A 72,089-nucleotide genomic window follows, 5' to 3' on the forward strand; every position below is an offset into this window, starting at 1 on the left:
TGGAAAAATGTGTTTTATTATTCCGAGGATTTTGGCAAGAAGAAAAAAATTATCCGGACACGCGAAAGTTGAGTTTGGGACTTTTCAGGCATTTATAGTCCCGACCCTATGTTTCAAAACATGGAACGATGTAGGGTTTGAAATGAAATTTTTGCGAATCAGATTTTGAAATAGAATGCTAAGATGTTTCAAAATAAGATGTTTTGTCAAGCTGTTGTCAGAAGGTCGTGATTGGACATTTCGGAATAGTTGTGCCTATAATAGGACTTGTGAGAAGAGTCTAATGAGAATGATCTGCCAGATGCAGTGAGAGCTCGTGATAGCTCAAGGGATCGGATTGCGTGTTAGTGCAACATGAGCAAATGATTACGTATGGATTACACCAAGACACGAAAAGAACTACTCGATGTATAATTTGGAGCTGGCAGCTGGGGTATATGCTTTTGAGGTTATGGAGACACTACCAAAACAATGGAACATTTGATATGCTCACGAACCACGAGGAGCCTGAGGTAAGGGTTCTCATAGAAAGAGCTAAACGAGAGGTAGTGACGGTGGATGGAGTTCCTTGAGTACTACGACTGCACTACTTCGTATCACCTGAGGCATGGCAAAGAGGTGCCTGACGCATGACCTGGGTGGATAGCTGTGAATGTCAAATGTTGGAGGCTTGTTAGTCTGCCGATTATGAGTGTAGTACCGAATGGATCGTTTGTTTTTAGCGCTAGCCTGGTTGTTTAGCTGGATCTGGTGAACAAGGTACAAAAGGCTTGTGTGATTGACGAATGAATTTGTCTATAGATCGACGATCATAGTCAGACCAAGGGTTCTGATTGTTAAGATGCGAGTTGGCATTCTCAAGTGTCAGGTAGGATGTACGTGCCTAAAAGTTTGGGAGACCTGTGATTGTCTATAGATCTACAACAGAAAACGCTATGAAAGACACGGTATGCTCATAGTCATGGGATACAAACTCAAGGTGTTTGTTAAGGATCGAATCAATATGTGATCGATGTGTACAGGTAATAAGCTGAGTTTTGTCTTATCTACTTGATCAGTCAGATGAAAATTTCGAGGACGAAATTTCTTTAAGGAGGGGTGAATGTAATACCCAAAAAATTAGGATTATTTGAAAATAAACGTTTTATTAGAAAAACAAAATTTCGGGGAAGATTAGTATCTAAATAGCTTGAAAAATTGACCGAATCAACTGCAGGGAGTGCCCTGGAGTCGAGATGCCAAAGAAAATTGATATAGCCTTGATGAGTATTTCAAAGCATGATTTATAGCATTAGAAGAAATGAGATTGGGAACGATTTTCGGTACAGCTAAAATGTAGCTGCCAATTAGGTTGCAATACCGAATTTTTATAGATGACTTTCAGAAAGTCAACGGAAGCTTGAGGGGGTTTTGGTTTTTCATAAGGAACAATCCTTCAGCAATTTCAGGAAGAAACGAAAAGGTTTAGGGTTAAAACAAATATTCGGGCCTAAGTGCTATTTTTTGAAATTACCAAAGGGAGGTCAAAATGATATTTTTTTGGAATCTTCGGGGGTCAAATTGATGTTTTAAGACTTGAGGATCTTAAATGCAATATTGGAAAGTTCAGCGGCTAAGTAAAAAAGGCCAAAAAGGTAAAAGCCAAAAGTTAAGGGGCCAAAGTGCAAAAAAACTCAAAGATGGCAACAATGGAAAACTGACCAGGCCATGAGGGTCGCCGAAAGCCACTGGGCTAGCATAAGGGATGGTTGGGGATCACGTAGGTGTGATCATCAGCCGACAAGGGCCACCGTGGTGGCCGGAATTTGAAGAAAAAGCCGACCAAAAAGCTGGTCGGATTGCCACGCCCTGCAACTCGATTTCTTAGTAGGCAAAGGCTGCTTCTAGGCCAATCTAAGGGAGGTGAAAACTCCTAATGCCTTGGGTTGGCCGAGCAAGGGCGTTTGAGGGTTCGAATTTGCCTATAAATAAGGTATGTGTTGGCCGAAAATTTGAGAGACTTTGAGCTCCAAATTGACCCATTTTTCGAACGAATTGGGCAATGGGAATAAGGGGCTTTTGTTTCCCATGAGTGGTGGATCATTTCTGTGCATTTTTTATGCATTTTGGAAGTCGTTTGAAGGCGATTCGAGGCTCGTCGGAGTTTGGAGGCGGGCGATTTGGTCAAGCCTTTGGTCAGCAAATCGAAGCCCTTCCAATGCTCCTTTTGAGGCACAAGAGGTGCCATGGTGATCGATTGGATGAAGGCTTTCGAGGGGTGGAAGAAACTAACATCGCCGGCAAGGCCGTCGGAGGAGGAGACGACCGGCGCGTGCTGGTCACATCCTGGTCTTCACAAGCGCCCAGTGTCCCTAGGCGCATGCGGGTGCATGGGGCCTTCAAAAAATTCTGAAAAAAATCCTATATGATATGATTGTTTATTGTGCATGATATTTATGAAAAATGTGATTGCTTATATATGCATGACATTCATGAAAGATATGATTCATTTTGTCACATTTCATGGAAAGTTGTGATATTTGCATGGCACGATATTATTGTCATATTGATATTTGTGCATTGGAATGAGATGTCACCCTAAAAGTGTAGCTATAATTCCCCAAGGGCAATTAATGGAATAACATTAGGATTATCTTGCCGGAGGTGCCAAGATTTTACCTAGGATTTAGTGCCAGGCTGGGCTTGGGAAGTTATACTAGGGCAATATTTGTTCATGTATTTGCATCATTCATTCAAGTATCATGTTTTTAAACCCTCACTAGAAGATTCATCTTTTAATCGGGTTATGCCCCTGCAACATTCAAATGTTCAGTTAGGACTTACAGATATGGCAAGGAGATGGCTGAGACGTAATAGCACGTGATGATGTGGCTAATGGGTTTGGCGAGTTGTCCCGGTATTTGTTTCCTCATGAGGATTCAAGATATATTATCATATTGATGATCATGTATAATTGTTATGGTTTAATATATTTTTGAGGTATCATTAGGTTGTATCTTTTGAGGTACGTAATTGTTATCTCTTGATGATGAGTCTCCATGTAATTAAGTATTTGAAGATGTAATGGTACAGATTCTTATTTTATAATTAAAGTGGATTTCGATTCTGTACCATATCAGGTTTCGATTCAAGCTTCCGCACTTATGATGATTACATGTCTTAGCTTATTGATTCTTGTTTAGTATACTAGGAAGGTAAAACGGGATTGTCAGAAAATGATTTATATTAAAAAATATCTATATATATATATATATTCCCGAAAGTCCTAAATTGTTTAACGTTCGAAAAAGTGAGACGTTACATTAGATCATAGATCTCAACCCGATGTGTGGCGAGCCATCGATTTTAAAGAGTATGAAATGATCCTGGTCGAAGACTATACATTGATTAGGGATCTCTCGTGTTTCTTACGATAAAAAAAATAAAATAAACAATAAATAAAATATGATAGTAAATGATACTTAAAACTAAAAAAAATAAAAAATAAAACTTTAATGACTCCGTTGTTAAATTTAAAAATTAAGCCTAAATCCAAAACATTGTGAAAATTAGATATTTTTTAATAATTTACCTTATAAAAATAGCTTTATATTTTCAAAAAATATATAAAATTATGTCAATAAAGTGAATTTGTAAAATACCCTTTATATTTTTTGTTTTAAAAAATAAGGATATAACTTAATTATCAATATTTGATCTCACAACCTTACAAGTATAAAGTATTTAATTTTATCATTTCGCTAAAATTATCATGATTAGACCACAACTACTAATTGTCACATAATAAATTTTTATTTAAAATATTTTATTTTTTATTTGTACATACATAACACGAGAACAAGATAGAGTAGAAGTTATTGGTTGAATAGACAAAAATACCCTAAAAAAATATCACAAAAATACCACTCTAATTGTATGAAATGATGAAAATGATTTTTTGTTAGTGAAAACATTTTCCATGCAAATTAAAATATATATATTTGAAATAAATGCTACATTTTAGAATTTTTATAATTTTAGGTTGCAAAATAACAAACTCAAAACTGGGCCAAATTGAAATTGAATCCAATTAAATGCTCCAAAATTGAATCCAATTAAGTGGGCCACTTGGGCGGCCCAATCACACACTTCTTATTCGAATACTGACAGATAACACGTTTTCTGTGACTCATTATCCTACTCTTTTAAATTATAATATCGATAATTACATTTTCTCCCATGAAACTTTAATTTTATTAGTTCACATTCGAATCTTTGAAATTTTATTATAGTTTGGATCGTTTCGATCCATTTGGCTGTGCCCAGGCAACAAGCCCACGATTGGCACCTAGCCCGACCGTTAGGCTAAATTTTAACTCAAGAGCTCGGATAATGTTTTCATTTAAGTCGAGATTCTTACATCAATAATAGATTTTATCAACCCCGGACAACTCACACATTGATCCTCATTAACTGATAATCCTCATCAAGCCCGAGATCCTGGAGGATTATCCCTATCATTACCATGCATCTTGGTTCTCTATCATTCCATAACGATCGACGGCATGCAAGGCATATTCATTTTTATATAAACTAGTCTGATTACAGGTCAATATATGTTCTTTTCAAACCTTACCCACACTCTGACATTCTGAATCCTTATTGATTTAAATATCAAAGTGCTTGCAGGTGCTAGTCGTTCCTTGTCGTGCGTATCGTCGAATCACAACGCTCTGCTGCCATTGCAACCAATTCTATCAATCTTGTTGGGCTGGAAAAAACATAGTTAATGTTGTATTACTATCAAACTCTAGTTAATATTATATTTTAAAAAATATAAAAGGTTGTTCTCTTCGTGTTTCACTTTTTAATTTTGAGTTTTGAATTTATTTTTAATTTTGTATTTTGAGTGTCTGTTTTGAAATTGCTAAAAATACGTTCTTTTTGTCTGTAACATTTTTCACATTTTGAAAACTTTAAGCATATTTGTGGTGAAAACATTCAAATGACTTTTTATTATTTTGAGTTTTCTTTACAAAATTTTTTCTTGTCTTTGAAAATGCGTTTTGAAAAATATAAAAATAAACACTTATAATTGTTTTAGAAAATTAAAAACAATCTGAAAATAATAAAGAGAACATGGCTTATATATAATTAATTTACTTTTTGTATAGGTCATATTTTTTTTACTTATGTATATATGTGGATCCTATAAATATTATTATTATATTACATTTGACATACCAAATCAACATAAACACTCTCTCTATATTGATTCTACATATTAGATAAAATTGCACTCAATTGAGTCAATTTAGATTTAATTGTCAAAATTAAAATAATTGAACAAAATTGTAAATTCAAGAAAAAAATTAAATTATTTTCATGATTTTACCCACATGTAAAAGAACTTAAATTCGACACCTAGCCATACAATACTTTTAAATAAAACATGTTGTTAATATTATTATAAACTTTGTTATGATAAACTCCTAATTAGTTTGTATGAGTGGGCCACCATTAATTTTTTTAACAATTTTATTTGATAAAAATTAAATCAACGGTCAAGTGGGCTGGTCTTGTTTTGTCTCCGTGGTCAACACTCACTCCAGGATAATTGTCTTTTGGATAAGGTTTTGTTTGGGGGAGACATAATAATATAATGCAATATTGCATTAATTAGATACACACCTATTTTTTTGAATTAGTTATATACACACACATTATAGGGGCGACAAACTTTCAACTATAACCATATTTAGAACATCACCAAAAAAAAAATGAAAAAATAGATACAAATGCAGGGTTGACATTAATAAATCCAACTCCTATTTTGGTCCAATCACAAAGTATAACCATATTTAGAATGCCAAAACACTTAGCAATTCATATACAAGTTCAAAATCTACAATAGAAAACAAATAGTCTTTCAGGTTAGAGATGTCAAAAGGGTTGGACGGCCTGTCATTGTTCAAACGGCCAACCCGGCCTGTTGGGATCTTATAGGCCCAACCGGTTAGGCCCCATGCCATAGATACTGATTATTATGGATGGTTGCAACAACGGATTTAAAAATTTCCTACCTCTAAAAAAAGGTTAGGATTATTAAGAATGGTTGCTAACTCATGTAAAAAAGTTAAAAAAAAATTATTTTATTAGACTTCTTCAAGTGATGGCTTGAAGAGAGAGGAATAGGCCATTTGTTTACCGAACGGCTCGAACCTCAATAAATTGCAATGTCCTTTGCTCATTTATTTTTTTAACTGTGTTATTCTTTATTAATTATTGATATTGGATGCTAAAAAATTTACATTTCGCAATATATATAAATAATAACCATCAATATATTTAAAATTTTCAAGCTAAATTTTTTATATATTTAAATTATAAATAAACATTCTCTTTTTTATATGTACATTATTTTTCATATCAATTCACAAGAAAATTTACAAGGCATATAAAATTTTGAAATATAAAATGATGAAATAATATTTAAAACTTAAGATAAAAAATTGTTTAAAAAGGAAAAAAATTAATTTTTATATATGCATTATTTTGATATTTATATATGCATTATTTTTTTTAAAATATATTTAAAAAAAAAAAGGGGGTCGAGCTTACCACGGCTTGTGGGCCAGGCCCCACTGAGCTCGGCTCGCTAGGCCTTGTGGGGTAAGGACCTGGCCCGACCCTACCCATGGAAAAAAATGATGAATTGAGCCCGACCCTTTTAGTAAATGGGCCGACCCGACTGGTTTTAAAAGTCTATGGGCCAACTCGGGCCCGCCCAGCCCTTTTGACATCTCTATTTTAGATATCCATAGTGACAAACCTAAAGAAGGCATAAAATTAAGTTCAACTTTAAGTTTAAATGTTGTTTAATTACTAATAGTCGACAAAGTTAATTAATCTCTTGGACTCGCTTCCAAATGTTTCTCTTCAAGTCATCTCAACTTTTTTTGACTCGTTTTCTCAAGGAACCATGATTCTACTTTGAGAATTTGCATCTATAAAAAAATGGATTGCTTGCTCTTTTCTCACTTGACTTCACAGATGTCCTTTGGCCTAAAATTGTTCCACTTGCAAAAAGTTGGTCACTCAAATTTGATTTTTTTTTTTTTTTTTAGTTAAGCAATTTAAGGGTGATTCTATCTTTGAGAAATCCTTCACGAACTTGCTACAATAATCTACCAAACCTAAGAAACTCTGTATCTCGATACCTAAGATCGACCTAGCCCATTGTTCCACCTCCTCGATCTTCTTGGGGTTTACTTAATCCCTACCTTGGACATTATATAACCTAAAAATGCCACTCTATCTAATCAAAACTCACATTTGGAGAACTTAGTAACTTATGTTTTTTTTAAGGTTTATAAAATAGTCCTAAGATGTTGGGCTTAATCTAAATAAGGTTTAAAGGCCTCGTTCATTAGGTCCATAAAATGTCATCAGGGCATTCATGAGACCAAATGACATCACTAAAAACACATAATGTCCATAGCCATTCCTAAAAGCAATTTTAGGGATATTCTTCTCCCTAATACGCAAGTGATGATATCTTAACCTCAAATGAATCTTAAAAAAAAAAACACATTATGCCCACTATAATCTGGTCGAATAAATCATCTATGCAAGGTAATGGATAATAATTACATATGGTGGCTTTGCTTAACTACCTATAGTTGATATAAAGCCTTATAGACCTTTTTTTTTTTGTTCTTCACAAAAATTATCAATTCCCCCCATAGTGAGATACTTGGACAAATAAAACCCCTATCTAATAAATCTTGGATTTGTACTTTAAATTCCATTAGCTTGGTTCGAGTAATACAGTATGGAGATATTGAAATTAAGGGTGAGCAAATGGTCGGTTTGGTTACTGAACAAACCGATCGAACTACACTAACTGGCTATAACCAAACCGGCCCTACTAATCGAACCGAATTGAACCGCTTTACTAAATAACTGAAGTAATCAAAAACTGAATTAATTGATTGTAACCCGTGTTAATCAAACCAAAACTGAATACCGAACTCTTGCTTACCCCTAAGACTAAACTAACCGAATTCCAAAACAAAAACCCGACCCCCCAAAACCAATAGAGAATGTTCTGAAAGGAGAAGAATATGTATGAAATAAGAAAGAAAATTTAAGCATCAACCAGACAGCATCAGAAAATTTAAACATCAATGGATTGAAAATCTATGCAACAACAAAGTCTTGCCAAAATTATATGTGATTATTAATCACTACCATAATGCAAAGAAGCAAAACAAGGAAAGTTTGAAACTCACCTATGTGACTTTGTCTCTATGGAGTGTGGACTGTTGATTTAGGGTTTAGGGTAAACAAGTAAGGAACAAGAGAAGACCCGAAGGGAAAGTTGAAGGCAGTTAACCGAAGCTGACAATAGTAAGGTGAGGTTGGGGTTAGGGTTCAAAATCGAATCCTTCTCGATCTCTCTCTAGAGACGAGACAAAGGCAAAGGGACGAAGGAAAGGCTAAAGGCGGAGGACTGAAGCCGATGGCAATGACGAATGGTTCTGACAACCTCACGGTGAGGTTATTGTAAGAATGTAAAATGTCATAATTTTCTCCCTTAATGTTTAGTCTTTTATATTTATTTGGTGTCTAAATGTACTCATTATTTTTATATTTTAATTTAGGATGCAAATAGAGGCATTAAGTGCAAAACGACGTTAATTGGACAATTTTGAATAGTTTCAACATTGCTCTATAATCTAGGCATAACTCTCTCTTTCGAGCTCCGATTGAGATTATTCAAGATGCTATGAAATAAAAAAAAAAAAAAAGCTCTACAATTTTCATGTTTTCAGTTTTGAGAGATATTAGTAGAATTAAGGTTGAAATCATGCTTGAAGTTGCTATAATTGCACAATTAAAAAAGAAATCAGTGAAGAATGGGCCACGGCAACATAGAAGGATATATATATATATATATAATATAATATAATAATTCAAAGGTGAAGTAATGAAAGTCCAAATTGAAATTGGACTTGGATTGGAAGTGAAATTAAAGCCCACCCGTGTGCATATATGAATATATATATATATATATATTAATATAATAATGCAATTGAAGTTTGAAGTTAAATATGCATGGGTCATCTGCACTATATATATATATATATATATAATATTATGGAGGCCAACTGGAATTGGAGATTGAAGCCCTGAGGAGCAATAAAAGTCCAATTACAATTGAAATTGGAATTGACGTGGGGCCCATGGAGCAGTCGGAGCTAGGGTGCTGCGCATATACTAATATATATATATATATATATTCATGAAGACATTCAGAATTAAGTGTGGAAGCAGCGGCGCATTGAGGAATTAAGAGAGGAAAGAGCGACGCAAATGAGGGTAGCAAGCGGCGGACTAGTCTCTCCCTTCTTTTCTTAATTATCCTTTGAGTTTTTAATATATTCTTTGCGGCTAATTTTTTATATCTGATTTAAGGAAATGAAAGCCTCTAAATCAATAAAATTGTGAGTTTTAATTTGTTTTTATTATTTAATTTATGTCTAAGTATCGACTGTTCTTCTATACCTATATTCGCGATTGTCTCGTTTAATTATTAGAAGACCTACTAATTTATTATTCGTTGTAATCTATTACTAAGTTGATATTAAATCCGTAATTGTTTGATCCCTCTCATTTGTGAAGCAACTAGATTTAATGATTTATTACGTCAGAAATTATTAGATCTTAAGAAGAACACTCAACTAAATTAAATGTAACCACTTGTGGTTATATTGTTTAAGTCTTGATCTTTTTAACTCTTAAGACTGCTACTAGATTAATCATTTAGTACTTGTCTTGAATTATTTAGTAGTTAGAGTTGATTAGATCGCTTATTTTCTAATTAACTATAACTAAGGAGATATAGAAAAATAGTTATAACGGTAAATATTCATAGTATGAATTGATATATATTTATATCGATGATCAGTCATAAAATTTCGATGGTGGATGTTGACTTAAACCAATGTTTGTTCTTTTGATTGATTTTGATATTTCAATTTGAATTGTTCCTTAGTCATACTTTTTTCTTAAAATTATTTCCGTTATACTTAACCCGTCCCCCATCATTGTTCACATAGCATAAAACTAAGCTAGATATTCTCTACCAGAATGATTCTTACTGGTATCACTACATATATTTTTAGGAGTATAGATTTTGTTTTTGGTTGCCTGCAATAAAACACTAGGTTACTTAGGGTTAGGGTTCGAAATCATCAAAAGCTCTGAAGAGTGAAAATTAAAGAAAGAGCTCACTGTTAGGTGTGAGTCGATTTTTCCCCTTTTCTTTTCTTTAGTGTGCTGCCTGCCAGACATAAAACGGCGTTGTTTTCCATGCTTTAAAACAACATCGTTTACTATATCGATTGGTTCGATTTATTCAATTATTCATACCAGAAAATCAAACCGAACCAAATAACTAATTTTCTTGGCAAAACTAATCGAACTGAATCACTTTAAGGCAAAAACCAAATTGATCGGTTTGATTCGTTAGTTTGGTTTACCCAAACCCCTACTCACCCTTAATTGAAATTGATCATGTCTCTAAAGCCAAATCAATACAAACTCTAGGTCACATTCGAGAAGTAGTCCCAACATATCATTGAGAAACACATCCAAAAACTCTCTCACCACAAGCACTTGCCCTAACTCACCTTATGTCTCTTAGGCTTCATGTTTTTTATTATTTGGATTTTTTAATTTTTTGGAGAAACTTTTTTAATAACATGAATTGTGAAATTTTGTTTCATTTTTAGATGGAGAAGCAAAAGGCAACAACAATTGATACTCTCTAGAAGAAGAAAAATCCTACAAGTCCAAATATAGGTGTATCATTACCTAAGTCCAACACCAATGCATGAAATCCTGAAAATCATCCCAATAAATCTTTAAAAATTGAGACCAAAGAAGTTGATATCAATCGGTTCTTTAGAGGATGACCTAGAATTAAGCCAACAAATTTGGGAGTATCCAATTGAACAACAAGATGAAATTCAATGAGCTTGTATCTAGATTTCTCCATATCAATGTAGGCTTTCAAAGTATCCAAAATTGGGACCAAAAAAAGCATGAAAGGACCTTATGAATCAATCTCAACATTTACAGAGAATGCTTCAAAAGTTCACTTCTCAACAAATTAAAAACAATTGCTTATAGTTTAAGGCATCACTTCATGTAACTATAGTTCAAGAGTGTGCTTTTTGAGGTCATAATGAAAGGAGGATTCAAAGAATTGTGGGAATTTTCTTGAGATGTTAAATATTTTGGCATCATATAGTGACAAAGTTTCAAAAGTTATAATGGAAATACTCCCCACAATGTTACTTGCTCATCTCTACAAATTCAAAAAGAAATTTTACATGTTTATTCAATGAGAGTGAAAAAGGCAATTCGTGAAGAAATTGATGATGCTAAATTTTCTATAATTATTGATGAAGCCCAAGATGAGTTCAAAAGGAAATAGATGGCTATTGTTTTGAGATTAGTGGATAGAGATGGGTTTGTTAGATAACTTTTTTTTTTTATCTTGTTCATGTTCGAGATACTTCAACATCAACAATAAAAGAAAAAATATTTTCATTCATTTCTAATCATAAGTTAAATGTTTAAAATTAATATCCAAGGGCAAGGATATGATGGTGCAAGTAAAATGAGGAGTCAATTGTTGTTGCCAAAATACAACAATTAAAATTTGTGATGTGGGGTCCACTCGAGCTCGGTGTCGGGTGAAGTTAGGTTGCCGTAAGAGATGTTGCTTCAAGGGAGGTTGCCGTTAGGATGCTCGCCGCAAGGATTTGCCGCTAGTTTTCGTCACTAGCTTTCGCCACTAGCTCTCATCACCAGCTTCGCCACAAGGTTCGCCACAAGCTTTTCCGCTAGCTTCACCACAAGCTTTTCCTCTAGCTTCGCCACGAGGCTTCGCCACAAGCTTCGCCGCTAGCTTCGCCACAAGGTCTTGCCGCTAGCTTTGCCACTAGCCTTTGCCACAAGCCTTTTTGCCACTAGCCTTTGCCACAAGCCTTTTTGCTACTAGCCTTTGCCACTAGCCTTTGCCACAAGCCTTTTTGCCACTAGCCTTTGTCACAAGCCTTTGCTGTCGCCGCAAGGCTTTACCCTCGCCGCTAGGTTCGCCGCAAGACTTTACCCTCGCCGCTAGGTTCGCCTCAAGACTATACTTTCGCCGCTAGGTCCGCTGTTAGGTCCGCCGCAAGGATTTGACCCCTGTTGATGCTCAAAAAATGTGTTAGAAGACTCGCGGGAATCTTTCCCGCGAAGACCCTCCGATGCCAAAGTCAGTCTCGGATCCCAATGATTACTCACGAAAATAGTAAAAGTGTATTCAAAGTGACAAGTTTTACCGAAGTTGGAAGTCCCCGTTAATGTCCTGTAGCTGGGTATTTATAGGGCACGATTCTCAAGGGTGGCTGGTGTCGACACGTGGCGGTTGTTGAATGGGTCAGAGCCAAGCCAAAAAGGTGGGGGAGGCTGCTACGATGCGCCCACGGGGCAGCGGGGCCTCGCAACAGTATGCCTTGCAGCCAGCACTGCCGCAAGGCAGCTGCTTTCCTCGCGGCTCGCGGCGCGCGGCCGCGAGGCTGGGCCTTGCGGCAAACAGCCGCGAGGCTGCTGTGCCTCGCGGCATGCAGCCGCGAGGCTGCGCGAGCCGCGAGGCTGCCAGCTGGCGGCAACAATTGCCGCCAGCTTTCTTTAATTTTTCTTTTCCTTTTTTGATTTTCTTTTACCCCTTTTTTTCATGGCACTACATCAATGGAATAGGCTACAAGCTTGGGTTTGTAAAGAGTACCCTTATGCTTATTATGTTCATTGCTTACAATTGACATTAGTGGTTGCATCTAAAGAAGTCATCCCTATCTATCATTTTTTTACAAAATTAACTTCTTTGGTCGCTATTATTGGTGTTTCATGCAAATAAAATGAAGAATTGATTGTTGCATAAGTTGCTAAAATTGCTTATTTGATTGTCATTGATGAATTGAAACATATAAAATGACTCAATCAAATTCTACAATTTGGACATATATACTTGTTGGAGTTCTCATCACTTGAAGTCTATTTCTAGTTTGACAAAGTTCTTTAGTGACAAAAGTGTAGTTCTACTTGGGATTACCACCCTTGTGCATTCTCCCGCCGCTCGTGCTCTCGATTTTGACAAATGAGATAAATCACAGGAGGAGACTTTGCCTCACTGCGCAACGCAAGAAATCAAACCCACGATCTACTAGTGCGAATCCTACCTTATCGTGGCTTAACTACTTAATCTGTGTCATGGGAGCAAAGTTTAATTATACTTAATATCATTGATGATGGGATAACTTTAATGCCACTATAGATTTCCAACTATAAGAATTGAATTGTAGATTTAGTGAGCACACAATGGAGTTACTCATTCTTAGCTCAGATTTAGATCCACCTAATGGACATATATAAATCTTTCAATTTGTTTGATGATGGAGTAATTTTATCCACAAAATTTTACTAATCATGAAAAGTTATAATTGAGAATGCAACTTCAACACTATCAAAACTTGCAAGGACTTCTGATTTCCAAAATTCGTTAATTATTTCTTATTTTTGGCAATGGTTCGTGAAGCTTAGGAAAACACTAAACTATCCACTTATTTATAGATTAATTATACTCATATTTACTCTTTCAAATTCTACTGTGATAATAGAACAATAATTTTCAACTATAAATATTGTAAAAAAAAAATAGATTGCATAGTAAAATGGAAGATGATTTCCTCTTCGACTCTTTGATCATATACATTGAGAAAAAAATCGAATACAAATTCCATTATTGATGATTATTTTTACTTGAAGAAACGTTGGGCCCCACTTTGTAGAGTCATTTCTCATACGAATGAGCACCCTAACACTTGTGTAGTATGTAAGATGAGACTAAATACACATTCATTTGTGTAACTGTTGGTGTAAGTTGAGTTAATTCCTTGAAGCATGAAGGGATATTCAAGGATATGTGTTTGTTGTCTTGTTTTGGCTAAGATAAACTTTGAGAGTAAGCAAAGTGTAAATTATATCTCAGAATTCATATCAAGCCTGTTTATAGCTTCATGTGTTAAGTTACTTGCGATAGTACCTTTGTGGTCACTGGACTAACATTCATACGATGTTGAGAGTAACATATTCTAATGAGTGGGATCTCCATCGTAGCATATATACATATAACATGTATTTTTTGTTGATTGTCTTAGGAAAGTGACAAGATAGTTCTATTTTTATCACTATGTGAGACCCTAAAACCATGTCTTTTGATCTAGAGTCATTTTACAAAGTTTGAGACTAGATTTGACTACTTTTAGGATGTCATTCAATGGCCAAAAATACAAAGGCTATACGAAATATGTCTAAAAAAGTGGTCGAGTCGAAAAACAAATTAATCTAGTCTAGATTATAGAAAATATTATCTGAAATCACAATGAGTGAATTGTGTAGCCCATTTCTCAGACAATTATCCTTTTGTGTGATACTCATGAGTACAAAAGTTCATAATGGTGATCAAATGTTGTTTAGAGTTGGTCTTTTAAGGGTTGAAAAGCATTTGATTGATGTGACATTATCTAATGCATAGACCATATTACCCGTCTTGCATGCTGTATTATATCATCTTAGGTGGTTGTTTGATTTAATGTTTTATTCCATTCCTTATTATCGAGGCCCCACATTTCATTTCCTTCAAATGTTGATTTGAGCAAGGAGAATTTTTCTTGTCCCATGTGTACAAGTACGTGATGATATGATCATTTGATTATATACTAGATTGCACCCACGTGAAAGACATGAGTTATTTAGAATTTAAACCTAATGGTGACTAGGTTAGAAGTCTTGTATTTATCATGAGTGATAAATACTTATTTCCTAATAGAGAAGAACTTTGATTGATTAAAGGGTGAATATTTTCCCATAAATGTATGCCTTGGTGTGTCATATGAAATACAAAAAATATATCAAAATATAAATTCTCTTTTGTTAAGCTCAAGGGTAAGTAAATACAATTTTGATGATAATAAAAATATTTTTATAATATAAATATATTTTTTTCTCATATAAAAAGTAAATTTATTTTGAATTAAAAGTGGGTATAAAGAGTAAATTTATTTTGAATTAAAGGTGAATTGTCTTTAGACATATTTTCTTGTTTTAATTATTTATGTCTCAAAAACTTATCTTTGAATTTTTATTTATTGATAAATGTATTTCTTACTTGTGCAAAAAATATATTTATTTTGAATTAAAGAAGAATTACTTTTAGATATTTTTTTTTTCATACAAAAAAAAAATTTATTTTGAATTAAAAAGAAATGGTTTTAGACAGGTTTTTTCTTACACATACAAAAAGTAAATTTATTTTAAATTAAAAGAGAATTATTTTTAGACATATTTTCTTGTTTTAATCATTTATGTTTCAAAAGTTTATATTTAAATTTTCAAATCTTGATTTCTAATGCAAAAAGTAAATTTATTTTAAATTAAATTTAAGACATGTTTTCTAATTGTTTGAGAAAGCCTAAACATTTTTTGAATTTTGATACACTTGGACATACATCACTACATTCATGGCTAGTGGCATTAGATGGGTTGCATCATGTACGTTCAGGGATGGCTATGGCTTTTTGATAACATGATGGCCTGCAGGGGTGATTGCAACACCCTGACGTCACTACCATCGAGTTACTTCACGACATACTGCATAATGCATTTGCACGCACCTCCAATATTGAGTTATCCACTTAGATATCATTATCTAACTTGAGTGTTTCATACCTCTAGAACATTCCACATTCCAGGTGCAGCAAGTGTTTCAAGTACTCGGGAGCAAGCAAAGGAAAAGAGGAAACGACTACCTAATATTTCTCTTATTTTGTTACGTTCAAATAAATCAAGTTGTTGTAATCAAACTACTAAATGACCATTTAAATCTACTACCAATTTTTATTCGGGTGTCTTGTAAAATCAACTATTTATACTGAGATACTAAGAATTGAAGCGTGGTAAGCTTTCAAGTAAATTCGGGGGTATATCTATGTTCTTGTTCCAAAGAAAAACAATATACACAGAACCATTTGTATTAACTACCATTTTGTCCTTAATTTTGGAAGTTCATATTTACGATAATATCATGTATGTATTACCTCATTTATTCAAGTCCTTTAAAGAATATCCTTGAAATCACCACCTAACAAATAAACACGTTCTCTCAGAAAGTAAAATCCTTTTTCGTGATATCATTATGATTACTTGAATACGTAAAACATGGAATAACAAGAAAGACCAAAGCACAGGCTGCAACGTATTCTTCTTGAAAATTACAAGTTTATATCTCATATTTATCTAATACATTCCTAACACACTTCTCCAGATTTGAAATTTAAAAACATTTAAATACCATAAGGAAGTGGGAAAAACGTTAACGAGTCAATTAATGCCTCCTATATTTAAATTTTAAAACTAATGCGTTAAAATCAATTTTGGAATTTATGGGGCATTACAATTTATATGCTTGTTTTGATAATTTTCAAAAGAGTTTTATATCTTTACTTCGTTTTTATACTTGTTTTCACTTTAAATGTGATTAATTAGAATCCGTCGAGAACTCATTTATACCCCAAATTTGAAAACTTTGCAAAATTGAAGTTTGAAGTTCAAAAAACCCCTAAAAAATATTACATCTTTAACCATAGAATGACACCACTCAAGTTGATTAATTAGGACTTAAAAAATTATCAAGAACTGTGACAGAAAGTTGAACATCATGGCAGCTTTAAGGAGAAGTTTCGTTTAGGGTTTAGGATTTACAAATATGATGATTCTGTTTAACTTTAGAAAATATTTTTTAATTTTATATTTAAGGATATCTTAGTTTTTATGTTTCAAAAAGTCATAGTATAAGCTCACAAATGTTTCTCTAAGCATTTGTTTGGTGACTAATCGGGTGTTAGTATTCCAAATATTAAGATATTTGTTTGGTGAGTAATTGGGTGTTAGTATCCCAAATATTAAGATAAATGAAGATCGTGAGTTCTAATTTGAAATTTAAGCCGATTGAAGAGATTTTCTCTTATATTTATATATATATTTTTTATGTTAGAAGGAATATAAATATATAATGGTAGTTTAGATCTATTTTTTTTTATTTCTTTTCAATTTTGATTATATTGTGCAGTATGCCTAACATAAAATATAGACGTTTTAAGGTTTTTTAAATGAAATTCTTACTTATAGAAAAAAAATGTAATAGTATTCTTTTTTTAAAAAAATAAAAATATTACTACTATTCACCCATGCACCTGAATAAAGTTAAAATCTTATAAGTTTAAAATAAAAATATGACTTTAGAGACCTGAGAAATTTTCTAAAGATAATCTACAAGTCTCAAGTGTCATTTTCGAATTGCTGACAAGATTTCGTAGAAATAAAGAAAAAGGATCCAAATTTTAGGTAAGTTTCTATTTGATGGAAGACAATCTAACTTTACTTTTGTAAGGTGACAATAAGTAAGCCTTTGTTATTATCTATTAATTTAATTATTTAATAATTTTTCTATCCTGTGTTAGCTATATTACTAAGTCGAATTGTATAGTAAAATTGTAAGAGCCCATTCTCAGATATTCTCAAATCACTGGAATATCTAACAATTCTATCTTGTTCTCATTACTTGTCGTCACAAAAGTCAAATAGGCCTCGTATTCATGTCGCACCAACTTCTCTGTCTTCATTACTAAAACCATTACTATGAATGCACCAAAATAAAATGAGCAAACATATTTCTCCTTGAATAAAAATATTAAAAAAAGTTTCGACGGTGCATCATGCACTGGTCACGATTAACCAGAGGTTTAGATAGAAACGAGTTCAAAAGAGATTAAGCCAAAAAACAGCCCCCTCCAAAAAAAATAATAATAATAATAAAAGAGGGTCCAATTTTTGAATGTTTTTTGGTTAAAATTTTGAGTTTCTTATTTTTAATTGCATTCACTGGAGAAAATCGACAAAGAACTAAACTCTAGGCAAGCATGCCAGTCGAGTATAATAACACACAAAGTCTTTGCTACACTACATGGAACCTACTAATAGATTTTAGTTTGCAAATCATCCTTTGTAGGATATATGAGTTGAGTGCACATTTTAGGGCAGTTTTTGTTTTTAATTTTTTATTCTTAATTTTAAAAGATAAAAATTGAACATATTGTTTGTAGACACCTTAGGCGAATCTTACATCGATCATGCAAAGGGAGAGAACTAGACATATAAGTGTAGAGAGTGTTTTACATAGTGACGCAAGTTTTGGGATTAAATCCTAGACCGACAAAATCGAGAATTTGTTGCAATCTGAACTGGACAATATATTACTATGTGAACCTTGGTCGTTACAGAATGGTATCAGAGCTGACCCCTAAGTCTCTGAGCGTGGTGGTGGGGTAAAACCTCAGTAAGAAAGTTGAGTCCCTAAGGGGGTGTGTGTAGGCACCTTAGACAAATCCCACATCAACCATACAAAGGGGGGAGAACTGAGCATATAAGTATAGATGGTGTTCTACATAGTAACATGCGTTTTGAAATTAAATTCCAGACCGATAAAATCGGGGATTAGTTGCGATCTGAACCAGATAATACGTTGCTATATGCACCCCAGTCGTTACATTGTTCGATAACGTTAATGTTTGTTTTTAGACCCATGGATTGTTAAATTGACCCGATCCAGTGATCTATGGATTGGTTCTAATCAAGTTAAACTAACTTTAGTGAAAAAATTAGTTGTGATTATTAAGCATCCATGTGAGTGAGATTGAAAAGTGAGAGTGAAAATAAGCTTTTTGTGTCTTTAAAATTTAATTTTTTTTAAAAATAAATAAATAATCAAATAGAAGCCAACGCTAGCTGCTACATACAAGCAAGTTTACTATAACTTGGATCAGTAGTTAAGAAATATGAAAACACTATAATAAATTTTAGATTAAGAGGCATTTAAAAATATCTTAATAGATAGTTTATTGGGACATTTTAACTATTAAGACATTAATAATAATATCGCATGTAATTGTGTCCAAAAAACGTATTGAGGCATTTACAAATGCCTCAAAAATAACTATAAATTTAAGTTTTTTGCGATACTTAAAAATGTCTCAAAAATCACTTTAAATTTATTCTTCACATCCTCCACAAGGTGTTCTCTTAAGTCCAACTTACCCCTCCCCTCCCCTCAACTCGAACTCTAAACATTTCATTCTTCTTGCACGCACGTCTACACATCATTTTATTAATATATGTGTCTATATTACTTTTATAGTATTTCTAAGTTTTATTAAAATTATTCTATTGGAACACTTAAAATTTGTCTATTAAGGCACTTCATTAAAGTGTCTAGTTAGAATTATTTTAATGGGCATCTCAAAAATTCTGCCATATTAGATTTGTCTATTAGGACATTTTATCGTCGTGACTCATTATAATTATTTTATTGGAACACTTTTTTAAATTGTGCCTTAAAATGATATTTTATAGGTCAGTTAGATTTGTTTATTAGGGCACTTAATTATTGTGCCTCGTTAGAGTTATTGTATTAGAGCACTTTTTTAAATTGTGTCTTAAAATAGTATTTTAGAGGATACCTTTTAAAAATACCCTAAAAAAGATGCTTAACAAATCATTTTTATTATAGTAAAATTATGGAATTTATTGGAACTACTTAAGTAAATAAAGGTTATCAATATTTGATCACAACTATCCATTTTTAATGCAATAATTGTACCATAAAAATATACAAGAATATATATGTATAAAAAAATAAGGATGGTCTGCCAAAAACAGTTAGGAGGGCCATGGCCATGGCCCTTCTCTGTCATGCTGTATCTGCCACTTCTCAATTGGTTTTGGGGATGTTCAATTCGTTTAAGCTTAGGCTAACTTTGGAAGTATTATCATTATTCTCTTGAGGTGGAATAAGATGAGAACTTGACCATCTATCTAGCTTGTTGGGAAGTGGCTGGCTGCAATCAGGGCAGGCGCAAGATGAAAGATTAGGAGATCCCAACATATATATGTCCTGTCCTAACACAACAACGTAAATTATTTTATATTTTATAAGTGAATTATTTATCCCAAAAATACAGATCTTTTAAACTTTAAGGATAGTCCTAATTAAAGAAAAGGACATGTGACCCGTCAAAACTAGGGAACAACGTTGTTTTAGGTTCAGTTTTGAACAACGTTTGTCTTTGCTGAGAGAAAGAAATGAAATGATTGTCAAAAGACAGAAGAAAAGAATGAATGTGCGTGCGTGCGGGTGTGTGTGTGTGTGTGTGTGAGAGAGAGAGAGAGAGGGAGAGAAAAGAAAAGAAAAGAACGAGAGAATTGTATATTTGTATCTCTTCTTCTAGAAGCCTAGGACTAGGCAAGGTGCATGCCCTTCTTTCGAGAAGATAGATACATATATTCTTTTAATAACAATTACAATAATTATGAATATTTATTGACATTGAGCGTTCTCAATGAAAGAGGAATTGATTGTAAATGTCAAATCACTTAGAATCACAACCCACAGAATGAAGAATAAGTGGTAATTAAGGAAATGATAGCCGTAGTTAAATCTGGTTTTTGATGATTTAGGAATAGATTGTAAATGTCAACCAATGGGAATGAATTTTATTGAAATTGCTACAACGAGCCAATCCCTTGCCAGCAGACAGCAGATAGCAAGAGGACCAGGGTTGATGATCAGAGCCGTATAATTGGGCTCAGTAATTTGGATTGGATGGTGAAGATTGCACCGCCACCAATCCATAAGACCCTTCCCCCGTATCCATCAACCCAGGTTCAACGTTTCCAGCACTCCCTGCTAGTCTCCGTCAATATTCAAGAAACAACCCCTCCCTCTCTCTCTCTCTCAGGTCTCTCTCTCTCTCTCTCAGGTATTTCATCTTCCTTTCAATCAATATAATACTGGATAGATATATGAATATATTTATTTGTATGTCTTTGCACATTTCTTTATACAAGCAGAGCTATTTATTTATTTATGGTTTTCATCTAGGGTTTTGTGGGCTTGAAGTCTTTTGCTTGGCTGCTAAGTCTTATAGGACGAAAATATGATCTCAAAACTGGAGCCGATGGTGGTGAATCTTTGTGGGCTTTTAGAATTTCATCTGTTTGTTGCCTTTGGTTGTTGCTGAAGATAAACTTGTGCTTCTTGACCCATTTTTACGGTCCCTTTGATTCATCTTATTTGTTTTTGGGCTTGAATTCTGGGTTTTTGATAAATAAAGTTCGTAGCTTTCAGAATCTTACTTTCTGAACAAACAGTAAGATTGGGGAAGAGAGATACTTGGCAAAGAGTCTGTTGGGTTCTTATTCAAGGTTTTGGGCATAATCATTTTGGATGGTCATGGACAGACAATTGGGAAGTTATTATAATTCTGTTAATAAGATCGAATCTGATGAAGAAGGTTCTTCGATTCTCTGGGATCAGGATTTTACAAGTGGGTTTAAGGGTGGATGTGTAAATCAGAATATCCTTAGTTTTCCTCCATGTCTACCCGATCCAGACTCTAGCGTCTTAAACCCGGCATCTGCCATATCGAGTTTGGCTGATTCGTTCGAAGACTATGATTTTAGCGATGAGGTTTTTAAGTACATAAATCAGATGCTGATGGAAGAAGATATGGAAGAGAAGACCTGTATGTTTCAAGATTCAGCAGCTCTCCAAGCTGCCGAGAGAGCTTTCTATGATGTCCTTGTGGAGAAGTGTCCCCCTTCTCCCGATCACTGCCAGATTAATCATGTTGATCCACATACTGAAAGCCCAAATGAATGTCAATCTGGCATAACTTGCAGTAACTATCAAACAAGCATCAATACTTGTAGTGACAGTGTTACATGTTCCGGTTTAAATTATGATCATGATGAGCATGAGTCCCCTGCTGTTCGTAGTGTGGCTGTGGATCGTGTTTCACAGTCTACTTCTCATTCGTCCTTCTGCTCATCAAGTGCAGCCGGAACTGTCATCGATGGATTTGTGGATTCACCCCTGAGTACCCTTAGAATTCGTGATATGTTTAATGATAGTCGATCTGCCATGCAATTTAGAAGAGGATTTGAAGAAGCAAGCAAGCTCCTTCCTCGTGGTTACGGTTTGTATCTTGATTCTGGTAGCAAGCTAGTTAAAGAGGCAAAGCAAGAGGGGAAGGCTGTGGAAGTAAAGGTTGAAAAGAAGTACGAGATCCGGTACCCTTTTGATGGTTCAAGGGGGAAGAAGAATCCTCATTCCGGGGGGTTGGATTTGGAGGAAGGAAGGAGTAACAAGCAGTCAGCAGTTTATACTGAAGGAACTGTGAGATCAGAAATGTTCGATATGGTGTTGCTATGTAATGGAGGGAAAAGTGAATCGGCACTTCGTGAAGCGTTGCAGAGTGGAGTGAAAAAAAATATACAGCAAAATAGTTTATTAAAGGGATCTAGCGGTGGGAAGTCCGGTGGCAAGAAACAGGTAGTTAAGGAGGATGTGGTGGATCTTAGAACTCTCTTAACCCTATGTGCACAGGCAGTTGCTGCTGATGAACAGAGAAGAGCCTATGAGCTACTGAAGCAGATCAGGCAACATTCTTCTCCTAATGGGGATGGGATGCAGAGAATGGCCCATTACTTTGCCGACGGTCTGGAAGCACGGATGGCTGGTTCTGGGAACCGAAGTTACATAGCAGTTATGATCAAGCCAACGTCTGCGGCTGAGATTTTGAAAGCTTACCATTTATTTCTTTCGATCTGTCCATTTAGGAAGCTGTCAAATTTCTTTGCAAATAAGACAATCATGAATGCAGCTGAGAAAGCAACCAGCTTGCATATTGTTGATTTTGGTGTTCTTTATGGGTTCCAATGGCCCTGTTTCATACAACGGCTCTCATCTAGGCCTGGTGGACCGCCCAAACTTCGAATTACTGGGATTGACCTTCCAAATTCAGGTTTCCGACCAGCAGAACGGGTTGAGGAGACTGGGAGACGTTTAATGAATTATGCAGAGTCTTTCAATGTTCCATTTGAGTTCAACGCCATAGCAAAGAAGTGGGAAACTATTCAGATTGAGGATCTAAAGCTTGACAAAAATGATGTCCTTGTAGTCAATTGTCAGTATAGGTTTAGGAATTTACTTGACGAAACTGTAGTGCTGGAGAGTCCGAGGGACATTGTCCTCAAGCTGATCAAGAAGATGAATCCGGATGTTTATTTGCAGGGGGTTGTGAATGGCCCCTACAGTGCTCCCTTCTTCGTTACACGGTTTAGGGAGGCCCTTTTCCATTACTCTTCTCTGTTCGATATGCTGGAGACCACTGTGCCTCGTGACATTCACGAGAGGCTGCTGATTGAGAAACAGATAATTGGATGGGAGGCAATAAATGTCATTGCATGTGAAGGCGCAGAGAGGATTGAGAGGCCAGAGACTTACAAGCAGTGGCAGGTGCGGAACATGAGAGCCGGATTTAGGCAACTTCCATTAAACCGGGAGATCATGAACACAGCCAAAGAAAGGGTGAAAACACGCTACCACAAGGATTTTGTGATCGACAAGGATGGTCGCTGGATGCTGCTGGGTTGGAAAGGAAGAATTGTCTTTGCACTTTCTTCTTGGAAGCCAGCTTACTAAAATCATACATTCCTCTCTTCTTTCCTTTTCCTTTGGCCCGTGCAATTCTGTTCCACTCTCCTTCTGAATTGAAAGCCAAGGTACGGACACGCTCCTTGTTATGAGCAAATCACTCTCTTTATTCACATACATTACATGGCCATGCATACAACTTGGTGTAATGTGCTTCTGATCAGTAAGTGAGGTTGGGACTGGGAGCCAACTTTAGCGCGCTGCCTCCTCAACAACACTGGACTTGACCCGTATCTGTAGTAGCAGTTGTTATCAGTACCAATTTGATGGAATAACAGAAAGTGATCATCCTCTTAGAACCTTGTTGCTTTGGTTAACTCCTCATAACTCAAAAGAGATACGACTAGGTCATTTTGTTTACACTGAAAGGTAGTAGTCCAGCAATGAGCCAAACATCTTGATTCCTGAAATTACTATTCCAAGTGGGTAGGGCAGCAAAAGTCTTAGTTACATACATACATACATGAAGGTATATGGTGATCAGTGGATGTCTCCAGACTGAAGGAAGATTATGTTCTGGCTCTTGCTGCTGGAAGGCAATGGTTGCCATAGCTTAGCTTATGTTAGAGTTCATGCTTTCATTACATTCAGTATATATTACATCATCTTGTTTCATATATTACTCATAATTATTGTTGATTATCTTCCAGTTTTGGCCATTTTTCTTTACTTTTTAAGGTATGTCTTAGACTTAATAATAACAATAAAATTAAGCTATGCTGTTCTTGACTCTTGTGGATGGCATCCTTAATCCTCCTTTGGTTGGCCTGGCCCCAATTCAGATTAAGGGGTGTGTTGTTGACAATGGCATGAAACAGGGAGCTTCAATAATTTGGTTTGCCTTTCAATTTCTTGATATTATTATTATTATGTGGTTATCAATACTTTGATCAGTCATTACTTTATTGGTTACATTAGATAGATAGATAGATAGATAGATAGATGAGCAAAGCGGTTGAGTGAATTGAGAAATGAGAATCTGTTGGCGGCTTTCAGTACCTTTTTAACTTGGTGGATGGGCCCAATTCCAATTGTACCCATCACTCATTTCATTTGTTTTTCTAGACCTGTCAAATTCAGCATGCCATGCTACTTCTAGAACATTTTTCAGGGCATTTGTCCTGACTCATGTGATATTTCACTAAGTGGTGGCCCTAAATTAAAAATATAAAACATTTTAAATGATAAGTGGAGCATCCCATGCTTATCGTCATCCTTGCACAAAAGGTATAAAAAGACTTTGAAAGTAAAAGTGTGACATTCGTGCCAATTCTCATAGCTCTCAAATTTGTTGTTTTCCCTTTTACTAACTTAACTATTAAAACGACAGTCTTTAACAATTTTTGGAGTAATCTTTAATGTTTTGATCCAATTCATCGAAGTTTATGATCAAAGTCTCTTTCAAATCATATAATTCAATTGGTAAGGAAATCTCAACACCACCGGTGATCTAAAAATATATTAAACTTTGCATATTTTTACTAGGTTTCGTTTGTTCGGATGTAAAATGTTTTTTGAGAAAATAATTTTTTTATTTTCCGATGTTTGATTGACAAAAAAGATGTACCATTCATAATGCATGTCTTTATTTATGCCAAAGCTAATCAAGTGTTTTTTTTTTTTCTTTTATCAAAACATCTTTACATATATATGTATTTTTATAAATAAATATATATCTATTCTATATTATGTTTACTAAGTTTCATTTTGTTTAAATTTTTTTCTAAAAAATAAAAAATAAATTATTACCATTAAAAGTATATCTATCATTCTCCATATTCACATGTGTGGTGACATGGGAGCAAAAAAAAAAAAAAAAGGGATGAGGTTTCTCTTACTTTTGACGATGCAGCCCTCAGTAGTAAAAGGCTCGCACAATGAACTATTAGTTTAGATATACCTTAAGAAACATTAATAATATAAAATAAAGATATAATAAAATCTAACCTTAAATATTAATATATCATGCTTTAAACATTAGCGGCCCAAATAAAACCTTTCATGCCACATCATGTGTCATCAAGGTAACTTAAATCTCTTAGTCATCAATGTCAATATCAAACACAAGCATGTAGTTTTTATTCCAAAAATATGCTTTTCCCAATAACTATTTAATCTTTGTTCTAAATGTATCATTTTGATCTAGTTGAAATTTGGAGAAAATAGAATGACCTTGATTATAAAAAAATAATTGTTTCTTAGGTTATACGGAAATAGAAACGACAAATGGATACAATATAAAACAAAAACGGGAAAACGTTATTTTTCAAAAAAAGTAAGAAACAAAAGTGAGTAAATAAAAAAAAATATAAGGGCCTTTTGACGAATATAATTTTTAATATAAAAAATAATTATTTAATCTAAAAATAAACATAAATTCTATAATTTATTCAAACAAATTTTGGAAACAAATTCTAGAAAAAATTAAGAATTTTGAGTTAGAAATGAAAAAAAAAATTATTTATATTCGTGGATGGAAATACATTTTTAAATCGAAAACATGTTTTTTATATTTTTTTAAAATTGCGAAACGATTATGAAAAGTTTTTGAAATTGCAAAAGTAGGTCAAAAATATTTATTAGTGTTTCATAACGAAAACATTTTGGAAATACCGAAACGGCACTCCCAAATTTTTTTTGTGCATCATAGGTTGTTTCAATCATAACAAGTGCTTGTCAATGTACAAACACATTAGAAAAGTGACCCCCAAAAACTTTCTGATTATTATGTTAAAGACATTATAAATCGAGTTAGAGATTAAGAGTGCATGTTCAAAATGTTTAGAATGTAGAAGATAAGATTATAGTTCTTACCTAGAGTTTTTAAAAATCATACAAGACTTTGTGAGTTAGAAGAATTTGTAATTCCTTGGAAAGCACTGATTCAGTGAATACGGCAACAAGTGGCGAGGCAACAAAAGAAAAGCAGTGTTGGAGGAAGAAGATGACAGATGGGTGGTGGCCAAAAAGAGAAGAGGAAATGACAAAAAATGATTATTCAAACCTTTGTAAATTCACCTATAAAAATCCTATCTATATAAATAACATTATTCACGTAAAAATACTAAAATGATCCGCATATTGAATAAGAGTAGAGGTGACTTTGTCAAGGAGAAAATGGTCAAGTAAAACTCATTTAATATATTTAGGGATGACAATTACAACCGAAACTATGAGGAACCGAATCGAAATCAAATCGATCAATGTAGTTAAAAACTGTTTAATTGGATAATAGTTTGGTTTGAAAAAAAATCGAATACTATTTCAATGGGTATGATTTGATGATGGTTTTCATTAAATTCAAACCAAAATCTAAATCGAACATATGGGTAACCGAATCAAACCGAACTGAATATATATATATAATATTTATTTATTTAATATATTATATATACACATAATATATATATTGACTAATGCATTTTTTTACAAATATTTTAACTAATGTATTACAAATATATAAAATATTTAATATTTATAAAGTAATTAACAAATAAAAATAAAACCTAATCTTAAATTATTTTAATTTTATTAATCAAATAATTATATCCAAGAAACTTGAAGTTAATTTGTAACTTTATGTAAAAAAAATAAAAAGATAACTTTATTAGAGTTTGTCTTTATTTATTGTGAAGTTATCAAAAATTTGTAAGAGTTTGTCTTTATTTGTTGATATGGATCAAACTAAAAAAATTATGGTTAAAATCGAAATCGAATAGTTTGGTTATGATTTTTAATATTTAAAACCAATAGATAATGGTTTGGTTTTAATTTTAATAATTTAAATTTAATTTGATTATAATTTTGGTAAAAATCAGAACCAAACTCAACGATTACGACCCTAAATATATTTCTTTATTCATACGATGACTCATCATTGATGTGCCATTTCCATTATTATAATGTGTCTTACTTAATGACACGTTTGTTTCTTTGAAATCTTTTAGACGAGCAATTCTACATTGCCCGAATGTCTCGTACCGAAACCTTACCGAAGCCAACCTGTTCTGACAAAATTACCCCTCAGCCCTCAACAATATTACAAATCTGCCATTGAAGGCTGTTGGCGAGTTCTTCCTCCTTCTCCCTCTGTCCACTGTCTCTCTCTCTCTCTTTCTCCCTCTGGTTTAAAGTTTCTGTTTTTGCTTAATTAGAAAGCAAAATGCCATCGCCATTTTCAATGTTGCCTGCCGGAACCCATCGCCGGCCATCTGTAAAATGAAGCTCCTTTTTCATTGCTTTGCGACTACACTTACAGCATTGGCCCTTATCAGATAAATTTCTGTGAGAAAAAAAGACGGCCATGTTTTTGAAGAACTGACTGAAACTTAGATAAAAGAATATAATATTTTATGGTCTCAAAAATAAGCATAAGATCTGAGAGATTCTTTAAACTAAAGAGAGGCTCCAACCTAGAAAAATTCTAAGAATAAGCAGTAAAATCTGAAGAATCCTATTGACTCTGTTGTTATTATATATATATATATATTTGTGTAACATATACACTCAAAGCTGTCATAATTAATAACATTACATTTCCGTTTAACTGCCGAACAAATCATGGAGAAAATGTGTATTGCCCCCTACCACTTTGAGATGGGAGAGATGTCTCAACCACATCTTTTCCCATGGCTACTGACTAGCACTAGCAGTGCCACCACTCGTTTATTTACTTAACCCACCCATTTAAGCATCCAAATTGTTATTATTTTCAAACCCAACAACATTGGGAGGGTGAATGATGTCGCAATCCCAAAGTCACCAGTGAGTTTATTAGCAGCGATTCTTAATCAAGATATAAACTAAAAGAAGTAAGGAGGAGGAAGAAGGAGGCCAGAAGGAGAAAGCAGGAAGGAGGAGGAAGGAGGGGGCTTGCTGTGCTGTCGGCGAGGAAGGAGGAAGGAGGAAGGAGGAAGAAGGCTGTGCGAAGGAGGCTGGAGGTTGTGCTTCAAGGAGGAAGGAGGAGGCGGCTTGGCGCTTCTTCTGATAAAACCCTGGTCGTTGCCGAAATGAAATAAAATGGCGATATTGACCGTCAAAATATCGCGCAAATTTGTTTCGGTAAGGTTTCGGTACGAGACATTTGGGCAATGTAGAATTGCTCCTTTTAGACACTTCAAAATGCCAAGGTGACCACTAGAAAATATACATTAATAGGCAAGACACATTGCATAAAATGTTTTTTTTTTTTTTTAATTTCAATTTTAATTGAACGATTAAACTTCTCATTAGAAAATAAAAAATTTAAATTTTTAATTTTTTTAACTTTATACTAATTCAAAAGTTAATATTATAGTTTTTTAAATTATAAAATATTAAGACACATTTAATTATAAAATTAAAATTAAAAACTAAAAAATATTAGTTCTACCACAACCAAACAGGGCCCTAATTAATTTGGGTCTACCGGTGATTAGGGTTGAAGCCAATTTAGGCGTTAAAGAGGGAAAGCGAAGCAGCAGCAGAAGAAGAAAGAAAGAGGAGGATGAGCGGAGCAGGGGCACCAGATTTCTTCTATAGAGAGGCTCAGCGTCTGGGCTACGTTGCTCGCTCTGCCTTCAAGGTATCTAGGGTTTTCAATTTTTTCTCCTTTTCATCCAATATGATTATATGACATGCAAATGTAACCAATGAATTTGGTTCTTTCGTTTTTTTGAGAGAACAGCTGCTTCAGATGCAAAAACAGTACAAACTGATAAAGCCTGGTTCTTCTGTTCTTGACCTCGGTTGTGCTCCTGGTGCCTGGCTTCAGGTCTCTCTCTCTTTTTCTCTTTTGCATTATCGCTCTATTTGTGTGTGTTTGTGAATCTTGTCGTGCGTTTTGCGCCCGAAGATTATCTCTCGTTATCTTGATTTCATTGGCTTCATGGTAGCTTTGACGCAAAACCAGGTGGCTTGTCAGAGCTTGGGACCAGTGAAAAATGGGGGCTTGGTTGTGGGCATTGATCTGAAGGTGACTTTTATCACTAGCAGCTATAATTTTTATTGTTTTGTCAGCTGGGTTTTACGTATCAACCGTAAAAAGTAAACTTTTGGTTAAATGGGTTTGTGTGAGGTTTTTCTTGGTTACGTTTCTAAAGAATTTGGGGGGGATTTGCAGAACAGAAGGTGAAGGTTCCGTCTGTCCACTGTGATGCAAGGGTTCAGACTGTTTGTGCTGATGTCATGAATCTTCCCAAAAACCTAATTAGAGCGCTATCTCCTCAGGTACTGTTGTTTAAATAAATGATATGTTTGCTGGAAGACTAAACATGTTTGTGTGTGATGCATAGGGTGAAGTGTTAATGTATCTATCCTATATTCTTGTACCTTGGAAAATATAAGGTCATGCCTCTAGAACTTTCTTAAGTGTATAGGAGAAGATGTATCTCATTTATGCTGGGTTGTTTTGTCCTATAGATACCCATGTGATGGAGCATTTGAAAGCAAGCCGAATTTGAAAGTTATACTTCTAAAGACTTCTTCTTTTGTGAAAGTTGTGTGTTTCCCTTTGCTAGATCACCATCTTCCAACAATGTTTCATCACATTATGCTGCTTTGATTAGATTTGGTGCAATGTGATGGTTCTGATTTCTTGCTTTTAGAATCTTTTTATTGGCCTAATTGTTCAATGCCTTGCTAGTTCTAGTGTTCTTTGACTTTATACATAATTTATCAGAAAATTGATGTTGCTAATGACCAACCAGAAAGCACATTTTTGTAGGTATTTTATCATGAAGGTTTTTGCAAACTAAAGAGATTCTGCATCCGAGCATTATTGGCACTCATTTGACTGAAACCTTAATAAGCTGTCCGCCCAACATCATATGTTCTTAATTCAAATTACTATATGCCTGGTTGGTGTTGCTATAAATTTTTGCTATTGTGAGAACAACTTCTGTGAAAAGTTATTTTGCAATAATTGTCTTCGGAAAGAAGTAGTTTAGTGTTTAGCTATATTATTTGAGAAATGATTTTAGTTTTGTTATGTGTTTCTGGCAAGTGATTGAAAAATTGAAAATGTTTTTATACTATTTGGATATAGAAGTGCTTATAACATTTTTTTAAAAAGTTTTTACGATTGAATTTTATTTTAATTATAAACATAAGTTAAACTGTAGAATCATATTTAAGCAACAAGAAATGTTCTGAAAACCAATTCCTTTGTCTTGAAGAAAGGAAAAACATAGCAAAAAATTAAATCTTCAATCCAAAATGATGGTCTTTCAATGGAAATGTATTGAGCTCTCGAGGATTATGCATTGTTTTCAAAAGTGCTAAGAGCAGTTAAGCGTGGAAGGCCTAAAGTGGAAAGAAAAGCTCACACTTAAGCGAAGTCGAGCACAGAAATGAAATAAAGAGTATAAACTTTTGAAAGTGTGAAAAATATAAACTATTAAAAAAGAAATCACTAGAAAAAAACTAAACGAGAATGAGGGGTGCAAATTTAACTAATGATGAGATACCATTTTTCATTTATATTTTATACCCCGTTTAAAAGTTCATACAATCATAAAAAAAGCATTAGGAAAAAAATCATCCCTAATTTACACCTATCCCCAATCAATCAACCCCTAATTTATAGCAATCCTTGATGTGCAATCAATCAACAAATTGTAATTTACATCAATCAGGAATCAATAATCAATCCCTAATTTACACATTACAACAATCAATAATATATTAGCAATCCCTTATGTACTCCTAATTACATGTTTCCATCATATTTTTTCCTCAGTACATACAATCAATCTTCTTTTTTGTTTAAATGTATATATGATTTTATCATATCTTAAACCACTTTTTTGGATAAGGTTTCCGTTCAAGCAGCCACATCATTGCAAAAATTTAAACAAGCCTGACCATTCCTATTGTCTGATTAAAAAAAAAAAAAAAACAGGCGTATTTTTGAAGGGTGCTTTTTTTGCACTTTGAAGCTTTGGTAAAAGTACAATTTAAGCGCACTCAGCTAAAGTTGTTGAGCTGAACACACAAAAAGCCCCAAGCATGCTGTATTTTGTGCTTTGTGCATGAAGTGCGCTTTTTTAAACACTGGGATTACGATAAAATCATGAACAATTAGAGAAATATAGATTGAGAATTTTAAGGATATGCACATCAAAGAGTGTTGACAAGAAATGTTTTGACAATTGGAGCTTCTTTCTTCTGTAAATCAAATTTTAAATCTGTGAGAATTATGAAAATTCATGATGAGGGTCAGTGAGACGAACATGATATGTGATTTTTTGTTAAATAGCTTGTGAGCATATGGATTTTATATTGACTAGTTTGTGAAATATGGAACAAAGAATTAGATGTGACTGATGAAGGTGATGTTTGTATTTGTAAATGTTGACTGGGGTAACTAAAAATATTTCAATTTTTACTTCTAATTTTGCTTCGCAGTATAAGTTCTAAATTTTTGCTTTTGCTCCACAGTAGAAAAATAGCTTTTGCTATCAATGAAGCACTTTTCACTTTTGGCCAATCACCAACAAAAAACTTACAAAAGCTCTTTTGTTAAGAAAAAAAAAAATGCACTTTTCTAGATGCTCTGGCACGGCCAAACAGGGGCTAAGTGATCTGATGTTGCTTTTGCATTACTTCTAAGCCCCCTAAATTGTAATATGGAAATGCTTTTGCAAATATTTAATCTGGAGACACTAACAAGGTGCAATAGATGAATCCTCTAATGAAATTGTTAGTTGGACTATTTTCATAGAATGTATTGTTTTTTAAACTATTTACCTCATTCTCTATTCTTGCTTTGATAGTTTGCATTCTCATCAAGTTACCAATTGATTGATACATTTGATTTCTTCCTTTCCATATCCTTCTCTTGCAATGCATAATCCTTCATATTCTTGTCGATGGAAAAGACTTCAATTGTAATTCTCCATGTTCAATTTCGTATGGTAGTTCATGTTTTCACCAGATTATGAGTTGATTTATACATGTAACCTCTTCTTTATCTCTCTTTACCCCATACTTGTTTTCTGTGGGTTATGGAAAATATTTTTCTTTGATGAATGCTTATAAACGAGCTGAAAATTTCAGTCTGTTGCAGATCAGAATCCAACCCTGTAGGTATTTGAGGCTTACTACTTTGTTGTGTGATTTTCTTGTCAAGATTATATATGGTCATAAGTTTCTTGGTAGTTGAGGTTCACCTTGTGATGTGAAATGTGGCACCATGTACACCAGTCACCAGCACACATGAGTGACTATTATGTCTCACTACTTGGCCTTGAACTACATGATTAACAGTTCTCATTTGAAGCCATGGAACTACTTTTTTGGTCACCACCGGAATTTTCATGAAGTGCATAAGAAACATCAATTTCCCCTTCTTGTAAAGAAATTATAACTCATTGTACATTATATAACACCACATAGCTCAATTCTCTTATGGTCTATTTGTTTTAGTAGGATTAATATATCTAGACCCCATCAGTTTTCACCTTTATATATGCAGATCCACCTGTTTTAAGAAATTTGCAAGCGCTCCTTGCTGTTTATTTTCATTAACAATCATTAAATGTAAGGTCATTTTAGTAATTTAATTATAAATATGTTTTGAGTGTGGGACATATAGGATGACTTGCAGTTTATTCAATTAGATCAAACATCCTTAAGATCCAGAAATTCTAGTTTCTTTTTCCATTTTTTTGGAGTCAAAATCTATAAGTTTCTGTGTTTTGAAAATGTAAAGAAGTCTATTTCAATATTTTTCATTTTTTAAGAACAAACAACAATCCTCTTTTTTGTTTTTTGTTTTTTGTTTTTTGTTTTTTTTTGTTTTTTGATGTGTTTTAGGGGTTTTCATTGAATTCCTTGTGAATATATTTTTGGATTCATTCTTCAATTTTATAAAAGATTACATACTTTGTACTATAAAAAAGATTGTATAGTTATATATATTCATTACTTCTACTTTTACTTTTCTTTTTCTCCTTTAGTATTGTGGAAACATAGATCTGTTCAAATTCCTTTTTAATATGTTTGTTTTTCTTGTTTTTTCTCTTGTAATTACATATATTGATTGTTGTGTATCATTGATTGTCATATATTAAATCTAGATATATATATATTTTTTATTGCTATATGTTTATTCTATATTGATTGTTATACATAGAAAATTTGCATACTGATTTCATATGCTGGAAAAGGGTAACTGAGATACCATTTTTCACAAAAGGTACACACACACACACACACACACACACGCACGCACGCGTATAAGGTATCCACGTATGCCTAGATAGATAGTGTATGTGTATATAACAACAATCACAAGTCTTAATCCTACTAGGTGGAGATATATTAGTGTATGTGGATAAGATTACAGATACTTCACCCAAAAGAAGAAAAGATACTGAACAAAAAAAAAAAAAAAAAAAAGATGAGGAAAAAGAAAAGCAAAGAATAACAACATATCAACTTTTAATACCATTTACGTGGTTTGTTTCTTTAAACATCATAACACTATCCCTATGCCCCTCTATTTTGATCTCTCTCTACTTTTATCTTATCACATGACAAAACCATCTTACTTTATCTCATTCATGTTATCTATCAATAGTAGCCACTCTAATTGGATGATGTATAACCTCATTTGTAATTCTATGTTTTCTTGTATGGTTCTTATCACTGTAAGATCCTCATTCTGTTACACTCATATTTTGCACATGTTGGTTCATTACTGTCCTTTAAGAATTCATTAAGTTGACTAATGAAATTATCACAAAGCTTGTAAGTGTCTCTCTGGTTTGTGGGAGTAGTGAATTTTAGCTGTCTTAGGGGGTCTAAACCATTTTAGTACGTGATATGCCACTAACCTCACTAGTTGCATAGGAATGAGCAGGTCTGTGCGACTGAGAACTGTTTCAATAAAAGAATAATCTTCGGTTATATGTAGTGGTAGTTGAAAATTTCATTGAAGCACTTCGTAGGTGTTACCACTTGAGATCTGTTTCCAAATATAGAAGCTTATGTGTCTTTTGGGTTGCACTGTTCCTATTTTTGCAGCAGCGAGGGTTTTCAGTCATACTCTCAGATATGTGCCCCCCAGTTTCTGGAATCACAACTAAGGATGCAGCACTATCTGCTGAGTTGGGGATGCGAGCGCTTGATTTGGCTATTGGAAGGACTGCCCCATCAGATCAAAATATTCAAGGGGAGGCTCAAACGAATGATCCAGATTGTGGCGTATTACTACCCGGGGGCCACCTCGTCATTAAGCTTCTAGAGAGTGAAGACGTGCGAGGTTGGTTCTTTTCCATATATTTATCGTTGCCAAGAGATTTCTGCACATTCCTTACTTGTGGCCGTTGTCTGCAGAATTAAATCAAATTTGTAAACCCCTCTTTAGAAAGGCATCATGGTTGAGGCCTAAAGCTACTAGATCATCTTCCAGAGAGATCTATTTGATAAGTCAGGAATTGCTATAGATCAAGCTTCAGATAGAGCTTGGTTAAAAGAAGTGGAAAAGGCACAGTTTAGAACTTTTGTTATAATTTGCCTATTTGGGCTTGCAAACATTATTAGAATTATCAATGAAAATGTTCTCTTTGCGGACAGAATTTGTTATGAATTTCTATGCTTTTCTGTTTCATTTTCTGATCTTGAAGAGTTGAAGATTTTGCTTAACTCAAAAAAGGAGAACAAACAAGAAGAAAAACACTTAGTAACTGAACTGTTAAAAAAAAAAAGATCGGGCAAGTTTATTGATATTCAAATGAAAGTTCCAGACACTTTGGGTAACTGAACAAGAGGCCAAAAGAATACACTTTACAATATCTCCATTTTACAAAAAACCCAAACAGAAATGGACTGAGAATCATCTCCATTTACAAAAACCTCAAAAACAGGAATTGACTCTGGTGTTTGTATAAAGTTGTCCCAGCTTGTCATCTACAGAAATGGACTGAGAGTCATCTCCATTTACAAAAACCTCAAAAACAGGAATTGACTCTGGTGTTTGTATCCAACTCTAAAACTTGTCCCAGCTTGTCATCTTATATGGGTTCTTCCCAATGACCAAACGCCTGTGTCTTTGACTGGTGTCTGCAACAAAAATGGAAGCCATGGATAGAAGTTACACAATCACATTTCCAAAGATGGTCCATTTTTCATTGTAGAGTCACTTACTGGTGTTTTCATCGATGGGAATACATTCCAGAACCGCAAGGTCTCATCTCCTGCTCCAGTCACTATTGTCTGCAGAAACAAGTTCAGATGTAAGATTACACCTCCATACTAAGGACCCGTTTGAATTTGGGTATGTTTTCAAAATTTTGAAAACGAACACAACAAGAAGAAATATCATGTAAGAAGAAGTTGTTGCAATACCTGGCCATCTGGTGACATAGCAAGATATAGCACCCGCAAACTATGGCCAGTTAGAGTAGCAACCTAAGACAAATTCAAAGGAAACATTTTTATATTCTAAAGTTTGGTTTGGAGAAAAATGGGAATGAACATAATAAGGTTAATAATGAAACCTTGGCCATTGATGGATATTTCCACACCATAATTTGATTCTGGGAATAGCCATGAGTGCTCACTAGCTCATTCACATTTTTGCTCCATGCCAGATTGCACACCTGCATGCATGTTATGTTAAGCTCATGCAGTTAATTTTGTAGCACGAGAAGTGTGATTTTGTGACTAGATGGTGTTGCTATTTTCGTCGCATTTTAGGATAACCTGGCTCCCGGTGTCGACACTGTTCAACTGATTGCCGTTTGTGGTGTTCCAGAAGCGAATGCAGCGATCAGCAGTTCCACCTCCAGATGCCAGAAGGCTGCTCTGGTGGGGCGACCAGGCAATGGCCTTGACAGCGGCTGTGTGCTCCGTCAGTTTCAGAACAGGCTGCTGAGAATGCTGGTTCCATACTAGAAGCTGATCCATCACCAGTGATGGGAAAATCAATCAATCAAATCGAGCCTTCATCTTGCTCGCCGAATGCATAAATTGATGAATCTCTATACCTGATTATCATTGCCTCCCGATGCAAGTTCCCGGTCATCATGAGACCATTTCAATCCACAGACCTGGAGGATTAGGGATTAGGGATTAGGCATCAGGCACAAACACTATTAGAACTCTAGGGCGCGTTACGTATACTATAGCATATGCATGTTTTACCTCGGATTTGTGGCCAACAAGCTTGCTGACGAAATCATTGGGCACACGAAGATCATGTTGAAGTATGTTTCTGTCTCTACTCCCGGAAGATAGTATACGCGAACTCCAAGCCAGGACACCGGTCCTCGTTTGATGCCCACCCATGGTTCTCACCTTCTTGCATTGAGTCCCATCCCATACCTGAACTTGACCCAAGTTTGTACCAATTGAAATGTATGAACCCTCTCGAGTCCATTGGACCGAGCACACCCCATCGCTAGGTCCCAAATCGCACAACTTCGTTACCTGAGATATATATCGTCAGAACTCTCGTCTCTTCATTTTGAACTGACAGAAAGGAAAACGAGTCAATTCATTACTTAATTCTTACTTTGCTGGTTGTTGCATTCCATAGATAAACGCAGGTACCCAATCCAACGGCAAGCACATTCTGCGACGACCAATCGACCAAATTAAGGTAGAAGTCATCTTGGAGTGATGGGGCATCTAGAACCTGCAGATAATCAACTAACTACATGACATACTGATGAATGCATTTCCATGGTTATTCAAACTTGCCCAAGGCGGACAATACTCGGAACACTTGAAACAATAGGAGATTGTGAAACATGCTAATGACAAGTTACTTGCATCTTGGTTGAAGTAGAGGAAAACCTTTCTTTGAAAGATTGTCTTCAGAGATTTCTCACCAACCAAATAGGAGATTAATGAAAATAAAGGGCAAAAGGGGGCCCAAAAAGTGAAAGTAATGGGCATTGCATATCTTTGAATGAAATATATTCATCATATTGAATCCCATATTTCTTCTAACATACCTTGTGGGGCGTCTTGGGGACCTTCCTAGGCGGCTTCGGCGGCGTCGAAGGCTCCGACGGAAAGCCGCCACTATGACCCAGAATCGACGGCGAGTAGGGGGAGTTGGGCCCGGAATGATCCGTCTTGAAGCGCAGCATGTTCCTGCTCGGACTCATCGGCGACGCTTGACCTGCAGAAGAAACAAAACACCCAAAATCAGACCCAAAAAGCTCCGATTTCAACAACCTCGAATAGGCCTCGCTTCCGTTTCCGCTTCCGCCGCAGCCACCCTCCTTCGACGGCGACGCCTTCTCCACGAGCCCGAACGTGTGGAGCCTCGACGACGACCGGCAGGGAATGAACCGGTCACTGCAAGTCACGGACTTGGCCGGCGACGACGACAGGTTCGAGATCGTCCGCGGTGACATCGTCCTCGGCGAGTGGAGGTTCGAGACGCCTCGAAGCGGCTCCAGCCGGAGAGATGACTCCGACATGGTGGCCGGCAGGTTGATCCCGCTTTTGCGCCGTGGGGGGGTCGACGCCATTTTCGTCGGTTTCTGCCTTCTGGTTCTGGTTTGGATGATTTTGAGAATGCAATGAGATTTGGGAAAGTTGAGAGAGATGGAAGATGGAAGAAGAGGAAAGGGCTCTTCTCTTTGTCTGTGAGCAAAGAGAGCGGAGCTGGTGCGGCGGCTGCAACGGTCAGTTTTTGGGGATTTTTAAGGGAGTGTCGTAACGGTCAATTGGGAAGCTGAAGCTGCTCTTGGATGGAATAATGGGATTATTATTATGGGAGCTTCCATTCCAACCCAACAAAAGTAGCCGTTAGTCACGGGCATTTTTGAACTAATAATTGGGCAAATAAGTGTACTCTACCCTACTGTTTAGAGATAATTACACTTTTCTCAACTTTTATTGAGCCAAACATTGAGCTACTCACAAATAACTTGACTCATTTGTAATCCTATATATATAAGATAATTTTAATCCTAAATCTTAAAGATAATGATTAAATAATAATAAATTTATTTAGTCTTTTAAATAATGTATATCTATTATATATTATTTTCAATTTTTGAATAATCTTATATAGATATTTAATCAATCAATAAGATTGTTAAAAAATTGAAAATAATGTGTAATAAATGTATTTATCTGAAAATAAAGTGCACTTGTTATACTAATAAGATCGAGCCGACTAATTAGGTTTTTGTATGAAATTTAAGCTAAATCAAACCTAATTGAGATGTGATAAAAAAGACTAAACATTCAATTAAGAAATAAACTTAAATTTATTACATCCCATGTATCAAAGTGTTCAACAACTTAAAGATCACACTTAATAGTGTAACAAAAAGTAAATCTAAACATAAAAAATAAATAAAACATTATTAGAAATTATTTTATTCTCTGTTGAATATACTTAACATACGTAATGAACCAATTATAACATAATCAAAATTTTATGCATGCACGTGGTCAAACATATGATTTGATGATAAACTCACCCTTATCACAAACAAAATCATAATAGTCATTTATTATTTATTAATTAAATCTATGCCATTTAGTTAAGGGTAAAATGTCAATTATTAAACGACAAATAACATACCCTCATTTATCCATTGAGTCATAAAAATAATGATATGACCATATATGCATTAATGACATTAAACACTGGTGTTTGAGTTCAAAACTAGCTTCCCAACTTCTTAAAATGGCCAAGGTATGCAATTTTAGTAAATTACATGTAGGCCCAAATTCTTTATAAATTCATGTTTTCGTTCTTTTGAATTCCCTTCAAGACTTGATAATTTACTAAACTATCTCTAAGTCCCATTCGTGTCTAATTTTAGTTAATTATTCAAAATTTTTCTAAAATTCTCAAATATTAAATGTAATACCTGTTAAAGAAATTTCATCCTCAAAATATTCTTTAACCATGCCATTTAAAACTTAGGAAACTTGCACTTCATTTATGGATAGAAAGATACACTATTTGGTCATCATTACATCAAATAAATGACGATGATTCATTCTGATCTCCTTTCCACGCTTTCACATAACATCTTCGAGTGGTTTCCTCAATATACCTTGACTAATGAAATCACTTTGTTCTAACTAATTGGATCAATTCCCTTATATTCTCAATTCCTTTCTTTATCGTCAAGTTATACAAATAACACAACATACACCACCATATTCACCATAGCAATCAATCCAAATTTGTTATAGCACTAGACAATGCCCAATGCCTTGACTGTGGTAGCATTTCATGGTGTCCATAATCCATATGTTATCACTTGAAGAATATTAGTTGGTTGATGCAATGATTGATAGTGTCGAGAATTGAAATGTCATTGCTTGGGAATTGTTTAGTTGTTTGAGTGATTATTGTTTGATGTTGTCCAATGAGTAAAACTCAGTAGTTGATGTTCAAAGAGTCGATCAATATCTATGCTTAATGGGTATTTCCAATTGAGAAAGAAGTTGAGAAACATCAAGCAGCAGAGTTTGCCACTGGAGAAGGGGTATTTCCAGTTGCCTGATCTTAAGGCCTTCTCCAACTTCAAGAGTGTTTGGCTTACCATTTTTTAAGATAGTTTTTAAGCCTTTCTACTTAAAAATTATGTAAAACTTTAAAATTGCCTAACGTTTAAGTTGATAACATATTTGGATAAATATATTTTAAACTATTATTTATATAATTATGTGTTTGATTTAAAAAATTGATAAATTATCGAAACTTAACAAAAAGACTAAAATAGTTATGTTGCTGAATAAAAATAAAATTCATAAAATACTAATTTTTAATAAAAATAAATTATAAATTAATGTCCAACTTATAAAATTTTTAACATTAGATGTTGATAAATTATATATAATTATTAAAAAATATATTAATATAATATTTTATATTTAAATTTAAGTTTAATTCATAAGATATTAAATATATATATTAAAATATATATATATATATATATATACATAGAAAAGGGCAAGGGATAGAGAAGTCGACAATAAAGGCAGTGACCGCAATAGAGATGGAATCAACGATGACGATAGACGAAGATGGAAAAGGCAATGATGGAGGTGATGGATGGAAATTGAGGCAACGACGATAAAGATAGGGCAACGATAAGAAGAAGATGGAGGGGCAGCGATAATAGTTGTTGGATGGAAAAATTGTAAAATACTTTATCAACTAAATAAGTTATGGATAACGTTTAGGCTTGACAGTATTTAATTTTTAACAAAGGTGTAAGTAAATAAGTTATATAACGTTTAACCTTCACCGATAACTTATAAGCAGTCAAATCGCTTAGCCAAACACCTTTGAAGATGGTGGTTGCACAAGGGAAACACCTTTTGCAGCCTGATTTTGAAATATTATTTTCTTCTGTCGATTCAAAGTAATTAATGGCAAATGTAATTTGGGAAGACTTTTATTTGTTTCCTTAATTTAGGACCTTTATTTTCATAATTTTTTATTTTTATTTTTCATCTTTTAAAATAACTGACCAAATCATTTAGGCCTTATTCTCTTTGTTATTTTCAAACCATTTTCAATTTTTTGTTTTTCAAAATAGTGAAAATGTGTTTATTTTCATATATTTTCGAAATCAAGAAAAAATTTTGTAAATAAAATTCAAAACAACAAAAAATTATTTTGGCTATTTTCATTACAAACACATTCAAAATTTTTAAAATGAGAAAAACTCTATAGATAAAAGGAATGCATTTTTATCAATCTTAAAACAGACATTCTAAACACAAAACTAAAAATGAATTCAAAATTCAAAACTAAAAAGTTGGATTATCAATATTGTTAACCGTGTTTAGTTATTTATTAAAAAAATGCTTTTAACTATTATGTTAGTGCTCCAATGATAATTAAGGTGATAATTAATATTGTTGTCGTCGAAGTATAATAATAAAAGTTCTTGCATACATTGATTGGATGGATGACTCCCTATTTATAAAGATTAACACTGACAGGTGAAAGAGCATTCGTGTCTTTCGAAGTTATTTATGTCTGATCTTTAGACAAAGATATTGGAGGTGAATTGATTCATTTTTGACGGGCCATAATCTGAAGAATCCTCCCCCCCTAAAAATTGTATCTCTAAGACTTGGAAGAGGCTTTCGAAAAAGTCCCCAAAGAGATTCCCTTGGGAATTATTTTGTCAAGAAAGTTTTCAAGGTCTATTTTTTTGGGGTTCTTTTTCTTGGACATATTTTAGACTTAGGCCTAATTATTTTATCGTTAAGGTAATAATTAATATATATTGAGCCAATTTGCTCATATTAATTAAGTTTTGATGATTAATAAAAAAAAAATTTTAATATACAAATTATATTATTTTTTGTAATTAACAAAAAGAGTATTTTTCTTAAATATATTAATCATTGTCGGCGTTCAAATTTGGTCGATCGTGATTCTTCGGCCAGCACTGATAAAATAAACACGAATACAAAGAGAAGAAATGGACAACACAAATAACAAACGATATGTAAGAGAATTTTTATGTGATTCGGCCAAAATGATGCCTAGTCCACGACTGTTCTTTGATAATTTCGGCAGAGTAACAGTATGTAATTGATCATCCCTATATAATGGTTTTCGACCCCTATTTATAGAGTGAGGTGTTTACAATTTGAATGACTTATAATATAGAAATATAATATTACGGGGATGATATGTCCTTATTAGCTCCACAAAATCGGTAGTAGATTCTGCATTATCAGGGATTTGATTTACTCAAGAATTTAAATTTTAAATTTTAGCGACGGGTCTAAAATTTTAATGCGAAATTCATACTTTAATTTCACATTTTAGCAACTAAATTTATATTTTTGACTCAATTTAATCAAATATACTTTATTTTTTTACGATAACTTATTTTTTTTTATTATTTTGATTACATCTATGAACTTGTATTTATCTTTAATTTTTAATTTTTTTTTATTACATTTATCTTTGATTACATCAAAGTAAATGGGCTAAATTGATTACAAAATAAAGATATAAAAATTAAATTAACTTAAAAATACAAATAAAGAAGTGTAATTAAATAACAAAAAATTTAAGTGACTTTACAAAAAAAACATAAAAGTACGTAATTGAATAATATGTTGTCCTTTAGTGGATATCCATCTTTTTAATTTATCTCTTCTTTTTATTTTAAATTTATTAATTAACTCATTTAATTTAATTGAATTCAAATAATTTATTTTTTAATTAATTAATTTAATTCAATTAATTAGTTTAAAAAATTTTAAACTATGAGCTTCCCCACATAGTTTTCATAGTTAAATGTAAAGTTTATAGAAATTCCAATTAATTTCAAAATAAGAACAAAACGTTTTGTTGCTAATATAATAATTTATAAATTTCTATTTGAATTAGTAATGAAATAAAATTAATAAATAATAAAATTAATATTAATTAAATAAGTTTAGAAAATTTTGGAGTGTAAATGTGATATTGAAAAGTTTGGAAGAAATACTACAAATATATTTTATGCAAATTAATAATCAATGAGTCTTCCAGATGGGTTGGTTCACGCGCGTGACTTCCTCCCAAGTGAATGGGGTTTCGATTCAAGGGGCAGGCAGCTGAAGGATTATTGCTTAGAAATAATACCTGTACGACCACGTGGCAAGCAAAGAGAGGGCTGACGCGTGTGTAGAGGCTGGCCATTTTGCAGCCAAGGCTAAATTCAGCGACAAGATTCCCCCGTCGCTAATTAGTGACGGGGGTTGTCCGTCGCTAATCAGCGACGGGATTCCCCCATTGATTCCGTCGCAAAAAATTACCCATTGCAAAACTTGTAGCTAAAATTTAGCAACGCCAAGTTTAGCGTCGAAAATTGGCTCGTCGCTAAATCTGTCACTAAACTATTTAGCGATAGATTTTTAAGGTTTAGTGATAGAATTTTTCGTCACTAAACATAAGATTTTTTGTAGTGAGTGAATATTGCCTTCGATTATTACGTGATCTTTTTGTTTTATGAGCTAATTGGTTCGGCCTGCGAGCTAAAGGTATTGCTGGGAGCTCACTTACTCTCGCGGTCTGAGATCGGGTTTTAGAGATATGCGACCTTGCTGAGACGTCCTCGGCTTTAGGCCCATTGGGCTTTGAGAGATTGGGCCGGTCTGCTCAGTCGAGTCAGGTCTGTAAGAGGTGGTTTAGAAATTACCCATAACACTTATAATATTGAATTATTTTTTATTAATTTATAAAATATTTTTTTATAAAATATTTTCATACATATGCATCATCAAAAATATTATTTTCTATTAAAACTATTTTTTTAAATATATTTCTAATATTAATTTATTAAATATTTTTTATATATCATATGTAATATCAAAAATATTATTTTCTATTAAAAATATTTTCTAAATATATTTTAGATTAATTTATATAATATTTTTATAGCATATGTATCTTAAAAAATATTTTAACAACTAGGTGTATGGGCTTGGATTTGAACCCAAAACCTCAACTTAGTCCTTGCCTTCCCTTGCTAGCTAATCTACAAGCTTCTTTAGTCACATGTGTGCACATATTAAATTTACACTATACTAAACTTTTCTAATTATAACGGTCAAATTTTTTACCGTTGGAAAAGTGCTTAAAATGCCTATAAATACCCATCAAACTCATTTTTTGAGTATCCAAGTACTTCCATTGTATATCCAAAGTATCCAAAAGCTCTTAAATACTCTCAAACAAAGCATCCAAACAATCTGAGACTCTTGAAGTATTATTGCACATCCATTGAAGAGTCACAAGGCAAGAGGAGAAAAGTTCTTCAAATCTTCTACGATAAATCCGAACTTCTCTATTTGAGATTATAAATTTATTTATTTATTTAAATATTATTGTCTTGTATAATTTGTTCTTAATTGTTTATTTGTGTCCAAGTGTGGACAAATTATTTGTAACATTTAAATTACCATTGTGGATTGTATAGGTTTCCTAGAACTATTAAAATCTAGGTGAATCTAGTTTTCAAGGTAAGCTAGAAAGAAAAGCTTGGTGTAGTGGTTGCCTAAAACCTATTATAATCTAGGTGTGTATCTAGTTTTCAAGGTGAACTAGTATGAAAACCTTAGTTATTTTGATTTAGTGGAACCCAAATGGTGGTTAGACCTTGGGAGAGTGGATTAGGTGTGTGTGAAAACACCAAACTGCTATAAATTGTTGCCTCATATTATTTATTTTTGTTATATTTTGTGGCTTGTATTAATTATTAATCTCAAATATAATTTCTTATATTTATCAAATATATATTCTTAAATAATTATCGATCAATAATATTTATTAAAAGGGAAAAAAATTTAATTACTCAATTCACTCTCTCTTGAATAGCCATACCTTAAAAGACCAACAATTGGTATCAAAGTAAGCTTTTAAAATAGTTGAATCCTTATTTTATACCTCAACTTAAAATAGATCTAGATGGCATCATTTACTAACCAAATCATAGTTGAAGGACCCTCACCGTCTAGACCACTATTCTTTGATGGCACAAATTTTATTTATTAGAAGATGAAAATTGAGTCATATTTATTTTCAATAGATTATTATTTGTGGAACATAGTTAGAGATGGTTTTGTCACAACTTTAACTAAAGAAAATAAATGGACTGAAGAAGATATTAAAAAATACCAAATGGATCATAAAGCTAAATACATAATTTTTTCTTCAATCATTTTTAATGAATATGAAAAATTATCTGTTTGTTCTACATCACATGAAATTTGGAGAAAATTAAAAATAATATATAAAGGTACTGATCAAGTAAAAGATACTAAAATTAATCTCCTAATGTCCCAATTGAAAGATTTAAATTACTTCAAAGTAAAAATATTTGTGATATGAATGGTAGATTCCAAAAGATTATAAACAATCTTAAGATACTAGGAAAAATAATTTCAGAAGAAGATCAAATTAAGAAAATTCTTAGATATCTAACAGTAGATTAACAGCCTTTAGTGACTGTTATTTCTCAAACTAAGAATTTAAAAGAAATAATAGGAACACTTATAACTCATGAATTAATATTAAGTAAAATGAATGAAGACATGAAGGATAAGAAAGATAAGAAAATTTCGGCTCTAAGAGTAAATGAAGATAAATGCTTTATGACTATAGAAGAAAATGAAGAAAAAAAAGATAACATAGAGTTAGAAGAATTACAAAAAAAACATACGAAGAACTATATATAAAATATATATCTATTAAGAAAGAAGTAAAAATAATCAAAAAAAAAATCATAAAGAAGAAAATGAAAAATTAAAGAGTGAAATAAAGAACTTAAAAGAAAAATCACAAGAACTTGAGAAAGAGAATGAAAATAAATTAAAAGATCAATTAATTAATCTTGAAGAAGAAAATAAAATATTAAAAACTTAAAATGATAAATTATTAGTAGAAAAGAAAGTCATTGAGAAAAGTTTAGCCACATTAATTTTAAAGAAAAATTCAAACCCAAACCAAGGTACAAAACACCTAAGAGATAATGGAAACAACCTAAATGGAGACTTCAACCTAAGAAAAGTAATATAGTGCAAATGTGGATAACCAAAGGGGTAATACAAATGATGAATGATTTAGATCACAAAATTTTAAATGTTACTCCTTATCCACATAGATCAAGAATAGTTAAATCATTTGATATTAATGAAAAAAGATTAAAGGGATTCGTTTATAGATGGGTACCCAAACCTAAAAAGTGATCTTATTAAATATGTAGATATGTGTGAGGACCACAATGGAAAACAAATTGTATATGGATAGTGAATACTCACCGCACATGATTAGTGGGAGAGATCTATAGATCTTACTCCCAAAGAAAGAAGGTATGTCACTTTCTAGAAATAATGCCTAATAGTAAAGAATGGGGATATTCCCTTATGGCATAAAATATTAGGTTATGTTAATCAAGACTTACTCAGAAAAATAGCTAATAAAGATTTAGTTATAAGTCTCCCTAAGATAAAGTTCAATGAAGAAATATCTTATAATGTTTGTTACCAAGGAAATCAAACTAGAGCTTCCTTTAAATTTAAGAGTAAAATATCAACTAGTAAACCTTTAAAACTCTTGCACATGGACTTATTTGGACCCACTCAAACTAAAAGTTACAGTGAAAAATTTATGATTATGTTGTAGTAGATGACTTTTCTAAGTTTACATGGGTTATGTTCTTAGCATCAAAGGATGAAGCTTTTCAAATTTTTGTCAAACTAGTTAAAAGAGTTGAAGGAGAGCAAGATGATAGAATTATCGCTATTAGAAACAATCATAGTGGAAAATTTGAGAATAGACATTTTATGGAGTTTTATGAAACAAATGGTATTCTTCACCAATTCTCCACACCTAGAACCCCCACAATAAGATAGTGTTGTTGAAAAGAGAAATAAGACTCTTCAAGAGATGGCTAGAACCATGCTTTTGAAGAATAATTTGCAAACATATTTTTGGACCAAAGCGGTCAATACCGCATGTTATATCCTAAATAGATTTAATCTAAGACAAGGTATCAAGAAAACACCATTTAAATTATACTATGACAAAAAGCCTAACGTATCCTATTTTAGAGCCTTTGGATAAATATTTTATCTTGAACACAAAAGATAATGTAGGAAAATTTGAGGCTAAAAGTGACCAAGGAATCTTCCTTGAATATTCAAATAATAGTAAGGCTTGTAGAATATACAATATTAAATCAAATACTTTGAAAGAATCCATGCATGTAAAATTCAATGAGACTCCTAAGTCAAATATAAGAATCGAACATGAAGAGGAGACGACAACAATAGATCCATCCAAGGAGATTGAGAAACTAAATATTCAAGAAAAATCTATAAATGATCCATCAACTTCTCTATCACAAAATCAAGAGAAATCATTAGATAAGGATGATTTAGGTAAACTTCCCAAGAGTTATAAATTTATCCAAGATCATCAAATAGATTAAATAATTGAAGAACCAAGTCAAGGTGTAAGGACTAAAGCATCATTACATCAATATTTCAACAATGTAGCATTCATATCTAAAGTTGAGCCAACTTGTATAGATAAAGCCTTAGAAGATGAATTTTGGATCAAGGCTATGTAAGAAGAATTAGATCAATTCAAAAGAAATGAAGTATAGGAATTAGTTCCTAGACCCAAGGATAAATCTATAATTGGAACCAAGTGGGTTTTCAAGAATAAATTAGATGAAAATAGAAATATAATAAGAAACAAGGCAAGCCTTGTAATCAAAGGATACTGCCAAGAAGAAGCCCTGTAGCTAGGTTATAAGCAATTAGGATGCTTTAGCCTTTGCCTCTTACATGAATTTCTTGTTATATCAAATGGATGTGAAGAGCGCATTTTTTATGCAAATTTCGTTTTTGTAAAAAAAAAAAAAAAAAAAAAAAAAAAGGTCGACCTCTCCAACTTCAAAGGAAGACCCCTGTTTGGCGCAACTGTCGACCTCCCTATTTCAAAACCCTTATTTGTTTTAATTTCTCTCTCTCTCTTCCAAAAACACTACTATAAATCACCAATTTCTTCGAAATCCAATAGTTCGATCTTGAATCTAACCGGATTTTCACCATGAAAGCAGCCATCTCCCTCAAATCTCTTCATCTCCGAGATCTCCTCATTCGTCTCCACCTCTAGTATCTCCCTCGGTAGTCGTCGCATCTCCGTCGTGCAGCCAATCGAACCCACATGTCTCGAGTCTCCCTCATTCAACTTCACAGTGAACTCCATTTCGTTTGCATTTTTTTTCATTTTTTTTTGTCTTTGTGATCGTTCTTGTTAGGGTTTCACAGTTATTCGTTGCTCATTTTTGTTTATCTTTATGCTTGTTTGTTTGTTCTGTCGCCTACAGCGTCCGTCACAACCATTTACATCTTTGCTGCTGTCGTCGCCGCCTGCGGCCTGCTCACCAACCCCCAAATCCCCTGCCTCTCATTGATTCGCTTGTTGCCCTACCTCTTTCACTCCATCACTCTTGGCTTCTCCCTCGCTCTTGCACCTCCACATCGCCTCTCGCTACCTCTCTTTCCTCTCACTACTCTATCTTGCTCTCACCCTCACCCTCTTACTCTCTCCCTTGCCCTCTCGCCCTTGTTAATCAAAACCCTGAAAGCAGTGACAAGTCACTGATTAAAAAAAAAAAATTCAAAACAACTAGAAAAACATGTCAGGAGCTGGTTCTCCATGCAGTGCCTGCAAAGTCTTGAGAATAAAATGTACCTAATCATGCGTTTTTTCCCCTTACTTTTGCCATGAAGAAGGAACTACAGATTTTGCAGCTATCCATAAAGTTTTTTGTGCTAGTAATGCCTCAAAACTCTTTGCCCAGCTTCCAGTTAGTGACTGTTATGGGGTTGTCATTACCCTATCGTATGAAGCTCAAGCTAGGCTTCAAGATCCCATTTACGGCTGTGTCTTGTATATTTTTGCCCTTCAATAGTAGGTTATCGATCTGTAATTTCATATAACTTTATTAGAGAAATTACTATTTGCAAACTCTTATGAAAACTCTTTCAATGTTCAAAATTGGTTTCATCTAGAAACTAATTCAAACCCATGTTGTGACAATTTTGAAAACCCTATTTGGAATTTTGAAAATCCAATCATCCCAGAAGAAAATGTGTCATTTTCTTGTTTCTAATTGGCTAGTTTGTAACATTACTAGTCAAAACTAGCAGCAGCCAATGGTCATTCCCAAGTAATGTCGATGAATTTGGATCTGTCGTGTTCAGTAACCATCTCATTAGCAATGAGCATCGGCGAAATCCAAAACTATCAATGTGGGTGAATTAGATTATTGCTTTGTAGATTCTGTAATGATATTGTACCTCTTGAATATTCTATGATTACTTTCTTAGATGTTGTGTAATCTTGAATATGTGGTTGGAATGGTTAGCACGTAATTCTCTAACATATGAGCTGCAATCATTATTTCTTTGACATTCTAGCTAAACTGATCTTTCATATTTTTATCATATTTTTTATGTAGATTATGCTTGGCAAATGTCTCTCATGGACTATATTGTTTATATTTGTATTCTCTTCACTAACAATATTTTTTTGATTATGACAAAAAAGGGGGAGAAAAATGAGATTGTATGTATGAGAGTAACTTGTAATTTTAAGATGTAATATTTTTGCATGGAGGAGAATAATGTATGATAAATTTTTATGATTGAGAGATTTTGTATGTGAGGAAATTGCATATTTGAGAAATAGGAAATCAATTTGGACATTTAAGGCAAACAAGTGCAATTAAAACAATCCTATTTGACAATCAAGTTTGCTCCTTAAAACTTTTAAAAATATTTTATCTATTAAACTATATCCAAAACACTTTCATGCTATTAGTATTTTTAAAATGGGGAGCTTATAGTATAAAATTAAGAGGGAGTTTAAAAGTATTTAATCAAATTAATCATCTCATAAAAAATGGGGAGAATGTTGAGCCAATTTGCTCATATTAATTAAGTTTTGATGATTAACAAAAATAGAATTTTTAATATATAAATTATAGTATTTTTGGTGATTAACAAAAATAATATTTTTCTTAAATATATTAATTATAATATTGAATTATTTTTTATTAATTTATAAAATATTTTCATACATATGCATCATCAAAAATATTATTTTCTATTAAAACTATTTTTTTAAATATATTTCTAATATTAATTTATTAAATATTTTTTATATATCATATGTAATATCAAAAATATTATTTTCTATTAAAACTATTTTTTAAATATATTTCTAATATTAATTTATTAAATATTTTTTATATATCATATGTAATATCAAAAATATTATTTTCTATTAAAAATATTTTTTAAATATATTTTAGATTAATTTAAAAGCTCTCAAATACTTTCAAATAAAGCATCCAAGCAATCCGAGGCTCTCGAACCATTATTGCACATCCACCGAATAACAAGAAGGCAAAAGTAGAAAAGTTCTTCAAATCTTCTACAACAAATCTGAACTTCTCCATTTGAGGTTACAAATTTATTTATTTATTTAAATATTATTGTCTTGTATAATTTGTTCTTAATTGGTTATTTGTGTCCAAGTGTGGAAAAATTATTTATAATATTTAAATTACTATTGTGGATTGTATAGGTTTTCTAAAACCATTAAAATCTAGGTGAATATAGTTTCCAAGATAAGTTAAAAAGAAAACATTGGTATAGTGATTGTCTAGAACCCATTATAATCTAGATGTGTATCTAGTTTCCAATGTAAGCTAGTGTAGAAACCTTGGTGATTTTGATTTAGTGGAACCACAAGTGTGGTTAGACCTTGAGATAGTGGATTAGGTGTGTGTGGAAACACCGAACCACTATAAATTGTGTTGTGCCTCATATTATTTATTCTTATTATATTTTGTGGCTTGCATTAATTATTAATCTCAAATATAATTTATTATATTTATCAAATATATATTCTTAAATAATTATTAATCGAGAATATTTATTAAAAATGAGAAAATTTTCAATTACTCAATTCACCCCCTCTTGAGTAGTTATACCTTAATGGACCAAAATATGGTTATTCTATGATCCCGAATATAAGGTACGCCGAACTGCGAGATCAAAATATGGATATTTTCTCTAATCACGGACGTAAGGTTGTGTCGAATTGCGTGAACAAAAATATAATCATTTTCTATGATCGAGGATGTAGGGTGTCGCTAAACCACATGAACAAAATATTATTGTTTCCCCTGAGCGTGAAAGTAGAGTTATGCCAAATTGCAAGAATAAAATATAATTATTCCCTTCGACCGCAGATGTAGGGTTACGCCAAACCACAAGAACAAAATATGATTATTTTTTATTAACGCTGAAGTAAAGTTACGCCGAATCATACGAACAAAATGTAATTATTCATTTCGATTACGGACGTAGGGTTATGCCGAACCGCGTGAACAAAATATGATTATTCTATCATTGCGAATGTAAGGTTATGTCGAATCGCGACAACAAAATATGAGTATTTTCTCTAATTGCGGACATAGGGTTGCACAGAACCACGTGAACAAAAATATGATCATTTTCTATGATCGCGAATGTAGGGTGTCACTGAACTACGTGAACAAAATATTGTTTCCCCTGATCATGGACGTATGGATACACCGACCTACGAGAACAAAATATGCTTATTATCCTCGTCACACAGCAAAAATAAAGTATTGGTATTTTCTTAATTGCAAACAAAGGCATTATGCCCGCGGTTTCAGCAAGCATATATACATGAAATTGGGAAGTCATGACATTATGACAAAGAAAACCTGTTATCCCATTCACATATCAATAATGAAGCAAATGTAATTAACTAGTTGTCCTGCTTATTTACAGAGGTGTGAGAGAATAGAAAGGCATGGAAGAACATACGTGATCACCAAAAAATTCAAAAATATGATACTAATGGAGCTGGAGAAATTATGAAAGAAATACGAGATGTGTTCGCTGAATTTGTGGGGCATAGTACTCTTCTTTCTAGGGCATCCGACCAAAAGAGTAGAGCTGAGAGGCTTCCAGCCTCTCAGAGTGAACCGAGAGGCCCTCAGCCTCTCAGTAAAGAACCAAAAGGCTCTTGATTCCTTTGAACCAAGAGTCACAACCTAAGGTGGCCACCACCAAGAGTCTCTCGGTTCTAGGGAAAACTAAGAGACTCTTGGTTCAAGGGGTGGCCAAAGTGGCCAACACTAAAAGGCACTCGACTCTATCGAGATCCTCTCGGTTTAAGTCTTCTTCAAACTCCCGAGCAGAATATACCAAGAATATGCTATCCAAGAAGCCCTAGATGGCTGTTATGTGTGTCTCCTAGGAAATCCAGGATGACTGTCACGTGTCCCCCACTTCCTCCTCTATGAATATGTGGCTTGCCTCTTCATTTGAGGGAGAGGGGGATTCATTTTTAGACAAAAACTCTATTTTGCTCTTAAGCATTCTAAGGTCCAGTCACTTCTTCAGGGCTAATTGGTTCTCAAGGGCCAGTCAGTTATTTGGGGTTAGTCATTTCTCAAGGGCTAATGAATTCTCAGGGGCCAGTCGATTCTTTGAGGCCTGTCGATTCTTCAAGACCAATCAATTATTCGGGGCTAGTCGATTCTTCAGGACCAGTCAATTTTTTGGACCTATTCTATTCTTGGAGGCACCTGGTTCTCAAGACCCACGTGGTTATTTGGACCCAGTCGGTTATTCCAACAGTACTATTCATCAGGGAGTTACTATTCATCAGTATGAACATGAACATCTATGCACATATCGAGATTGTCATGCATATTATCTGCGACATACATTGGACATATTTTTCAAAATGTTGTCTGACTTAGTCGTTGGAGGATGTGCGCGAGGGACTCCTTCACGTGGCCTTCTAACTATTATTGTTCTCGCAAGCTAAATCTTGGACAGCTTACCCTTAGCCTTGGAAGACCAATCTATTGAAGACCCCCTTAGGTTCCCACGTCACTTGTCACTCAAAGACCCTTTCAGGTATCTCGCATTAGAGATTCCGGAGACTATTTCAGGCCCATGCCTTGTTGAATTCCAATTTCGACCCGATTCAAATCCATCGAAGCCTCGTTGATGATATCCTGGACCCTTGACAGCAGTGGATGCTTCTGCTGAGACTGATCTCGAGACAAAAAAATTCTATTGTTGTAACTTGAACAACAATAATCTTTATATACAAATTAAGGATATATATATATATCTAAATATATTTTTGCATGAAAATATTGCATTATATATTATATATGTATTATATTTATGGGTAATGATAATAGACGCATATTATTTTTAAATAATATGTATTTATTATTATTTAACTATTGTCCTTAAAACAATTGTTAGCACTACCCTATATTTATTGATAAACAAAAAAAGAAAAAAAGGAACTTCAACGACTATTGTGGGATGGTCACCGAAGCCAAACCCAATTGATATGGTGTTTTAATTAACCCAACAACTTACTAGGGTTTTGTTAAGATTCATTTTCATTTCATCAAGGAAAAATATGAGAACAAAGTCTTCACCTTATTTTCTCCATGTATACACACATATTAAAAGCGTGTCTAGTGTAACACACATGCAAGTTTAAAAATAAAAGATTTCAAAGGATGAAGAGCTCTATATTGTTCATAATAAATTGATTTTTGTACTTTAATTATTTTATTATTAAATTTTGATATTTTTATAATTTATTTTTTTATCCAATTCTTTTAATAAAAATTAATATGGTATATATTAATAATATGCCCAAAAACACTTAATTGTGAAATTGATGTTAATTTTTAACATTAAATAAATTTTGAGTTTATATTAATATATATATTACGTCAATTTTAGTTAACAAATTTTGATGAAAAATCGACTAATTTATTACAAAATGTAAAATTCAGTAACTAGTAATATAATTTACCCTTTAGTTAATACATAAACGAGCTGGTAGAGTAAAAAATATAATTACATGGGATATTTGTGTAAATGATTGAAACCATAGAGGGTCTAAGGTAATTTATCGCAATTTCATTTATTCGAAAGGCAAGATAACGTGAGATATAAGAGGATTCGTGTACTGGGCTGTGCTTATAGTTTAAGGTCATTCGGCCGGCAGTTTGAGGTCTTGTTGGGCCTAATGGGTGTTTGGGCCCCCAGGGCCCGCTAAGATTGTGAAAAGAATTAAAGAAACAGGGATATATGGTACAGAGAAAAAGAGAGAGAGAAAGAGGGAGATCGATGGTGATGGTGATGGTGATGATGATGATGATGATGATGATGATGATGGATGGGGATGGATGTGTATAAGGGAAGAGAAGAGCTTTGGGTCCATTTCAATGGCTGTCAGTCATCACATCAAGATTGAACTAACTGATCCAGAAGGACGTAGAAGGGAGGCTGTGGATCCTAAGAAAGAAGTTAATGCCATCATCTATGACTATGATTGACGAAATAAAGCGTCCCATAAAGAAAGAATCACCTTTATTATTATTATTATTATTATTATTATTATTATACATATACATATACATATACATGCATATTGTATTGTATTGTATTGTGTTGTATTGGTGACAGCCAAGCAAAGCAATGCTGCATCCATTTAATTATTATAACTGTGTGTCGCTCACTTGTCTTCCGAAGAATCATGATGTTCTACAGATTATATGAAAGAGAAAAAAGGGGGGTTTGGAAGAAGTAAATATATGGAGAAGACTAAAGATGGGGGGAAGGACAAAAGGATTTCCAGAGGAAGCTGGGGAGGGTTTCCAATTGCAATGCAAAGTAGCATCTGCCATCTGGTGTGTAGTATCGAGTCTTCACCTTTCAGCGAGATTTAAGGGCTTTGTTTCTGGGAGGACAAATCATTTCAAGAACCCTAGCTAGGGCTGCTAAATATAGATCCATCGATCCATCCATCTTATTCCATTATTAGGCTTAGGGTTCCAGTAGTTTTTCACATGCAGAAACCAGACAAGATTTCTATTGCCAGATGTTCTTGGATTACGCCCACTAGTCCCATTTGGGGGGCCATCGTTTTTGATTTGTTTCTCTCCTTTGTTTCTGCCCCCCACCCCCCTCCCCTCATCTTCCAAAACTTTCTCAGAAAAGACAACTTACAGGAATCTCTCTCTCTCTCTCTCTCTGTAGTTTGTGTTAACCACCTAAATAATTAGGTGCTTAAATTGAATTGCTTGGCGGCCCCAATGTTTAATGTAGGGATTTTGGTTTGGGGGGCTGTGCATAATATGTATGATGGGTGGGTGCTGTTAATGGTAATTGGGGGATGTTGCCATATGAGGACCAAAAGCTTTGGCTTTGGGCTTTGAGAAGAGGACAAGGCTGTAGTGGCACAGGACAAGCACCTAGCCCCCACTCTTTTATGGAAAATATCTCCACCAAATCAATGGTGTTCTCAAAGCAACTTGTCCTCTCTCTCTCTCTCTCTCTCTCTCTCTGTGTTGGTGATGCATGGATAAGCTTAGCAGAGGGCATCTCTTTATTTATCATTTCCTTTCTGCACTGAGGTGATGATGAGGAAGATCACATCAAGGGCTCTCCAGTCCAGAGTTTTTGCTTTCTATTATTGAGGTTCTTCTTAATTAATCAAACGAGAAAACAAAGTGGCCATTTGATTTGACACAGAGAGACCAAGCAAGGTAGAGCTAATGGGTAATTTGGAAGTTAATCAACACATTGTTCTTAGCAAGCAAACTTAGCCCCAGCCCAGCCCTCCCTCCAGGTATGTGCAAGTAGCTAGGTTTAAGGTCAAAACTTGAATAATGATTATATTCTCTTGAAGTGTGCGACAAATACATTAGTTTCTCCGAAAGTCATAGCTATGCTCCTTTTACAGATCCTGCTGTACCTCAATTATCTTCTGGGTATTCACAAATTTCACTTCAATACATTAATTAATTAATTAATCATATCAACCATTGCGTCCTCTCTTTTGGGCTGTTATTTTTTGTCTTCTTTCCAACAGATTTATATATTTTAATGATATTATAACCTGTTACCTTTAATTATCAATGTATGGATCTTTATATTCATATATTTGCAGGATACAAAGAACCTTTGTTTGGAAAACACAAGCGGAAGCCAACTGAAATCAACTGTGAGAATGATAGTTAATAGTGGAGTAGGAGAACAGCAAAATAATAATATAGGAAAAGAAAGAAATTAAGGATGTAGATGATGATGATGATGATGATGATGAGCAGAAGAGACTCAGAAGACAGTAAGCCAGCAGTGAACAAATAAATCAAAAAGAGATTACTAATTTAATTAAATACCAAAATATTAAGAATATTTACAAAGACATTATTAAAATTCAAAAGAATATGAATATATATTATAACACCAAATTTAGTGTTTAATTATAGAATAATGCTATGCTATGCTATATATATATATATTTATATAGACACAAATAAGAGGGAGACAGAGAGAGAGCCGTTTCGTACGAGGATATCTCTACAATAATGTTGTGGGCTTCGCGTCCCACTACTCCGTGTTCGACGCTTTTGCATTCCCATCAATAATGTCACCCCTCTCTCTCTCTCTCTCTCTCTCTCTCTCTCTCTCTCTCTCTCCTTCCATCTATTATTGGACGAATATCCATATAAAAACTTCCATCTATTATTGGACGAATATCCATAGTTTTTATATAAATATATCTGTTTAATAAAAATTAATTATGAATAGGCTGCTAAAGTTGTTCATATTAAGGGTTTGGGTTAAATACATCAATAATAATTGAATTTTGTATTATTATTTGATCACTAAACTTTAAAATATTAAAGGTTACTCATTTGTCTATTTCTTATTCATCACTTGTTAACTCTTCGTTAGTTGAGCTAACGGCTATGTACACGTGTCAAACGAAAAACACAAATACTGCTAACGTGGGTTGATTGTGCATTAACCGCCAATCATAATTTGTCACTTGTACTATCCCCAATCCCCACCTCTTCCTCCATTCCCTATCATTTCTCTCCCTCCATTGCTATCGCTGGTGTCTCCTCCACCTGCCTGTTTTCTATCTCTCTCTCATCTACTCGGACCGACCCCTTTTATTGGCTAATTTTGTTGCCATCAAACCCACAATTTCCTCACTCCCCCTTTCTCTTTCTCCCTCACCCGCTACCGCTGGCATCTCATTCACCTTCTTACTCTCTGTGTCTCTCTCTCTCTCACCTACTTGGACCGACCCCTTTTATTGCCTAATTTTGTCACCATCAAACCCATCTCATCATTTTTCCTCTCGCCTCTGTTTTCGTTGGCATTAGTAGACCCGTCATTTGCAGTCGTTGCACCCACCGCTGCTGCCATCGACTTTCACTATAGTTTAAGCCATCGCAAAATCAGGCAGCAAAGGAGGCCTCGATCCAAGTAGATAAGAGCGAGAGAGAGATAGAGAATGAGACAAAAAGTAGGCGAAGGGCAGGTGGTGGAGACGCCAGCGGTAACGACTAGAGGATAGAGGGGAGAATGAGGGAAGGAGGAAAAGATGGGTTTGGTGGGGATTGGGGGTAGTATATGTGGCAGATTATGGTTGGCAGTTAATGCACAATCAGCCCATGCCAGCGCCACGTGTGTTTTTCATTTGACACGTGTACATAACCGTTAGCCCAACTAACAGAGAGTAATGAGTGATGGATGAAAAACGATTTTAAAAGATGAATGAGTAACGAATAACATTTTAAAATTTAGTTACCAAGTAATAATAAAATGCAAAGTTAAGTGATTATTGATGTATTTAATCCTAAGGGTTTTGCTTAACTAATGGTTTTGAGACACTCGTATAAAGTGTATTTAAAAATATTTTACTTATTAATATTAATTATCCAATTGCTAAAAACAAAGTGTATTGATTGACACCCAAAACTCCTTATCTAAACATTAAATTTAAGCGTAAAGTTAATTATTGTCTTAAGAGCAATGGTTAAATACTAATAAATATATTTTATTTTCAGATAAGATATATTTATTGTATCTCGTTTTTAACGTTCAAATAATTTTATTAGTTGATGAAAAAAATATTATGTTTTGAACTATTTAATCAATTAATAAAATTGTTTGAATATTGAAAATAAAATGTAATAAATACACTTTATTTAAAAATAAGACGTGTTATTGATATTTAACCATTGCCCTCTAAAATAAAATAAGATTTGTAAGAGTTCATTAAGATAATTTGATTATACGAAAGGACTAATGCTCTTGAGTCACAACCTACCCTATAGAGGAATTGCCTTTTAGATTGACTACACCTTCTATTAAGCTGCAGTGGCAAAGTTATTCGTCACTTTACCCTTTAAACTCAACTAGTAATGGTAGGAACATATTAGGAATAGAAGTAACAAGTGAGGATGCTATGTAGGTCATTTGGGCTAACACCTTGGTGTAACAGTATCTTGTTCGATTGAATCCATTTAAATGTCTATTTATGATAGCATGAATTGAGTTTTCATTATCTAATTTGGTAGCTCTACTAGTGGTTTCTCTCCCACAAAGTCTTGAGATCTCAAATTCAAGTTTAGTGTTCAATGGTTACTTGAGTGGTTGCTGACCATACGATTGATGGGATTATAGCATTGGAAATAAGAGTAATGTTACTTGCGATTGACACTCATGTCGACACCCCATTAATTAATTATCAATATGCCTCTCACTTGAATGATTTAATGAGAGGTGTATTGATAATTCATTCAAGCAATAAATGTAGATAATTAATATTGCCTTAGATAATTTACAACAAAGGTATTTTAAATGCTTTTGATAGTTAGTGTGTCGACTCTTATTAGGTTATAGAGAAGTATATGTGTTCTTTTTTTGTTTAGAATTCAATGTACAAGACTACTATTAGCTAGGTTGTATTGTTTGGAACATTTGGATTTTAACCCAAATTCACTCTAGATTTGGACCAAAAAATCAAAGGATTTGAAACGTCACCTACACTATGAGCTTTTTTATTTTTTTTTCTTCATAGGTGTCATTTTAAATGACAAAATTTAAAGTTAAAGTATTTTAAATAATAGAATTTGAAATGACATCATTTCAAATCAGTCTATTCAAAATACAATCTTAATTTGTTTCATATGCAACCATTTCTTTGTTTTTGCAAGTAGATTGGTTTAAATTCATGACATTTCAAACACAAAAATGAAACCTTAAACCACTGTCAAAGCTCGCTTAAAATTTATTTAGAAAGGAATTTTAGTCACATACATAATATATATCTACATGTATGGCACAAATAATATGACATTTGGATAGATTCATATGACATAGTAATGTTTTCATTTAGAATTTGAAATTTTAAATCCATTGTCTAGATATATTATTGTTGGAAGTATTTAGATTTGTGTCTTAATTTGCCACGGGGCCATAGGAAGAGAGAGTATGGTCTAAATAAGACAATTTTGACCCCCCGAGTCTGAGTTGCGTGGCTCAAGGGTGGAACTTAAGTGCTTGCTGGCCACCCCCCCAATCAATCGTGCACGGGTTCGATTCCTTGGGTATGCAGCCTCTTGCGATTTACCTTTTTTTGTCAAAAATTAAGGGGCTAAGCCGTGGCGACGCTCGTGATGGAATATCATCCAAAAAAAAAAATGAGACAATTTTGTTAATAACGCAAAACTTCTTACCAAACAAGCAAGCGACCTAACTACACAAAACTCTTTGCTTTACTAGGGAGGAGAAGAATTGCTTTTATATGCAACTTTATTTTAACTTTGTAAAGAAATGTTTATGCACAAGATAAGATGGTTCTAGAGGAATTTCAATATCATTTCACATTTTGTTCCTAAGGTAAATGGAGCTTAACGTATTTACTCGGCTTGCCCTTAGGTGTAGTAGCAGGATTGGACATCTTTTTGCTAAACTTTTGAGTTCTTACTCTCTAATATAATTCAAATTGATCAATTCGAGTCGGTTGGTTAAGTTGCTTGGGGTTCAAAGCTTGTGTTAGTTTTAATGATTTTTTGAGGTGAGTGTCTATTTTTGGCATCCTCTTTCGTTGTTGTCCTAGTTTTTGCTTGTAGGAAAGTTTTGTTTCGTCTAGTATTAGATTGTGTTAGCCTTATATTGCTTTCCCGCTAGTTTTGTAGTTTTGGTTGTTAATTTTCTAATATTTGGAGGTCGGTACTTCTCTATGTTTTTTACTCGAGCTAGTCTTAGTGCATTTGCCCTTGAGACTTTTTTTGATTTATACTCAAAAAAAAAAGAAAAAGAAAAAAAGTTACCTTTACTAACAAAAACACATTTAAACCCTAAAGTAAACTTGACCCTAACGTTGCCACCTTGAACAACCATCCGGAAACAATCATCATCACCACCATCATAAAAAAGTAGGAAATTTTTGAACACTAGCTAGGTGCCCCTTCAACTGGATTAAGTCTCCTTCCCCCAAGCAACCAGGTGCCACCAACACATTCAAACCCTTCATTGTCATCGTACAACCCTTGCTCCATGATCAATAAAGGATTGCTCCTCTTGTCTTCATCAGTCATCATTTACCCAACATTTATTTCACATCCCAAAAAATACCCTACCTTGTTGTAGTGAGATGTAAAAATAGACCAGACATAAAAGGTCAAGTAATAACCAGAAGACAAAATTTAAAAAAAAAAAAAAAAGCCTCTCGTTAATGATGACCAATAATCAATGGATAATATGTAGATGAGGGGAGAAGAAACCTAGAAATAGGGGACCTTAGATGTAACACTTTAGTCTAATATAGTTAATTTTTTCATAACTCTAGTGTGGATTGTTCCTCTAGAGATCTTGTTTTCGATTGTGTTAGGTGGTAGCCTAGTTGGTTTATTCATTTATTATTATTATTATTATTATTTTATATTGATCTAGTAAAAAGAAAAGGTGATTAGTTAGTCAGGGGTTTCAAAAACTTTTGGAGAAGAATTAATTGATAATACCAAAAAGACAGAGAATTTCATTTGGACGTGAAGTTGGTCTTATGGTTTCATTAGTGTGCACTAGGTAAAATAAGTGTACATGCATAATAAACCAAACTAGATATAATAAGTAAAAACATAAAAACGATGTGTGGGTAGTGAAGTTTAAATTTTGATTGAAAAAGAAGTTGAAAAATTTTATTTGCAGTCATGTATTTTTCTTTTTACAATCACATTTTACTAAATTTAATATGACTAAAATAAGATAGAGGAAAAAAAAATCCATTTTTACCCTTTATTTGCAGCCACAGATATGTTCTTCTCCATTCATCATTGGCGGGGCTCCAGTTGCCTCTCTTGTCGAAATTGCCTGCCCATCTACTCTGTCTTTTCAGCGCCATCGTCGGACTCGTCAGTCGCCTCTCTTGCATCTCTCGCCGAACTCGTCCACCCATTTACTCAGAGCATGCGTTCATTGGCGTCTGAACGCCAAGATTCAAGGAAGCGAATGGTGTCCGAACCCCAGGGTTCAAGAAAAATGCATTCTCCTGAACTTTGGGGTTCAGGAAAATGCCTTTTTCCTTAACCTTGGGTTCGGGAGAATTGCATTATCTGAAATGCATTTCTTTTTTTTTTTTTCAAAGTAACATCCATTTCTTTCTTGTTTTCCTTTCTTTTATTCACAAAGCCAAAGAAAAAAAAATGCACATATCTTCTACATTTTCTTTCTCCATCCCTCTCACAGGTTCCAAACAAAGACTTTCATAAATTCACTAATCTTCAATAAATCGTAGAGAAAAATAAAAACAAAAACAACTAGTCTCCATTTTCTTCGGAACACCCAATTTGTTTTCCATCTCTTTTACTTTCTTTGCATGCAAATTGGGTGTTCCAAAGAAACTAATCTTCAACTTTGCCAGCAAATAAGGTAAAGGAGATGGAAAACAAATAGGGTGTTCTAAAGAAAAAAGGGATTGGTTGTTTTTGTTTTTGTTTTCGTTTTTATCTATGGTTTATTGAAGATTAGTGAATTTATGAAAGTTTCTATTTAGAACCTAAGAGAGGGCTATAGAAAGAAAATGTAGAGAATATATGCATTTTTCTTTCTTTGGCTTTACAAAGAAAAAGAAAGGAAAACACGAAGGAAATATATCTTACTTTGAAAAAAGAAAAAAAAATGCATTTTAGATAATGGTTCTCGAACCCTAGGATTCAAGAGAATGAACACATTTTCCCAATTCTCTCGAACCCCATATGGGCGGGCGATTCCAAAGAGAGAGGTGACAGAGGAGACTGGAGCCGCCGACAATGACAAAAAGAACATCTCTGTGACTACAAATAAAGGGCAAAAATAGGTTTTTCCTCTATCTTATTTTAGTCATATTAAATTTAGTGAAATATGGTCGTGGAGAGCAAAACACATGGTTGCAAATAGAATTTCTCAAAGAAGTTTCTAGTCTTCTACCACCAGGTCAATTTTTAGAGGTTATTCTTATGGTTATCTTCAATGACCTTCTACTTAAAAAGATCATGTGTCTTGAATGGTTTGCATTTACTTTACATTTTGGACTCTAATCGAGAATATGTTTCTTTTTGAGAAATAATATGCAAAACTAAGGGAAAAGAGAGATCAGAGGAAAAAATGAACTCAACTCATTTTAGTTAAGGGTTACAAGTATTTATACATAATTGTTATGTACAAGTCAGCTAAGCTTTTAGGTACAAGTAATATGTATAACACCTAAGTTATGTACAATACAATCAAACTAATATGTATTTTCAACACTCCCCCTAAGCAAACCATCACATGCATCTTATATGTCAATATTGAAATAAATGTAATTAATCCTCGAACCTCAAAGAGCTTTATTAAAGAAGTAACTAGTTTTTTTTTTTTTTTTTTTTTGTAAGTGAAAAATATATTAACAAGAAAAAATATGATAATGATTACAAAAGACCATAGGGGTAGACCCTGCAAAGAACACACAGAAACAAACACACATACTCACATTAGAAAAGAAACTATTATCACCTCAAACATGCGATGCGAAAAATATGAGATGCCAACCGCACATGAGAGAATGTGGGAAGATATTTGATGACTCAAACAAGGCTGACAACAACCATGGAAAGCGAAGTCTAGCCCACGATAGGCCTCTATCAAGTCTAAATGAACACATTCATCAAAGCCTACACCATTCCCTAGAAAAATATGATACATGTGAAATCTGAACCTTATGATGACAACAACATATGGACATTGCAAGCATGAGGAAAGAGACAAGGGACAGCCTTGCCCGAAACCCTGCACAAAAAAACACATTCACAAGCAAGAGAATTAATAGCATTTGAAAAAATATTTAGACAAAGAAAAGTGCTAGTTGAAACATGAAGGCGAAAGTCGCCAAAAATGGGCAAAGGCCAAACCTTGCATTGAGCTAGGGAAGCGCATAGAGGACAAATGAGTCCAAATAGCGGTTTGGATCTAACAAGCAATTTGAGCAGGTGAACGGTCACTATCCTTAAAACATCAGTTGTTATGTTCTTACCACAAAAAATAGACAGTCGCTTGCAAGGAAAGCCGGGTAACCATATTCCACAACGATTTTCCACACCACCTATGGGTAGCCTAAAAATTACCTCTCGCCCAATTCCTCCAATGCCATCTAAATTTAACCCGCTACCTTAACTGGGACACAACCTACCTAGAGAATGAGCAATCAAAAAACAAATGGTTGTGGCATTCAAATGCGCTTTTACACATGTAGCATTTGTTAGGAAATGGTAAAAAAAGCTTGAGCTGTTCAAGAGTGGATAAATGCTCACGAATAGCCAACTAAAGGATAAATGCATACGGGGGGACCCTTGAGCTATGCCAAACAAGGTGAAACCAAGGGAGTCTACTACGATTAATCTAAAGAGCCCTCACCATTGATCGCACTATAAAAACACCATCAGAAATAGGAAGCCACCTCGAGAGATCCAAGGATGGCTCGGCATGGATGAGAGAATGAGCTAAAAAGCCTGGGAAGGAATTGACACATGCCAGTTCCAGGCACCATTGGCAATAAAGCCAAACACCTTAGCAATAGAGGAGATGGAAAGCTGATAGGGAAGCTGACACAAAAAGTAATCCACCAACACACCCAAGGGATGCTAATTGTCATACCACAGAAAAATCCTACTACCATTTCCCACATTTTAGCCAAATAACTAATGCACCTTACCCTTAAGCAGGAGAAGTTTGCACTAGTACCAAGGGCAGGAATAGAGAGTAGGAAGGAACCAAAAACAAGAATCCTTGATCCGAAACAAATGAATCCATTGAATATAATGGCAAGCATGAGACGCCAGATGAGTTTAGCGACCAGGCCTTGATTCCACATATACAATGGCCGAAGACCTAACCCACCCTAATCTTTAGGGCAACAAATATCATTCCAAGCAACCTTATCCTTATGAGTGGATAGCTTTGAGCCACTCCAAATAAAAACACAAGTAATTTACTCTAGTTCTTTAATAACTTTTTTTCGAGAGAATAAAAAGGGATGCCCAGTAGACGTGGATTGTGGAGAGAACATAACAAACTAATTGAAGCCGACTAGCAAAGGATAAGAGACGTCCACACCATAATCCCACTCTGGAACGGACATGATCAAGGATAAAGTGACAATCACTATAGGAGAGTTTCTTGGATATTAGGGGGGTACCTAAATAGCGAATAGACAGCGAGCCATGACGAAATCCAGACTCCCTAACTAGCTCATCTGGCAACTCAGGGGAGGAACAACAAACAAAGCAATCACTTTTAGATGGATTAACTTGAAGCCTGATAATGGTGGCATTGACTTTCCCAAGTAGTTAACCAGACAGGAAGAAATTACACACACTAGCAATGAAATCAAGACCAACCACATCCTAATCCTGATGGAAGAATTTGATAGTAAATCCATTCAAACTTGGAGCTTTTTTGTTGCCCATAGAAAAGAGAGCAAGCCTAATTTCCTCAGTAGAAACATCCCTAAAAAGATTAGGTTAACACTCGGAGGGGAGTGAGAAATCCACATACATCATGACCTTATCATGAGAGAATGTAGGCCTCAAAGTTTGGGGACCTAAAAGAGCAAGAAAATGAGAAAGAAGCATCTGGGACACCTCTTCATCAGACAAAGTAAGAGAACCATCCACTTAGATAAGCCTGTGAATGTGGTGATAGTTTCTCTTTAATAACATTTGCTGGAAGAAGAACTGGGAGGTTCGATCTCCTTCACCAACCCATCTCACCCGAGCACGAATACAAGAGAATTCACTCTCCTTGACTAAAGCCTCTAAATATAATCAAGTTAGCTCCAACTCTTGATGCCTTAATGAGACATCAGATGGGGAAACCAAAAGAAGGCACTGCACTTCATGAAGTTGATCACGAAAATTCAAAACTCTATAGGTGACTTGACCATGAATATCATTCAAAGACTTGAGATTTTGCTTAACTCTCTTGATCTTGGCGATTAGACGATACATGGGCCAACAAAGGCATTCTTGACTCCAATTGATGTAGATAGTTTGAATGAAGTGAGGATGCTCCGTGAGGTGATTATTAAATCGAAAGCTACCCCCCGATCTAAACTTATTCTCATGCAAAACAACCACATAGGATTGTGATTTGAAATGCCAGGCGAAAAAAAGATAGCACGACTATCTCCGTGGCAAGCTAACCAACTGTCATTAACAAGAACACCATCAAGCGTACAAAATATGCTCTTCTTCAGTGCTCATGTTATTCCAAGTAAGAACCGAACCCTAGAATGAGAGATCCTGGAGGGAGGAACGAGACAAAAATTCAACAAAATGAGCCATACCAGAAGAAACCGAGGGATTACCTCCCCTCATTTTGGAAACATGACGGCATACATTAAAATCCCCAAGGAGAACCCAAGGGATGAAATGAACAGATGACACCAAGGAGAACAAGCGATGCCAAAGTCGAAGCTGGCCACCTTTTCATACTTGGCGTAAACACAGGTCAGAAAGAAAACCAATTGGTTAGTTAAATGAGTACATTTTAAATGCATAAACTGGCGGTTTGAATTGCATATGACTTCCACCACCAAGCGATTTAGGTTGTAACCAAACCAGATACAACCGTCAGGGCTATGGTCATAATTCATATTCCAAGACCATCTCAAGAAGATATTTCTAGCGATGATTAAAGAATGACATTCTTAAACACGAGTTTCAAGGAGAGTTGTTGTGCCTAGTAAAATGGAGGCCCCACCAAAAAAGAGTTTCCAGGCATTGGGGAGTTTCCATCCAAAGTAAGGGACCTTTTGGGCATCGTGTACCTTTTTGAGCATTATGGAGTTTCTAGCCAAAGAAAGGGACCTTCCGGGCAAGATAAGAAGTTTTCAGGCACAAGGCACCTTCCAGGCATGATTAATAAGAGTTTTCGAGTAAGGTACCTTTCGGGCATAAGGGACCTTTCAGTCAGATATAGAGACTTTCCGAGCACTGGGGAGTTTCCGGCCAAAGCAAGGGACCTTCTAGGCATTAGGGAGTTTCCGGCCAAAGCAAGGGATCTTCTAGGCAAGATATGAAGTTTTCGAGCACGAGCCACCTTCCGGGCATGACTAAGAGTTTTCAGGTATAAGGGACCTTCTAGGCATGACTAATAGTTTTTGGGCATAAAGGACCTTATAGGCATGACGGTACTTTCCAAGCAAAGGACCCTTTTCCAGATTATTGACACGTATCCCCTAAAAGGATCCTCGGGGATTGTGCCTTATAAATACCCATCTATAGGACCAAGCAAGAGTACTTTTTAGTCACTTCTAGTAACCTCAAAAAACTTCTCTAATTTGTATTGCAATAGTATCATCTTCTGAATACTAACTTGACCATCAAAGGGTCTTCGCGAGAGGACACCTCCATAGACCTTTTAACTTGTTTCATAGTTTTGTCAGCAACATAGGTGGAGAATCAATAAGTGACATCAATTGTTTCAAGGCATACCTTCTGGACGTACCTTCAAGGCATAACATCAAGGCACACCTTCAAGGCATATCATCAGGGCACACTTTCAGGGCATACTCTCAGGGCATACTTTCAAGGCATACTTCCAAGTCATACTTTCAGGGCGTACCTTCAAGGCACACTTTCAGGATACACCTTCGGGGTGTTAACACTACTCTAGGATGCTGACATTACTTCCAAACAATACCTTATCACCTCGGATCCTTCCCACTTCACAAAATTTCAATTGTTATATTTTAAGAAAAAACAAGAGTAAAACAAAAGTTAAATTATGATGAAAGATAAAGGATCTGGCTTCCCATTACTTAGTTAGGTGGTTCAAACCCCTAATATTCTAAGCTCCAAAAGTCATGGGGCAGGGGTTGGGGGCATACCACTTCCCTCTTTGGACTAACACTTGCTATTACGATTTTTCTTATAAAAAGAGAAAATTTACTCATAGTGGGAGAGGAGGGTCGGATGAGGATGGACCTGGGGAGGGATTGTCCCTAATAGGATAAGGGGGAGAAGGGTCGGATGAGGATGGGCCTCGAGAGGGATCACCCCTAGCATAATGTGGGGGAGGAGGACCAAGAAAAACCTCTCGGGAGCTAGTTGCAAAACACTTAGAAACTAACTCACCTTCGGATTGGGAAGGGGAGAAGGGCGCAACTAATAGAGGGTCCGGGTGATCCGGGATGCTAATGGAAGGAAGTTCTTAATCCTCTTCCATGAGTGAACCGAAGCGATTCACAACCTCAACCGAAGTAGACGGGATGGGAGAGGATGAAAGGGGTAAGCTCAAGGAAGGGGACCCACAAACTAGAGTAGGATTGGGGACATCAGGGTCCATAAGGTGATCAAGAGGAGCTTTAAGGGGTAGAGGGGAGCTGGCTCTAAAATTGACTAAGGCTGAGATGGAGAAGACACATGTTGAGTCAGTAAGGGTGAAACCAAAGCCTTATGGGGGCAAGTACTAGCTTTATGGCCAAAAATCTTACATTGTGGACAAGCAGTAAGGACCCATTGATATTCTACTTGGATATGAGCAATTTTTGGTTCACCTGTAACCACATCAATGCCGTGGTATAATTCAATATATGGAGGAAAGAAAGATGAGACATGAACCTCAATACAAACTCCAGCGAAACCAAGCCTCATATGCTCTTCAGTCATAGTGTCTGCGTGAATGGGCTTGCCCAAAGAACTCGCAAGTTTTGATAGTCCCAGGGAGGACCAGTACTCTAAAGGCAAATAAAAAAACTTCACCCATATTAGGATGGATGAATGGGCATCCTTGACAAGAACCATTCCAACCTCCCAGCATCTAAGGAATAAAGGCCTCTGAGCAAAGTGCAATGGTCCTCCTTCAAAAACCTACATCATTTGATCACAAGAATTAAAGCGAAAAAAGAAAAAAAAAACCTTAATTATTTGTGTGGACTTCAACAAGACCAATTTTTTTCTAGAGCTTCATGGCTAAGTTCTGAATAGTGGGAAATAGAAGTCTCTTCTCCATGAAGTATCCAAAAAGAGTGTTCTCCCAATAAGCCTCACCTATTGTGACGCCCCAGTCCCCACCACCGGGTGTCACCGTAACCCACAGTTACAACCTCGACCTATCTCGAAAGAAGGCTATGCCCTACCAACATAAAGTATTAAAATAATATGGCACCCTAGGTGAGGTTCAGGCTTCGCAATCTTTGATTGTCAAGAACTCGGGTTTAAAATACATAGGCAGCGAAAATTCACCTGATTCTTGTGTTCGATTAGGCCTTTAAAATATAAATCCAATTTTCGTAAACAAATAAAAATAAATACCAATATACTCAATAAAATATTCCAATAGTCAAGCATATTTTATAATCTCGATCGCAACCGACCGGTTCACATTGCCAACAAACACACACATTGAGTTACTCATAGCGGGAACCTTAATTTGATCATAATCAGATTTTATTTCAGCCGTAATTGTCTCCTGCAGCCAAATACAAAGCACATATATATATTACGAAATTGACACAGAAACACGACCCACATCCTCACTGTTTTCAATCACTGCTAACCGATATCTTTTTCACCAACACCGTTTTCCCTTCCTTAGACCTCGAGCCATCTATTAGCTCAGTGGGGGTAAAGAGGTGAGTCTAGCGACTTAGTAAAGGCAATATGCAATGCAGCAAATTAATAAGCATGACATCATAGATAAAAATAAAGTGCAACATGCATGCAAGCCCGTCCACCGTACTTATCTCAAGCTCTAGGTGACCCCTGGTGGTTCCCTCTATGAACCCGTCTTAAGACTCTCACAGTCAGAAACCCACCGCCCCATGTCTAAGCACTTCCTCAACATCTTATGCAAGCCATGACAAAAGTAATTTACACACAAAGCATACTAAACCCTTACCGATTCAGCATTAACCGCCTATTCTTGTTAAGCGTACCGACCTTTTGCCTTGATAGCTTCTCTGATAATATTCCTCCATAACATCGGAATCACCAATATCATTTCCCAATTATCATAAATTAGTGCAATAAGACACGAGGATAATTCCATTAAATACCACTAAATTAATCTTATATATCACTTACCTATTCATTCATTTATTCCTTACACGCACAAGCTGACAGGTTTCTTACTACCGCATTTTCCTTCTTCAAATTCACGTTGAGAGCTCACCGAGCCACTTCTCCCTATTTATAAGCCTCAGCCACCCACTGTATATCCTCAAACCCACAGTAAAATCCGTTAATTTATCTTCACAAGGCACAAGGCTAATTATGCCTCACACTACCCTGTTCATGGCTGGAGGTGAATTCTTGGAGGCCAAGATTGCATCAGAGGCTGCCATGTGGCAGCAAAAATGAGGAGGCAAGTGGCTGGTACGGTAAGGATCAGGCAGGCCCACGTAGCGCAGCTTAGCCATGCAGCCACGTGTATGGGAGCCAAATGGCGCCCTAAAACGGTGTCGTTTCGGCGCCCTTGTGCTGGAAAAAATTTCCAGCAATCCCTCATGCACGCTCAAGCCGCAGATCAATCCCATGACCCCAAGTCCCACCTTGCACTCGCGTGTCGCCCGCGCTACTATCTTCCTCACTTATATATTGTGCACCAATAAACTTAAAGTGATCCTAGCCCATTTTTGGATTTGCACTTAACCCCCTTAAGTTTATGAAATTCGACACATACACCCCCACACTTTATTTATCCCTTATTCCACTTATATCCCAGACTTACCAAATATTTTTCTATTTCCTCAAGACTACAAATTTCCAATAAATCATCATAAACCCATAAATTATTTTAAACCCAAGAAATTCCACAAAGGCCAAACATCTTTATTAAATAACTTGTCTTAGATGAAGAAATTAATTTCTATTATTCTCCCAAGATCAGGGATGTTACACCTATCACACGCCTTTTTAGGGAGAGATGAACCCTTGGAATGCCATAGGAAGTTGTCTTCTAGGGAATGTACTACAATTTTGTCAAGATAAGAGGGGTAGGGACTCAACGACATTGACCCAAGATCGGGGCTGATCCTTTCCCAATTTTGGATTCGCAACTGAATCGGTTGCTCTGTTAATCCTCCATTCCCTGTCATTACCCATCTCATGCCTCGAATTCATGAAATACATAGGTTGATAACCCCTTTCTAGTAGTTGAGCTCCCATAGCCTAATTTCTCTTTGAAAGAGAACGCAAATTAGTCTTATGGGTCCCTTGATCATGACTTGCTTTTAATGCAACATGATGAGCAGTGGAAGAAAGCTAGCCAATGGGGCCTATTTCTCATGAAGGCTCAATTGGAAGAATGGAAACGTTGCCCAAATTAGACTTATGGTTCCCTTGATCATGAGGGGCAGGGAAAAAAGCTGGCCAATTGGGCCCATTTGATGGGAAGAATCATTAGAAATAAATTAATAATAACGTTGGAAGGTTTAGTGGGAATACTTTAATATTTTACTCTTAAGTTTAGTTTTGATAATGAAAAACAAATTAATTTATACCCTAAGTCATAAGTCAAGTTTATGGTTTTCAATAAAAATCAATTTCAAGTACTTTGTTAAAATGAAAACCAACGAATTATATTCTTATACACATATGGAGATTTGCACAAACAAGTTTTATGATGGATCCCCTAAATGATTTTTAAAAATTAGTTTAAAACCGATAATCAAATGTAACAAAATTTTTCTAAGACAAATACCATTTGTCGACTGGTTTCTTCTCACCTATCAACTGTTTAGGCATTTTGGACCAAACTGTCGACAAACTATATGCAATGGTCGACTATTTTGAATTTCATGATTTTGGTTATGGATCGTTAACCTTAAGGTTGTCGTTCGGCATAATGTATGTTCTTAATAGATTGATATTTTGCCTTTGATATGGTTTTGATGATGAAAATCAATTGTATTTTGATGAAGAAAATATTTTGTTAATAGTTATTAATTTGGTGCTTCAAATTACTTTTATATGATCTATTAAGCACCAAAATTAAAATTAATTTCATCATGCAATCCAATGTCAAAAATCTTGTGATAAATTTCTTGACTACATTTAGAATATTATGTTTTTATTTTATTATATCAAAAAAACTTTTGAAAATAATTTTGAAGTGGAGAAAAAGTTTCAAATTAATTTTTTGATCATTACTATAGTAATTTCGGTTGCTACAATGATCTCCATTGGCTATAGTACTTTTCATTTGCTACAGTAGCAATCAACTATTTCTTATAGGCTATCGATTGTTTCCTCTTATACGGTCAATCATTTTTATGCAAGATCTAGGTTGTTTGTTGTCGATCGCCTCTACATCATGAATTGTCGATCATTCTTCAATAATGTCAATCATTCTTCACCAAGTTGTCGACCGTTGTTTGAATTTTTGAACTATCCTATTAACCGTTTCTATCTCAAAAAATTCCAACGACTAGTTTGACAACTTGACTAAGACGTTCCACCCACTACCAATG

The 72,089-nt window shown here is 34.5% G+C and overlaps 3 protein-coding genes across 4 annotated transcripts; 2 read left to right on the forward strand and 1 right to left on the reverse strand.

Annotated features, from left to right (window-relative positions):
* Positions 1–20,812: 20,812 nt before the first annotated feature.
* Positions 20,813–24,436, forward strand: LOC127810487 (scarecrow-like protein 30). The gene is made up of 2 exons (XM_052350001.1): positions 20,813–20,969; positions 21,092–24,436. The coding sequence occupies exon 2, from the start codon at positions 21,437–21,439 to the stop codon at positions 23,693–23,695; it is 2,259 nt and encodes a 752-aa protein (XP_052205961.1). The 5' UTR covers positions 20,813–20,969; positions 21,092–21,436; the 3' UTR covers positions 23,696–24,436.
* Positions 24,437–29,106: 4,670 nt separating this feature from the next.
* Positions 29,107–35,268, forward strand: LOC127810161 (uncharacterized). 2 transcript variants are annotated; one of them, XM_052349457.1, is made up of 6 exons: positions 29,107–29,270; positions 29,373–29,459; positions 29,598–29,660; positions 29,813–29,914; positions 34,715–34,952; positions 35,027–35,268. In XM_052349457.1, exons 1-6 carry the CDS (start codon positions 29,193–29,195, stop codon positions 35,134–35,136), a joined length of 678 nt encoding a protein of 225 aa, XP_052205417.1. In that variant the 5' UTR covers positions 29,107–29,192; the 3' UTR covers positions 35,137–35,268. The 2 variants fall into 2 exon arrangements, with proteins under 2 accessions (XP_052205417.1, XP_052205418.1); XM_052349458.1 differs by having other exon boundaries at positions 34,718–34,952.
* A 178-nt stretch (positions 35,269–35,446) lies between these two features.
* On the reverse strand, positions 35,447–38,367 carry LOC127810160 (protein FIZZY-RELATED 3). Its single transcript, XM_052349456.1, has 9 exons — positions 37,651–38,367; positions 37,206–37,328; positions 36,836–37,120; positions 36,679–36,741; positions 36,395–36,589; positions 36,190–36,291; positions 36,038–36,100; positions 35,837–35,905; positions 35,447–35,752 (listed from the first exon to the last, which is right to left on the reverse strand). The coding sequence occupies exons 1-9, from the start codon at positions 38,173–38,175 to the stop codon at positions 35,699–35,701; spliced, it is 1,479 nt and encodes a 492-aa protein (XP_052205416.1). The 5' UTR covers positions 38,176–38,367; the 3' UTR covers positions 35,447–35,698.
* Between the last annotated feature and the right edge of the window lie 33,722 nt (positions 38,368–72,089).

Source organism: Diospyros lotus, chromosome 9 (genome assembly GCF_014633365.1).
Source record: "Diospyros lotus cultivar Yz01 chromosome 9, ASM1463336v1, whole genome shotgun sequence".
In the NCBI taxonomy this organism is placed as follows: domain Eukaryota; kingdom Viridiplantae; phylum Streptophyta; class Magnoliopsida; order Ericales; family Ebenaceae; genus Diospyros; species Diospyros lotus.

What these genes read in the sequence shown, in the direction of transcription:
- LOC127810160 (XM_052349456.1), bottom strand. Translation starts at nt 38,175, where the DNA reads ATGGCGTCGACCCCCCCACGGCGCAAAAGCGGGATCAACCTGCCGGCC. An exon ending in TCCCCAAGACGCCCCACAAG is followed by an intron (nt 37,329 to 37,650) that starts GTATGTTAGAAG and finishes GATTATCTGCAG; the next exon opens with GTTCTAGATGCCCCATCACT. An exon ending in GGAATGCAACAACCAGCAAA is followed by an intron (nt 37,121 to 37,205) that starts GTAAGAATTAAG and finishes TATATATCTCAG; the next exon opens with GTAACGAAGTTGTGCGATTT.
- LOC127810487 (XM_052350001.1), top strand. Translation starts at nt 21,437, where the DNA reads ATGGTCATGGACAGACAATTGGGAAGTTATTATAATTCTGTTAATAAG.
- LOC127810161 (XM_052349457.1), top strand. Translation starts at nt 29,193, where the DNA reads ATGAGCGGAGCAGGGGCACCAGATTTCTTCTATAGAGAGGCTCAGCGT. An exon ending in TTAGAGCGCTATCTCCTCAG is followed by an intron (nt 29,915 to 34,714) that starts GTACTGTTGTTT and finishes CTATTTTTGCAG; the next exon opens with CAGCGAGGGTTTTCAGTCAT. An exon ending in AGAGAGTGAAGACGTGCGAG is followed by an intron (nt 34,953 to 35,026) that starts GTTGGTTCTTTT and finishes CGTTGTCTGCAG; the next exon opens with AATTAAATCAAATTTGTAAA.